The sequence below is a fragment of the Lasioglossum baleicum genome, chromosome 11 (assembly GCF_051020765.1).
Source record: "Lasioglossum baleicum chromosome 11, iyLasBale1, whole genome shotgun sequence".
Classification (NCBI taxonomy): Eukaryota; Metazoa; Arthropoda; class Insecta; order Hymenoptera; family Halictidae; genus Lasioglossum; species Lasioglossum baleicum.
Genome location: NC_134939.1, coordinates 13,483,607 through 13,542,903, shown reverse-complemented (window position 1 = coordinate 13,542,903; position 59,297 = coordinate 13,483,607). Strand labels below are relative to the sequence as shown.

Sequence of the window (59,297 nt, the reverse complement as noted above, 5' to 3'; positions counted from 1 at the left end):
TAAAAACTGTCTGCATCGATTGCAAGAAATAGAATCCAAATGGAATGTTATTTCTTCCCTTCATAATTTTAATAAAGGAGAAATCATACATTGAAGTCTTCAATTGTAAAAATTTTTCAACAACTTTTAATTTCATCCACTCAATTTTGCTATAAATGCATAAAGATCTGCAGTCTATTTATTAAATACACACAAAATTAATAATGTACGTCGACGCGCAAAAAGAAAAGTAGAATTCGTCGATCGTACACGTTTGCAAGACTTAATTAAAAATCTTCTTTTACCCTCGGTTAATCCCATAGACTCGTTTTAAGAAAGGAGCTCTCGTCTCTCTGTATTATAATAAACTAGAATGCTTCTTTCCCCCGGTATCAGCGAATTCATTCTAGCCGTAATACCCTAAACGCGAACGTTCCACGACAGAATCTCGCATAGCTGACGCACGCACGATTACAATGAGCGAAGGACTTTAATAAAGCATCAGCAGACGACGGTACATCGTGTACCCCGGGGTGTCGAACATAATGGGGTGTTCGTGTTCGGTATCGTTATAATGGTGTTTCTCTCTCCTCCCTGACAATAGGTCGGCCAGGTCAAGTGTGCGTATACTAATCATGTTCCTGGTCAGGACCGAGGTCCGAGAATGTACCGAGGAAATGCGAACTATGCGCGATACACAATGCCCCTCTCACACTTTCGACCAGATGCCACGGATATTCTGTCCGCTTCGCCCCTAGCTGGACGCTCCACGCAGGATGCTGGATGCTGGATGCTAAACGCTATAGCACCGTGCGTTACGCATCCCCACACCTTCGCCGCGTTGTCAATGTTAAAACCTAATCATTTTTTTAATAGTCAGCTCGAGTTTCGACCGCGATACCATTCAAGGCGGTAGACTCGTTTCCAGGACTGCAAGGTGCGGGTTTCGCGTTCTCATTTCTCTCGATAATACAAAAAACTTTTTAAAAATCACGCTTATATTAAAATGCACTAAAAAGGAGGAAATCATTTTTTCCTGGTTCTCCATAAAATACCCGAATCCAGTTGAATGATTAATCATATTTTTCCACAAAAGCCATTAGCTCAAAATTTCTTCTGTTATAAAATTAGTGTCGGTATGGATAGAAAAATTTAATATTTTAGATAAAATAATGACATTAGTGATTATAAAAATAAAACCGTGGAGCGCCCACGAAGATTACGTCAATGTAGTTTAGCGCTACACGTTTTTCTTTTTATAGTCACTAATATCATGATTTTATTTAAATTTCTATTAAATTTATCTAACTATTCCAACACTAATTTTATACCAGAAGAAATTTTGAACTACTTGCATAAAATTTTGGGGAAAAATATTAATCGTTTAACTGGATTCGGTATTTTATGGAGAACCAGGGAAATGATTATTTTCTCCTTTTTAGTGCATTTTAATATAAGCGTGGTTTTCAAAAAGTTTTTTTTATATATTTTATTTTCTACTTCTATTGTCGTCGGAAGCAAGTGCATTTACAAAATTTCAGCAAGATTGGACTATGGGAAGAGGTTTAGAATTCAATTACAAGATTTGACGCATACATACAACAACACGGCAAAAATTACGCCTCGTAAACGAAAGAATAGGACTTTTGAGGGCGATAGCGCTCTAGATCGATCTTTTATCTAGCAGTTTTGACTACTGAAGAACCCCATTTTTGTATCATCGAGAAATGAGAACGCGAATCCCGCACCCTTGCAATCCCGGAAAAAGGAGTCTACCCCCTTAATTGCTTTAACTCCGGTGGTGCTAGTCATCGATAGACAGCGGATCTACATGCAAAATAAAAATGTTCTACCTGGATTGCAACAATTTGCATTCAAATGGAAATGTATTTTCCTTCTTAATGTGTTTAACCCTTTATGTCAATAACCCGGTTGATATCCACTTTCAATTTCTCTCTAAAACTTCTCTAATATTTTTGTTAACAAATATCAAAATTATTGTAGATTTTATGTTCTCGAATCATCATAGATTTATCTACATTTGAAACTGTAAAATAGAATATCGTTAAATATCTTAAAAAATTCTGGTTATTCACATAAGGATTAATAGATTGAAAATAATAATTCTAATGTTTTTACTTTCCCAAATTACACCGCCACAGTTTCGTCATCAACGCATAAAATCTGCTGTCCAGTCATCAAAGTAAGATTGGATCAGAGTGGAAGCGATTCGCACAAAAGTGAATACAGAAGGAAATATTGTAAGAGGCAAGAAGCCAAAGTGTCGTCTACCTGCGTTCTGTGTAAGCAAGCAGCTCTCTTTCCCTCTGTTTCGCGCGCGCAACATCCCCGGCATTCTTCGAACGAAATCCGAGAGACGTTGGCCAAGCTTTCCCACATAAACCAATGGGGGAGGCGACGAGAGGGTGGAGATCCGTACGAGAAACGATACAATGAAGAGTTTCGACCGCTGTTGTGGGATCTACGTCGAGAGCAAAGCAAGAAGCGTCTGTCAACACGGGAACGAAGACAGAATGGGGAGCGACGAGGACGAGGAGGCGAATCGTCGCGTGGGATTGCGTAGGATTAAACGTCGAGTAGCTAAGGGGTAGCAATCCACTGTCAACCACGAACACGCTCGCGCGTTCGTTTCTTTTCGGCCACACCTGTGCGCGATGAGCTCTAAGCCTGCGATGAATGAACACACTCGTGCTCGTTCGTTCATGGTCGAGTGGGATATTCGGTGAATCGTCTCGCATAGGCGTATCTCCTATTCCTAAACCTCCCATAGTCTCCCAAACCTATCTCACAGTTCTTCCCAGTCGACTGTCGTTCAAATTTTCGACCGCATATGTGCGTGCAATTTGGAAAATAATTTTATCTTGAATTCTTCGAGATGTGCAACTAAACTAGACTTGAAGCAGAATATGCAATTTGGAATATTATTTTACCTCGGATTTTTCCAAATGTGCAACTAAATCAGACTCTCGAAGCAGAACATGCAATTCAGAAAATAATTTTACCTTGGGTTTTCTAAAATGTGTAATTAGACTAGTCTCGAAGCTGAACGTTCAATTTGGAAAATAATTTTAAACTAAACTCTAAGCATAATTCTTAGCAAATTAATATCGGTAATAGAGATCTCGGCGATTATTTTTCTTCCTGAAAATACAAGATAGACTTAGAAAAAAGATAAGGGTCCAAGCAGGGGTTGTAAAATATTGATAGGGTACGTAACCTTCAATTAATTCCTAATAAATTAATGTAGGTAATAGCTGAGCAATTAATTCTTTTTTCTGAAAATACATGATAGACCCAGGAGCAATTCAACATTTCCATACATGAAAATAGATAAGGGTCCGAGCAGGGGTTGTAAAATAATTGATAGGAGACGCAACCTTCCACGAGCGAAATCAGTAATCGGTGAACAAATAGATCTTACAAGAACAGAAATAATTCTTATTAAATTAATGTCATGAATAATTCTTTTTGAGTTAATGTAATAAAATACATGATTGACCTAGAACAGTCCAACTTGCTCCTATTTGAACAATGTCCAAGCAAGGGTTATAAAATAATGATAGGAGACGCGCAACCTTCAACGAGCGAAATCAGTGATCGGTGAACAAATTGATCTTACAAGAACAGAAATAATTCTTATTAAATTAATGTCATAAATAATTCTTTCTAAATTAATGTAATAAAATACATGATTGACCTAGAACAGTCCAACTTGTCTTGAACAATGTCCAAGCAAGGGTTATAAAATAATGATAGGAGACGCAACCTTCAACGAGCGAAATCAGCGATCGGTGAACGAATTGATCTTACGGGAACAGAAGGTGTCCCGTGACACGCTCGGAGGTGCACAAAGACACACAAAGAAGATTTCGAGAGGGGGTGCGCTGAATGGTCGAGAGTCCCGGATTTAAAATCCGTCCCTCCCCACTTAAAATCGCGTTACCGAATGTATCTCTATGGGCTGCTCAGCGTGCGAACGGATTAAATACCTACGCGAAGTTCCGCGCCCGTTTCCACGATATTCACCGCAGGGTGTTCTTGGGTAACCGCAGATGCGACGCGACGCTTCAAAGTGATGTCGCGACTCGGGGCTGTTACGCGTGTAAACACGACGACGACATCCGCACCGGGAAAGGATAAACAGTGGCGGGCGTGCGTGTTACACGCGTGCACGCGCCGTAGCCGCCTCGCGTTTCTAAGCGGAATGTAATTCGAAATAAAGGGAGTCAAACGATACACGAGGAAAACATTATTTTTTCGCGGTGGCTTTTGAACGTCCGGAATAAAATGTTTAGCTGGACCGAGGACGCCCTCGCCAGTTCAAAGGTTTACGAGGGAAATTTTCAAAAGCTCGTCTCAAACGTGCCCTCTATCAGCGGTTTAATTATTAGACGGCGGATTTTATGCATTTATGACAAAAATTAGTACGTCCAATTTAAAACAGTGAAAAGATTAGACGATTTTTAAAATGTACTATTATTAGGTCGTCCGCGGAAAGTCGTTTTTCTCAAGGAAAAATGAACATTCAGAATAAAATGATCTTTTGCAATTCATCAGGCAAACGTGGCACTCGAAGTGCTAAACGCACAATACATAAGATGAAGGCACAGAAGACAACAATCGCTGCACGAAACAGTAGAATTCCTTGTCAGCAGGATACCATAATCAAAGAAATCAATGATGCCGCCGAGAGGAACTCTCCGGAGCCTTTTTATTCGCGTGTGGAAGCTCGTGCGTGAACTCTTTACCTCGAGTCAACAATTAATTTCTTTTTTCGCAGAAAACAATCGGTTTAAATGGCAAAGGAACGTATTACAAAGCACTTCGAACGGATTTGTTCGAGCGTGAATGGAAAAGTCAAAAGCAGAGGATGTAAAAGAATTTATTTTATAAATTACCAGAAATCGCTTTGAAAGTGTAGCGGCTCCCGATGCTGCGTTTTCAGCTTTTAATAATTTTCCATTGAATTTTCCATCGTTTCACCGTGTCGGGAGTTACGGTAAGATTCGAATAAAATAAAATCTACTCGGAACGATTACAAAAGCGCCGGGCTCTGTCTGCGTTTGCGAGTATTGTTATCATTATGCAAAATATTGTTTACATTACTAAATATGTTGGTGTCTAATCAATTACTACACATTTCAGTATTGAATGAGGTATTATATCAATTTCATATCAACAAAATGAAGAGAATCGTTTAATTTTCAAGTTAAACTAGCTCCGACTGCAAAGGGTTAACTCATAAATATAATCGCTCATCTTGAATGTCGTCCTTCCAGTATAAAATTTAGTTAAAAGATCAAATAACATCGAATAAAAATTAGACGAGTTAAATTATTCTTAAAGGTGTTTTCTAAATTTTCCATATAAGCCCTCATAAAAAAGTTGCAAAGTACAGCTTGTAGTATTTTCTCTGCAACTCCGACAACTCGCAATTTTCCTCAAAAATTTTGATCACCTTTTGTAACAAACCAATTGTCTAACTTCTCGAAAAATTTCAAATCGTATGGTCCAAGATTACAAAGAGTTATCGTTTTTTGGGTAGCTGTATAATGTACACAGCTAAAATGTATCGCGGACATTTGATAAGTCATTTCATAAGATAAATCGTAACATCTAGACATTAGGCTAGACTCGGTAGGGCAAGGTATTCTCGGATCATCGATACCCATACCTTTCCTCTCGCAGGCTTTCCGATTATTTGTTTACGCCGAGTATCGTGGAAAACGGTCGATCAGATATCAGCCTGTGCACACCGGCGATTCGTCTCGGCTCGGACGAATTCCAGCCGGGAACAATGAGCGGAATTATTGGCGTAGTTGTGTAGCACGCGCCGCAAATCAACGTTGACGAGTGTGCATCACCTCGTTGAAGCATGTTCCACGGGTTCGAGCGTGAATGAAATGCTCGAGCCGCGCCACTTCTCGATTCTCGTGGCTCGACAGCGGTCCGCGACGAATCGCACAAAAGTTGACGTCTCCATCTCTCACGATCGCAACGACTATGAACGACGAGTCACGCCCATCGAGATCCTTTTGTCGGACGGTAATGTTGTCGGCTCGAGATTTATTATTCGGACAAGGGTGCCCTCTCATTAGCTACGCTCTGCTCCCGTCGTTTATGGAGATGTCGTTCTGTCGCGTCTCTTGTCCTAACTGATTCCGTAAATATCCACGTGGTTCGATATATCGGAACAATTAAATAATCCAAGAATAATCAAGAATTGAACTGCAATTTCGTTGCTCGACTCGCTTGCGGAAGAATTCGACCAGGATTTCGAGCGAAGACCGATTCCGTAAGTATAATCGCGTGTCGATATATCGGAACAATCGAATAATCCAAGAATAATCAAGAATTGAATTGCAATTTCGTTGCTCGATTGCCTTGCGAAAGAATTCGACGAGGATTTCGAGCGAAGGCCGATTCCGTAAGTATCCGCACGTGTCGATATATCGGAACAATTAAATAATCCAAGAATAATCAAGAATTGAACTGCAATTTCGTTGCTCGACTGCTTTGCGAAAGGATTCGACGAGGATTTCGAGCAAAGGCCGATTCCGTAAGTATAATCGCGTGTCGATATATCGGAACAATCGAATAATCCAAGAATAATCAAGAATTGAACTGCAATTTCGTTGCTCGACTCGCTTGCGGAAGAATTCGACCAGGATTTCGAGCGAAGACCGATTCCGTAAGTATCCACACGGTTCGATATATCGGAACAATCGAATAATCCAAGAATAATCAAGAATTGAACTGGAATTTCGTTGCTCAACTGCCTTGCGAAAGAATTCGACGAGGATTTCGAGCGAAGACGGTTAACGGATCGCAGGAAAATGTCTGGTGTTAATCTATGACCGATCTCTCGCGGTGATCGCAGATGTCCGGTAACGCAATCTACGAGTTCCGAGTTGAGTAATACATGTCGTGATACGTTAGGATACATGCTGGTATCCGTATACATATATCGTCCCCTTGTGTCTGTCGCGTGCATATTTGCGCGGAAAAATATCCGTGGTGTTCGGTTTCGCGAATGTCTGCTGAGTCAGGAACTCGATCATCGATCACTTATTGTTAGCGACCGAACAGGCGTCGTATCGCGACTGCACTTATTTGCTTCGACACCCTTTTCGTCGACACAATTCTGTCATTTCCATAAAAAGTTCTGATGTTGATAGATCGACGCTTTCAATTACACCCGAACAATTGCCCCCGGATTGACGTCGATCGCGACACGAACAATTTACCTGCCTCTCTCGGCTTCTAATACGTGCCAGCTATGAATACAGAGAAAAAAGAAACTTGACGCGAGTCATAAATCTGTCGTCGTTTTACGATGTGCATTTTACACAGTATCAGGGGATAAATTGGGTCTGTTAAGGATCAGTTGTACGATCGTTTTCAGATTTCGCAAGACCGGATGTCCAGTTGGCGTTGAAGGGATGAGAGCGCAGCTGTCAACGATCCAACGATGAGAAAAGGGTCGAGAAGAGGAATTCCAAGGTTCCCGTAAACGATGCCAGTGATTTCGAGAAGCAAAGAGCCGGAGCCGGTGACACCGAGAGCCACCCAGAAGTGTAACGTTACCCGATGAACGCGAAGAACGTCCATCGCCTTACGGCGAAGGTAAAGGCGACGTTAAAGGGTCCGGCGTGGCGGTGCGCCACGCAGGCAAATCCTAGACACGCATCATCGTGAAAAATGCGTGGTACGCGTATAAGTATAAGGTGACCCGACGCGACACGACGCGACGGACGACCGGTCACCTGCTGCAGAGGTAACGACACATTACACCAGCGGCAATGCCTTCAAAGAACGCGCGGCAGATGACCGACGTTGGGAAATGGACCACCTCCGAGATGCCGTGGGAATTTTTAGCATACTGTGCCGTTTTTTCGTGGTGTCGCCCACGCGTACAGCCATCAAAAACCATGAATTTTCTACCTAAATTACGACGAAGTGCAGTAGAGTAGAAATTAATTTTCTTCTTTAATATATGCTTCATTGGTTGCGAATTAAATATTAGGTCGTTCGGAATGTAAATTCATTTTTCGTGTACAGATGGCATTGCTTCCATTTGTTATTATTAGACTGCGGATTTTATGCATTTATGACAAAAATCAGTAGGTGCAATTTGACACGGTTGACTAATTAAAAGCATTTGAGAACATTAATTGATTATGCATAGCTTATTAAAATTATAGAAAAAAGGATATCACTTCTATTTGGCTCCTGATCTTTGTAATAGAAGTAAACAATTTTTATTTTGCATAAAGATCCGCAGTCTGGTGATTATAAATCCTGGTATATCTTGACAGCTGACATCTCGAACGTCATTCCCTGCCTCTTCAGGCATTTCTTTTGTCATCGCGTCAAATATGCAAAGTCAAAGTACGTATTTCCATCACATTCTGCTTTTTTATTACCGCAAGGGTAAAAATGCAGTGTACGAAAGAAAAGATGATATGCTCTTTGAGGAGCTAATCATGTGATTACAATTTTTTTCGCGTTTTTCAAGCAAAAAAAGAGGCGTAATTTGCATTATTTGAAACATGTACAAAATGGTGAACGTAAAAATCGGACTTTTTAGCGAGTCGGCGGTCTAGATTGGTCTTTTATGTAACGCTGTTGACTATTGAAAAGCCGCCTTTGCATTATCTTTGCATTATCGAGAAGCGCGAATGCGCATCCCGCACCCTTGCAATCCTGGAAACGAGACTACCCCCTTGAGAGGGAGTCCTACCGTAGTTCACAATTTCGCGAGTGGCCGAAGAATTATGCGGTGGCTGGTGTGGATCCGAGCTGGAGATACAGTCGCGTGTTATCTAAACACCCGGAGGAGAGAAGACGAAGAAACGGATAGGCCGAAGAAGACGGGAGAATTGGAACAGAGAGGAGCAGTGGCCCGGGGAGCGGAGGAGAGGAGGAGCGGAGTAACAGAGAAAAGGAGAAGAGGAGAACTGAGTAGAGGAGAGGCGAAGCCAGCCGACTCGCGTGTGTGAAAGAGAGACGTAACAAAGGGACGACTGGTGGAACGGAGGGTGCGGGTGAGGGCCATGTGGGGGTGGCGGTGGTGGAGATGGCGGTGGTGGCGGTGGTGAGGTAGTCATGACGACCGCAGCGACCAATCATCCGGAAGTAACGCAGCGCGAGATAACTCTGCATCCAATCAGGTTTAAAGCGGGGACGGGGCTGGCCATCCCCCGCAGAAAATCACCCCCGTAACGAAATTTCCACCGTACGAGGGTAGATATACAAAACGACAGACGACTATCTCTCTCTCTCTCCCCCCCCCCTCTTTCTTTCTCTTTCTTTCCCCCGCATTATTTCTATCTCCCTCTCGCTCTCTTTATCGTACTTATCCTCACCGATGCCTCACATAGTACTCTCGAACCGGGGGATAAGCGGAGGTGATGGTTTCTTATCCACCACCCTCCTCCTCCACCTCTACCTCGCCACCTACCCCTTCTCCTTCTTCTTTTCTTTTAATTCATAATCTTGGACCGTCATTGATAACCTGCTGGTCGAAGATAAGAAGACTCCGGTGTGTCATCGGAGAATCCAGAATGGTACTGTTCACTTCGCGGGAAGACTACACCGAAGATTCATGCTGTACAAGGTAAGGACTTTGAACATTTACGAAAAGATTTTTGCACAATGTCAAACATTTAGTCGCCTACGCGACCGTGACCTTCGGTCCTGAATGTTTACACGGAAAACGGTATAATTCCGTGTAACGAAAATGGAGAGGGATGGATCTTCCGGTCAGCGCCTCTTACAAGTGCACTTTCAGCATAAATATTGAGCCCCGAGGGCGTCCAAAGGGCACGGTGTCCTAATACTCGCATAAAGGTGACACATCCCGAGCGTATTTATAATGGGAGAAGGTTTATATCCGTCGTTCTTTTTTTCCCAGTGGAACATTTCTCCGCGCGACGACACCGATAAACTAACAGATATTATGCGTTCGCGAAATACTCGATAAATACAGGCCGGTGACATCCGCCGCGTAAATGCGTCAGGACGCTTCTTATATGGGAAAGATGCGTTTATGGGCTGGCAGCGGGCCGATAAGAAGGCTCATAAAACGAATGGCACCCCATAAGTGTTCGAAGCAACTTCGACGTTACCTTCGACACGATCGGTTGTCGAACGTATACCTCGCATTTGTCACGTTTATCGACTTCACCACCGTGTACACCACGCCACGCCACACCACGCGCTTCCATTGTGACACACTTTGACGCGCAAACGACTCCGCCCGCGTACTTTATGGATTGCGAACGCGAGACCTGGCGAAAAGAAGTAGTCATTAGCCTATTGGCATCTCATTTGCATTCATATCGATATGATTTTCGTTCACCTCGAACGCATTCGATAAACGTCTACTTTGATAAAAGAATTTTAACGCAGAGATTCTTTGTGGGACGGCGTGGTTTTATTGCTCGCTGTTATGGCAACCGATAACTTTGTTCGCGAATGTTACTTCGGAGATCCGGCACGTTCGTAAGCAAAAAAATATCAATTTATCAGGGTCGCGTGATACGGCGAACATTGCAATATGTTGACTACCACGCTACATTTGCTAGAAATCTTATTAGATTAGAGGTCTCGAGCCGCCGCGCCGCGCAATATGGTCGGAGGGTGATCCAAGAAGGGCGAAGAAGAATGGCGCAGGAAAGTTGACAAAATATCGCCGGTTAACATAAGTTAAGCCCGGGCTCCTTTTATCCAGACGTAGATAATACTTTTCGCGGGAACAACAACTTTCAATCAGTGTATTTAGATCTAAATTCAAATTCAACTTGCAGCAATACAGTTTAATGTTTAAATCTACAGTAAGGAGCATAACTGATTCCACACACTTTAAGTCAGAACAACTTTTTCATGAATGAACCAAACGATTCAAATTTCTCTGTAAGGCTAGAAGAATTAGTTTAGTGAATGATGTGTAAAAAATACGTTGAGAAAATGCATTTGGACGGAATTGTGAAAAACAATAGTAATGATTGATTTTTACAGCTTTTTTAGCTGGGCCAATAACGAAAATTCAAAAGATGTCTGGTCAACTGGTAAAATACGCTCTGAAAATTTCATTGAAATCAGTTAATTGATTTGCGAATTATTAACGATCAAAACTGATAAAAATCGCAATTTTTCAAGATTTTCGGCCTTTTTACCACTTTTGATTGTTTATAATTCGTAAACCAATTTCAATGAAATTTTCAGAGCGTATATCATTTATACCAGTTGACAAAACACATTTTTTAAATCTTCGTTATTGGACCAGCTAAAAAAGCTGTAAAAATCAATTTTTAGGATTGTTTTTCACAATTCTGACCAAATGCATTTTTTCAACATATTTTTTACACATCATTTACTAAACTAATTCTTCGAAGTCGTTTGGTCCATTCATATAAAAGTTATTCTGATTTAAAGTGTGTGGAATCAGTTATGCTCCTTACTGTAAATTCAAATTCAACTTTCAATCATGATAAACTAAACTAAATAACAGTTTACGTGGTTATTTAATCGATCTTTTACCACTGTGTCGATTCATGAAATGAGGGACGGATGGGGGTGAATATCCTTTCCCTAGAAATATCTCTCGAAACAAGAAATAAACGACACAGACCACTTTCATAATTACGGGCACGTATAATCGTGAAAATTTGCGGGCGGTTTAAATTAACAGAGACGGTTCCGTTGGAATAATGAATTGAATAAATCCGTTTGTGCTCGGAGATCTATTTTTCAAATCAACCGAGAAGATATTGGGGGTCGGCCTCGCGGAAAATTTTCTTCGGGCAGCTTACCCCTAAAAAAGCCTTCCACGATATCGAATCGCTAATCTACCTCGCGCCTCCTTGATTACGATACACGTCCAGGCGGGTGGAAGGAATAAAGGAAAAAAATTTTTCTCATCATCCAGTCGCGCGCAACTTGCCCTCGCTTTTCCCCCTCGTCCCCCGTTCCCCGTTTTCCCCGGTTTTCACCCCGTTCCACGTTCCAGGTTCCCCGGCCGTCGCCATCCCCGTCCGCCGGTGCTTTCGCCGAGAGTGTGGGTGGATGAATTCCATCGTTATCGAGTCGCACCCCCATTTTACAAACGGGAAAGCTTCTCTCCCGTCCGCAAAATCCCTCGACCGAACGTGCATATTTCCATTTGACACGCCTCAACGATCGCCTAATTTTATTAAAAACCCTCGTAACCTGGTTCTGTTTTTCGTTCTCCGGTCTCCGGGGACAGGAATCTTTTCTTTCGGACGCTCGCGTCGCCGCTGCTGCGGTGCGCGAGACACGTATGCATGCCGATGGAAAAAGGGAGAAGCTGCAGGATCTTCGGGGAAAGCTTGCGCAGCCTGACCGACATCTGAAACAAGAAGAGCAACCCGTTTCAGATAAAACATTGTATAACAGCTCGAGATTGGCTTTGTATCGCGACGAGGAACAAATCGATCGGGGAAAAAGAACAGAGGTATTATCGGTAACTCGTTCCGAATCGATTCGGAAGTCGGTTCGCGTAAAAATGCATCGGTATCGTTGCTGCCGTTTCACGGTAACAGGTTCACCGGTATTTTCCGATGAAACGAGAAAATGCAGGCAGGCAGGCACAGGCAGGTAACCAGCGAGAAGCGACACTCGAGCCGAACGGAAAGCGATCCGGATCGGGAAAAAAAGCGGTGAGCGTTCGCGGGATACCGACTGCCGTGAATCGCGTGCGATCGCTCGCTCGTTAAGAAAGCAGAAATCGTGGAGAACATTAATTCGGATTGGCTGAGCAAGACAGCGTGCACGAAACGGAAATTCAGAGTTAATCGTGTTACATTCAAGGCCTCTCGTGCCGCTCGTGAAAACACAACCCCTTCGATAACAGAAACGACAACAGCTCGTTATGCCTACGCCATATTTGACCCTCTTTCTCCCTCCCTCCCTCCCTCTCTCTTGCCCTCCGTTGGTCCTAATTTTGAAACTCGTCTGCCGCCTTGCCGCGGCAGCTACCTACGTAGGACTTCTGGAGAGGAATCCAGAAGAGAGAAGGCAAGAGAAATGGATAGAGAGGAGCCGTAAACGAGGTCGAGTGTCGACAGCGTATAATTTCGATGACAAGCAAAGGGGTGGTTATATCTCGCCCGTTTCTCTTCTCTCCCCACGCGGACTGCGAGTGGTGAGCCACCCCTGTGATTGTATTAATTCAACCCACCCCCTCTCCCATTTACTTCTCTCCGTTTCCGTCCTTCTCCTGGGTACTATCTCCTCCCTTTTCCTCTGTCTCCGACTTTCTCACTCACTCTCTCTCTCTCTCTTTCTCGGTATGTGTATGTACGTGTTCGTTGTCGTTCCGCGATGGCCCTCGCGTCCTCCCCTCGCTCCTTGTCCCTTGTCCCATGTCCCGTAGTCCCTCGTCCCGCGCCGCAAGCGCGACCCTCCTAAAGCACGACTTCCGGGGGCAAACGAAGCGTGCGAGCGTCGTGTATAATGAAGCGAGCTCGTTCGTTTCCTCGCCGTTGTTCCAGGCGTCGTCACCTTCCTCCCTGCTCTCTCGGACTCCTCTCAAGATTTCTGAATATGCCGAAATTTAAAGGTGCCCGCCCGCTTTCCGACCGTACCGCCGCGTCCTCGCGCCATCGCGCCGCTCTCGTTGTAATTAGGATGATACGTAAAAGTAAATACGTAAAGCCTATTCTATAAAGCTCAATTAATGCTTGGACTCAAATTTTTTGAAATTCCGACATTCGTTTTTCCTTGCAAAAACCGAATTATCCGTGGCCATGGACAATCGTCCCGAGAAACTTAAGAAACTTGGAAAGATGGAACAGATGTTTGGTACATTAGATTATTTGATAAGGGACTGTAGGAAAGTCGAAAGAAGATATGAGGAGATAGAATAAGAGGGTGGAGCTTTGGAAAGAAGAAAGAAAAAGGAGGGAAGTATGTACGAAAGAAATTGTTTATAAACCATCGTTGACGCGACTTTGAAAAAAAAAGCGAGAGTTTGGTTGATTGTTCAGTGAGCCACGGTGGATATCGCTCGGAACGATGTTCAATAGGAACTATGTGACCGGAGTTAAGACCTCCGGAGGAAGGCGGTAACGAGTTCCGAGAAAAAGACGGACACACAGGAGGTTCGCGGTAAGAGAGAAGGAGAGACAGAGGCGAAGGAGGAGGAAGGGGTCAAAGTAGGAGAAAGGAGAAAGGGGTACAAGCCGTTTAGCGATATTTCACGGGGCTCTCGTTCGTAAGGGTTTCCAGCCGCGCACGGTATTACTGGAGGCAGTCTTGCAAACTCGAGATAAGAGAAGACTGGTTCTCCGTTGCCAGCAGTGTGAACGGAAGCTAAGACGCTTCACCTTAGCTTCAACTTCTCGCACGTAAGGCCAGAGAATATACCGAGAAGAAAGCCGCGCAATCTCGAATCCCATGGTCTTGTTCCGTGCGATATAATTAAGTGTCGTTTCCACTGGGAATTACGTAAAAATCCCGTAAAATGGAAATCGAACGACACACCGGCGAGATAACAATCGGCAGAATCGTATTCTGTCAATTTCGTATCCATGAAAAGCTAAAAATTACATAAAATGGAAGAAACGTTCAATTTTCGTGTTAGAATAGCCGCGAGTGCGAAGGGTTAAGCCGGAATCGTCGTGCCTCGTGGCCAAAAACAAAACGCAAATGATTTTGTAACTCGTTAGTTGCTTTGACGAGCGCGGAGCGTCTTTTGAAACCGTTTAAAAGCAACCCATTACAGACGCTCGTAGAACGGATACAGGGAGGCTCGCGCCTCTCGGACAATTAGCGAGCATTTAAGTGCACGTGCACTCGAACCCACGGCTAATCCCTGCGATTTTACGCGAGGGACGGCTCGGCGTTTGTGCCAATTAAAAAGAAAAAGCCTCGGGAGCGTCTCCTGTCGTCGACTCGTTATTTACACCGCAAAAGAGGCGCACGTGCCCGGCCAATCCCGCGCGGTTAATCCTCTCTTAATCACTCGGTTTTGCGCAAACAGGTGCGAGGAGATTGTCGTGTTCGGCCGCGGATCAAATTAGCCCGAACATTATTTTCTGTTCTCGAGCGAAACGAAGAGCGGCAGGGAGGCAACGGAGGCGCGGGCGAAGGAGCTTCGCGCGAATTCAAATGCATTCAAATTTCTCCGATGCTCGCATAGTCTCCGTTGATCACCACCTGTTGGTCAATCCATCGAGACACGACGGACGATCAAACACAACAACTTCGCCCCGAACGAACGAAAAGCGAAAGAGGCTCGATCGCGTTCGACGTTCCCCACCCACCCGGTATATCCTCTGGTAATGAACGCAACCACCTTGAACTGGCAAACGGATGAACGGGCAGCCAGAGCCAGTCTGTACGAACAAGTCCGAGGGAGTGAGAGCGACTAGGGGGGCGACTAAGGGTGGCTAGGGTAGAAAGAAAGAGAGGGGAGAAGGTGGTCGCAGCCGCTGGAAGGGATTGTGTCCTCTCTCCGCGATGGAAGCACCCTTCTGTCCCGCTACCCCGAGCTCTCTTTTTCTCTTCTGCTCTTCTCTGTTCTCTCTTTTCTTGCTCCTCTGGCTTTGGTTCCTTCTCGTCGTGTTCGAGGGACGCTAACTTCGGTGTTTGTATTTGTACGCGCGCGTACACGCGTCCACGCGTTTCAACGTCTGCGTTCGCATATTTTTACGCGTGTTTGTTCCCCGTACACGCACGATAAGTCCGGCCATCGACGGATGAACGCTCTGACGCGATTATGCCTCGATATACCGGCTCATCTTCTTTCTTTCTTCTTTCTAATTTCCAAAAAAAAACAGAGAGACGGAATTTGGTTTTGAAGGGGCTAACAAGTAGAACGCGAAAGGGATCGTTCGTTCGAGTTCCCGGCCGAGAAAGAGAGTCGCTGATAATCTCGGGATCCGATCTACTCAACCGTCCCTTATTAGAACGATGAATACTTGCGCCAAGAGTTCCGTTGCGCCAAGTTACGATGAAACTAGGCTATCTATACTAAATTTCGCGAAAGTAGACTCCGGGAACTTTCGTAATATCTGAGTTCGTGATGGACTGCAATCGGATCGATTGATCGATTCCGCAAAGTTGTTCGGCTTAAAATAGAAGGGGTTCAATCTGTTGCAACCGATCAAACTTCCCGATTGGTTTACCTTGAAAATATGAAAGGGGAACGGGCAGGGAAAACGGAGTTTCGCCGATCTACAAAAGTGGCTAGATGTCGGAAACCAGAAAGTTCTGCCACCTAAAATCGTAGAAACGCGAGCAGGTTGCCGAGGGAGCGGGAAGCGAACGGTAATCGATTATTCGCGAGCAAACAGTCGTCGAAGATCGCGTTTGGGCGGTCGACGGGATTTCCCGATCCAGAAAACCTTGTTGCACCTTGGCAGAGACAGATTTCTTGCGAGGAGGTGCTAATGCGACCGTGCGCGATTTTTCCAGACAATTCAGTGGGTCGGTCTCCTTTTCACGGGCGAGTACAGCCGATTACCGGTACATTACAGCACGAATTTTTCGCGCAACTAATTTCCCGTGAGAAAAAGAGAGAGGGATGAAGAGGAAAGGGGAGAGCGCAGAGAAAGAGAAGAGGAATAACGTCGTCGGATACGCGAACCGATTCCTCGGTTGGTCGGTAGCAGTATTGTGATCCTCTCGCTCGGCTGGACCGAGCTGACCGACTTAGCTGGAACGCGAGTTCAGTTACGGAGATTTTCCCGAGGGATTTAACGCCCCGCGGCTCCTCGTGGATTGGATAAAAGGGATCATCGGCGTGAGCTTTAACCGTGGATCGTGGTTAAGGCCGACGACAAACCGCTTTCTTTTCACTGGCTCCTGACAGGATCAGGCGAGAGACTCTTTGCGTCAGCAGATTGCGAGATCCTCTTTCGAAATGCCATATACCCCGTGCCCCACGCTCTCTCTCTGGCTTCGGGTCAACTCAATATTGACTTTTCATCAAATTTACCGATCGGTCCGCCACCGGAATGTTTTCCCGTATCGTTCGGATTCCTCCGCTGAACGGAAAAAAGCTGAACAGACGTTTCCTCGCGGAATTCGAATGTTGCTTGGCTTCTTCAGCGCCGGAAATCAGTCCGGCGGGAAGTCTGTACCGAGAATAGTTGAAACAGGAGTACCAATCGACATCGGATGCGATGTACTTGATAAATAATTACTTAATAAAATTAATGTACTTAATAAGAAAAAAGAAATGTTCTCTCGAGAGTAACTCGCGATGGTTTTACTCTCAGATGGACTTCTTTTCTTGTTTCTTTCTCACAATATATTCTGTAATACTCTATAATACTCTGCAATGTACATTATGTTGTAATAAGTAGTGGTGGGATCAAGTACCTCGCAAACAGGTTCGAACTTTGATTGATTGAATTCGAACTCTCTATAACTACTTTCGAAACTTTTACAAGTACTTTGGTAAACGGAAATAATACTTGCAAGTATATTCGAATCTTGGTCGAACGGATTCGAAACTTTTATGAATATCGTATCGGAAATTCTCTGATATTTCTAATCATTATCTTTTTTACCTTTAAAATCCATTATGTTGTCCTCTAATGCATAATTCAATTCAACGTGTATAACTATATAATTTCATAATCTATCAGAAATATTATTCTTAAATAGTTACGAATTAATCAAGAAAGTGCATAAAACCTGCTATGCAGTTCTAATTTTCGAGATTCGAGTACTACTTGTGAAAGATTCGATTCCTTTCAACATCGAAGTACTTATAAGTATCTTTTCGAAACTTGTAACTACTCGTTCCGAGGTTCGATATCAGCTTGTACAAAATGAACACTTTTCAAATATAATCATTGAAACATTATTGCTTTTAAGTAGTAATCGAAACCCATGAAATGAAACTTGGTTATTGAAATTGACTCGGATTCGTCAGTACATATTGAACTTGATCCCATCCCTAGTAATAAGTCCCATAAGAGATTTCCTCACAAAAAGAACCGACATCGGAAGATCGATTTTGTCAGTCGGATAAAAATCATTGCCAAGAGGTTGAACAACGTGTGTAGGAAAATAAAAAAGTTGATGGCCTCGTCGGTGCGCGGCACGCGGCTGGTAGCGTTCGCAGAGGGACGATGACGTCCGGATGTCGGATGACATCCCGCGGTGCTAGACTGTGACTAAATCCGCGGTGCCCATGCAGTGTTTACACTCGAGATGATGCCTCCTAATGCTAATACGCGGGCCCGGGCCGGGCCTGGCGGTGCAACGTAGCCCTCGGGTTTCTGGTTTCTTAATGCTCAATCGCAATCCAATGAAAAGTGTATGAATGGCAAGCGATTATCAAGTCGAGCGGGCGCTCTCAATGTGTCCGTCGAGGCGTCCGCGGTAACCCCGCTGCGTTAACCGACGTCGAATCCGGACCAAATGGTACGAATTCTCCTTCCTCTCTTTCTTTCTCTTTCGTGTTCCCTGTCCTCTCTCTCTCCTCTTCATCTCCCTTCCTCCCTCCTGCTCGGCCCCACCTTTCACTCGCTTTTCACCTCATCCGCCGCGCTATTTCTTTCGCTTTTTGCTCTCCTCCATTTTGCAGACGCGACGGATAGGCGAGCACCACCGCTGCGAAACAAATTCGCGAGCGAGCACGTGGTCGAATTTCCAGCTCGCTCGCCGATCATAATCGGGTCAGGGAGCAATCGGTGATCGAGTAATTACCGTTCTCAATAAACGTAAACTGTGATGGAGAACCCCCGTCCGAGTCCCCGTTGTAGTTATCCTATTCTAAAATCCACGAATATTTACCATAACGTAAATATTTTACTTAGAACTAGACAGCCGATCTTTAGGCGAAATAAAAATGTTCTGCACTGATTTTGGGAAGCAGGAATAACAGAAAAATTCATTTCATCCCTTAACGACTTTGTTACGGTCAAAGCAACGTTACAACGTTCGTGAAATTTTCAAATCTTTTACTGTTTTATACTTGACCCGACCAATTTCTTCGTAATTGCATAAAAACATTTTCGATGGGACTGCGAATAACAGAATAATCTCCATCGCCTGTGATTTCTTTAATTTTACGGATATGAAATTGGTATAATTCCTCATGCAATACCTAAATGTTTAGTAAATGATTGAATAACGACGTATTTAATAATCTAAACAATATTTTACATAATGGTACAGCAATTTTTAGTAGCGCCACTCTCTCACAAAGGAAGGATCCCAAGTGTCCGACTTCGATTTTGATAATTTTTTGTGAGATGACGGTATATGGATCCGTAATTATGTATGCAAAATATTAGGTGTAGTTACTCAATAGTTTTAAAGATATAAACAATTAAAGTTTCACACCTTTCGAAGTTCCATTAGCCGTGTAAGCAGATTGCGTGAAAGTTCAATCGTTTATATCTTTGAAACTATTGAGTAACTACACCTAATATTTTGCATACATAATTTGGGATGTACAATGTACCATTATCTCACAAAAAATTATCAAAATCAAAGTCGGTCACACAGTCACCATTCGGTAAACCTTGAAATAACGCTGAAATAACTGTGCAGTTTTGTCCAGTTAGGCTGCAGCCTCTCGGAGCACGGTGCATCGAGCTCCTTCGCGAACAGGAATTTATCGAAGTTGAAAAATCTTCTAAGGTTGTGCGTGCGTTAACAGGAGCAGGGATAATTGAATGATTCTGCGGGGGCGGCGCGTAGCTTGCCCTGGAGCGTAGAGATACGGAATACGGTGCGTTTGACGCCATATACCGTGGAGCTGGCCGCGGTGCAAAACTTGGTTGTGTGCAAAAATATATTTTGGCACGAAACGTTTATCGGGAATCGAGGTTTGCTGAGATGGAAATGAAACCGGAAGTGGAGTGCGAAAGGGAGGGCGCAAAGCCGACGGTTCACGGGCCCAGGTTCGAAAAAAATCGTTCCAATTTCTTGCTAGTGACGTTTTTGCGCGCAACGAGCCTCCAGGGGCGACGTGTTCATCGGTCACGAAGAGCGGGAACCCCGGGGCTGCTCGTTGCTCGCTGTTCGTTGCCGTTCCACCGAGCGGTTCTGTTTACCGACACGCTCGCGCGTACGTTCGTTCGCCACTGAAGGATCGTTTTTCGGAGTCACTGGCTCGAATCGCGTTCTTCTGGTCAATTCCAATGTCCTGGAGGGCACTTGAACATTTTGCACGTGCCACTGTAAAAACCGAGCCCCGATCCGCTCGAATCGCCCGGTCCCCCGAGCTTCGACCAAACCCGATCGAACTGAAAATAACCGAATATAGACATCGAGACGATCCGTAAACGATTCGCCGTAGAAAATCCGACGAACCTCTGTCGATCAATTTCCGCGAGACGATTCTATTTTTTCACTGTACTCTTAAACAACTGTATAATCCCGAACAACGCGCAGTGAAATATTTGGCCGCAGAAGCTCGCGAAGGTCGATTAGAAAATTCTGTCTAGAATATCAAATTTTTGTTTCTCGAGAAAGTTGAATATACATATACAGAAAATTAACGAATACAGTAATCCAGTTCGACTGAGAATAAATGCAATTTATATGTACTAGGTTTTTTGTTATAATAGCAAGAAATAATTTGTATCGAAATAATGTTGATCGTGAATTTTTAAGAAAATGTTTACTCGCCGCGTTTCGGAGAAATATTTTCCGATTACTCGGATTAAGGTCAGGATCCTGCGAACGAATGGTACGCCGGCGTGTAATTTGGGGCCTAAACCACCGATGCATGCCGGTGTTGGAATAATAAACGAACTTCTGATTCGACTGCAGCGGGCTGGATTAAAAATCGTGAGCTATGTCAGATGTCCCGGGTTATTCTTCTGTCGAATTACGCACAGAAACCGATCGAGGACACCCGTTGGGCTCACGTTCCGGAATAATTTAATGACACAACCCTCGAATGCACTCCGTCTCCGCCCCTTGTCACCGCGAGCCGAATTTGGTTAAACGCTTAACAATTAAACAGGAAGCCGGCCGGCGTACCGTTGCTCGACTCGATCGTTTTCCGATTTTTAACGAAACCGAGCAACGTTTTCCGCGTTTCAATTCTTCCCCGAGAGACGTGAGAAATTTTCTATTTTTCCCTTCGCCCGTGAAACTGTGTCGAAATTGTCCGAGATCGCGTCGGACCGTTTCGAACAAATTCTACGAACGGCGGCGGTGTATGCTTCGGAAAAAATCACGGAAAAAGGTGGTCATTAAACGCGACTTTTCTACGCCGGCTCTCCCGTCGTTCCCGATTTCGGCTACATAACGCGCGTTTTGTCTTTCGGAGGCTTTGACAACGACCGTCAAACCCACGGGAATTACGCGTATACGAGTGGAAATGAAAAAAAAAGAGAAAAAAAAAGAAAAAAAGAGGCACAAAATGGTTGGACAGTAAAGAGGCAGAGAAACACAGGGAGAGAGAGTGCGGTGGCGTTGGAACCACAAGAGTGTGAAAATGTTTTGCAATTTCGAAATCAGGCGTGGCCGGCTGTTTGCACCAAAGCGCGTCACCGGAAACTGCCAACCAGTGGGCTGCGGCCGGCAACAACTCTCGCCGCAAAAGCGGATTGTGGTTCCGCCGGGTAACACGCATTAAAAACGCCTCACGCACATGCAAGCTCGCGTCTGCCAAACGGTTTCTCTCTCTCTCTCTCTCTCTCTCTCTCTCTATCTCTCTCTTTGTCTCCCTCTCTCCCACACACTGGTTGCCTGCTTTCCCGTTTTTTAAAGGAAAAAAGGCACCGGGCTTCTCCCTTTCTCTGTTTCCCGCCGCCCCCGACCGGATAAAGTAATTTCTACGCGCCGCAAATGCAGCTCATTCGCGCACGATCTGCTGAAAAAAGAAAAAAACAATACAAATAGGATTAACGCGTTGTAATCCTGTTTTAGCAGCCGCTCTGTTCCCTGGTCAAATTTACTCGCGCGGCTTCCGGGCGCGAGCGTGTACTCGCGCAGATGCCCGCGTCGAACGCCAAATGCCTTTTTAGCTCATCGATTTCGAGGAAGTATGTACAACTTGACGACGCACACTCGGCTGATTCGAAAATTTTAGCGACATTTTCTCATAATCAATTGGAATTATTTTCGAATGTCCACTGACCTCAGAAATGAAAGAATTCATCGAATCAAATGCAAATTGTAGTTGCACACGAAAAATGTTCTTTCTTTTGAGACAATAAAATTTAAACAATTCATTAAAAAAATTATTAGATTGTAAAGAAAGAAATGCAGGATTTTTATTCCTTTGTTTTAATTGCAATTTTATACCAATAAGTATTTATCTTAATTTAATTAATTATATGTCGTTTTGAAGCTTATTTACGCTCTATTTAATTATGCTTTTGATATTTAATGGTATTCAAATTTTTATTAAATTATTTGGCTTTTATTTCGGGATGTCAAAACGCGATTTTCCTATTTTAATATTTTTAAATGGTATTAAATTCTCTGTGAAATATTAATTTGAATACTATACCCCTCAATAATATTAAAATCAATTCTCATAATAATTTAATCTTACTATTAAACAATCTTAAATTTCCTATAAAATTAATTTTCATATTATTGTTCTTATTAAAATAATTATAATAAAATTTTAATGGTTCAAGAGTTACAGTAACATGTCACCTTTTTCTGCTGCGTTCGTATACGTTCTGTAGGCTGATCTTTTTCAGGGCGAACACGATTTTAAGAATCCAATGGAAAAAATTCCGAGACGACGGAAAAGTTCGGAGGAAGTTTCGAGAAGTGGCAACCGGAAGGGTGGTGAAAGAGGGCATCGTCGAATCCCATCGCGGACTCGTTAAAGAGGGCGTTTAAAGAGTAGGAAGATTCTTTGTGCGGGAAACGTAGAGATAACCGAGTGGTAGCACCGCGGACAGACGAAGACACAGTATTATTAACCAGGGAGGAGCGGTGAGCGAAGTACCGAGTACTGACGGAACGGAGGAACGGCCATAGCACGCGACACATCGGCTCGGGCACCAAGGCGAGACGACGGCGACGAGCAGTCGAGTGAAAATCACAGCGGGGAACCAGACACGCGTGTCCCTTTGACGGCCATCTCGTACAGAGGGATGATCCTTTCATCTCGCCGCGCCGCGCCGACAGCATCTTCGCGTCTCTATCCTTATGGTTCGTTTCGCGAATATTTCCATGCGTACCTGTCGAACGAAACTCCCAATCGACCCTCGCGTCATTCTCCCATCAGTTTGTCCTAAATCTTGACAATCACTTTTCCCGGTTGAAATAAAGTAACATTAACCCATACGTGAATAACCAGGTATGTACCTGGGTTCCCACTTTCAATTAATTTTAAACTCTTCCGGGGTTATTTCGCTTTACAAGAATAACTGCAATTGAGTACAATAACAATGTCTGTTAACACTAAATATGCAGATTAGAATCTTTGGAAAATATAATGAATACAAAGACAAGCTTCAACATTTGGTTTCGACCACATTCAACTTCTTTTTAAAACTATTTTACCATTTTCATTGACAGATAGCACGATCATTGTAGACTTTGATGTTTTTCCATGACCAGAGAATTGATTTACATTTGCGGCATGAAAACCGATGCATTGAAACTGTAAATTGCAGCGTCATTGAATATTGCAGAAAATTTTGGTTATTCGCATAAGGGTTAATAACAGAGTTGGGCAAAAATTTAATCAACGATTGACGACTAAATTTCTACTTCAATCGTTAATCGCAATTAACAATTAATCTCCTAGTTTAGTCGTTAATTGCGGTTAACGATGAAGTACTTATTAATCGTTAATTGCGGTTAACGATCGCCGATTTTTCGATGATTTCTTTCTTTAATCAACGATTGACGATTAACTTCATCAAACGATTGAATCAATCGTCGATTTTTCGATGATCTCTTTTTTTAATCGTACACATTAATCAATCAATCATGATTAAAATTTTAATTGATTAATGCCCAACTCTGGTTAATAATCATGATTTAGGTTCTGCGAGAGCCTAGATAAGAGAAAGAGTCTATTTATCCGATGAACGTTATATTATTCGATTTCGAAAAACGTTCCTCGTTTTTCCAAGTTTTTCAAAGGCGTAATCGTTGGCGAAAACGCTCGCGATCGACGGCGTTCGTTCTTAGAAACGGTACGCGCGGCACGTACCCACGATCGGGTGGCCGTGTCGATAATATCGGCAAGCGAAGCGGAAGATATGGCAAGAGAAAAGCGTCGAACAAAAAATGAGTCCGCCACGGCGCGGCGCGGCAGTGACGTCGAGGCAGGGTGTCTCGTGCAAGTTTTCGTGATGCCCCCTGCGGGGGGGCGAGCCTCGACGGGGGCGCCGTTTCTGGACCCTGTAATTTGAAATCTTCTCAGGAAGAACCGGATCGAGGCCCTTCCGCGTCGAAGGGGTCCAAGGCGCAAGGAAAAATAACTGGCACCCCTCACGGCCGCAGCGCCTCCCCCCTTATTCTTCGGCGACAATGCAGCAAACTCCCGAGATATTCACCCTGCAATCAGCCGCGAAGTCAAACGTTCTCAGGAACGTGCAATGGAAATGGGCGTTTACGAGTCGGCCCAGCAATCGAGAATCATTATTAACCCTAGGATGACTTCGGCCCTCGCCTAAGCACAATCCGACGGTAGCCTAATCTGTGTACACTTGTTCGCACCGGCTCGACGGTATTTCGCGTGTACAATTCCTCTCTGTCGAATGCAATGATTATTACCAGACTGCGGATCTTTATGCAAAATAAAAATATTTTCCATTCATTGTGGGAAGCAGGAATTACATAAAATTGCTTAGATGAAAAAAACTTTTAATATACCACGTTTTTAAGACGGACTAAAAAGTATAATTCAAGATAATTCAGATAGTCCTGAAAATTTGTAATTGTGAATTTTCAATTCTATTACTATTACAGTGGGGTAAACCGATGAATTTTGTATCAGAATCAAAGAACTTTCTTTAGAAATGAGATAGAGCGATGATCTTTTCTTTAAATTAATGGAACGAACGAAGATACCAACGTTTTTTAACTTTGAAAATCTGTGTTGGTCTTGTAGAATTACAAGAAAATTGTGGTTCATCGGATAAACGACCACTGCACATTTAACACAGATGTTCAAAGTTAAAAATAATTCGTACAAAATTCATCGGTTTACCCGAGAATGCGGCGCGGCGGCAGCCGAATTGAAATTTGAGGAAATGTCGGCGGGTATTCGGGTATTTGTGAAATTCGTAACGCGTCCGGTAATATTCTCACTTTCAATTGGAATATAACGGGGCGTCGGTTATAATGGGTTAGCGCGAGAGCTCGCGGTTGATCGGATAGAGAGTTTTTGCCGGTCCGACGATTTATTTCCAGCAGGCAACGCGGCGGCATCAATCGATCGCCAGCAAATATACGCACGGTGGCGGTAGTCGTGTAGTAAACCTCGTTATCGCATTATCTCGGACACCGGAGACCTGCACGAGGGAAATCTATTCTATGGGGAACTTGCATTTCACATAGGGACCTCGGCCGATCAGCTCTATTATACCAGCGGAGCATATCGCTTCATGTATCTACGTGCTCCGCTCTGCACGCCTGATACCGATAACATTCATGTACCAATAATTTTGTAATATCGTCTGTTGCGCGCGTGTAGGTACGCGTGTTTGTCGCGACCATGCGGGTTTTATACGAGCACGGCCAGGCTCGCCCGAAATTTCAGCCCGGTTCTGTCCCCGAAGCTTAGCGAATTCTATCGAAACGAAAAAATTCTACTTCTACATTGTGATTATCGTCGTCGAGTTTATCTAAAGAAAAACACGGTGGCGTGTGACAAGTGAAAATAAATCGAAGAAAGAAGGGGACTGGCCTGATCGCGATCGGAGCGACGAAATGGCGGAAGAAGAGCACTCGATTACTACGACGATTGCCCCCGTCCAGCAGAAAGGAAAAGTGGCCGAATTCGAGTAATACCGTCGTCGGCGTCGTGTGACGATTCATCGTCGAGTGTCGAGCATTCGATAAGGCAGCTTTTAAAGTCCTTTAAAAAGCAATACATCGCCGAGGCGACGGAGGGCGAAACAGAGGGAGCTCTCAATAAATATCCCATGGTTCCTGCCCGGCACGTGTCTCCCTTATCCCGCGATCTTAAATACTTGGCTGCGCGTGTCGGTCATCCCGATCATCGCATTAACTCGCACAAATGATCCTGTGTTACAGTCGTTCCTGCGACCTACAGATTTCGGGTCGCGCTGCCTGTTATCACCACCTTGCAAACTAGCCGATATCGCTTTCCATTTTTCGATTCTGACCTTCAGAGGCAACGTTGCTTGGAAATGAACCCCTTGTCATATGTGACGTTCGCTCGAGATAATTCTGTGGTTGTAAGGGAAAACGTTGTAAGAATTTGAGTTTATGCATTGATTGTGTTTTAGAGTACAGGATTCACTTATTTATCAGAGAAGAGTCATGAAAACGCATTCGAAGGGCCCAAAAACAATATGCAACTTTACAATGATTGGACACCGGTAAAATTGCATTATTTTTTTGAGCCTTCCGAATTTATTACCACGCTTATATTATTATTAGCTAGCCGTGTTGTTGTATGCGTCAAATCTTGTAATCGAATTTTAAACCTCTTTCCATAGTCCATCTTGCTGAAATTTTGTATACACACTTGCTTAGTAGAAAATGAAATATATACAAAAAACTTTGTAAAAATCACGCTTATATTAAAATGCACTAAAAAGGAGGAAATAATTTTTCCCTGGTCCTCTATAAAATACCGAATCCAGTTAAATGATTAATCATATTTCTCCCCAAAATTTGAAGCAATTAGTTCAAAAAATTTTCTGTTATAAAATTAGTGAATAGATAGAAGAATTTTTACTAGAAATTTAAATAAAATCATGACATTAGTGACTATAAAAATAAAAGTGTGGAGCACCCACGAAGATTACGTCAATATAGTTTAGCACTCCGCGCTTATACATATTTTTATAGTCACTAATGTCACGATTTTATTTAAATTTATGTTGAATTTTTAACAGAACTAATTTTATGACAGAGGACATTTTGAACTAATTCCTTAAAGTTCTGGAGAAAAATATTATTAAACATTTAATTGGATTCGGTATTTTATGGAGAACCAGAAAAAACATTATTTTCTCCTTTTTAGTGCATTTTAATATAAGCGTGGTTTGTAAAGTTTTCTTTATATATTTTTTTCATAACTTTCTTGCTGGTAAATGCGTAAATCCCATTTTCAATGAATGCGTAAACTCAAATGTTTTGAAATGGCGACATGCGGCGTTCTTTCTTGCAACCACAGTATTAATCGAGGGTTCTTTCTGATATCGAACATATTTCCGGGCGTCGAAGAATAATTACGTAGAATCTCGTTGCTGCTCGGCTGTAACGGGAGAAGTAGCCAAAGGACACAGCGTGTAGAACGACGTGGAAACGCGCTCGGCGCGCAACGACAGTTTTGGAAGGATCTCTAGGGAGCGCACGGTGCCACGTTTCAGACGAGCTACGCGAGCCTGCGTGTTATGGGGTTGTCAAAGCAGAGACAGAATGACATCTCCATTATCACGGGCCGACCATAAAGGAGGACAGACGGTCCGCGCACGCCATGGAACGAGACAGAGAGAAACACGAAGGGAAGAGACTAGACTAGAGGCTGGCTTCGTGTAGGAACAGAAACGCGTGCCACCGAGATAACGGATCTCCCCGATGATAATCCTCCTTGGTGGCACCGTGGGGCACATATGGTCGAACCCCATGACTGTTAAACAGATCCACAGTGGCAGCCGCTGTTCCGAGACTTTATCTCGGAAGATGCTGCCGATAATTTCGATTCCTTCCAACGTTGTGTTCTCGCGATCGAATTCTACACCCACAACGCCTCCGACACCCTTCGCAATTTTTCATTGTCCCTTGCGTTCGTGGAATCGTTATTGGATTCGTTCAACCCTTAAAATGCATAGAATTATTCTAGATCCCGGCGACATTTTCTTGATTTCTTCTTTCTCTTTTCATAGGGCCTTTATTAACCTTCCGGCGGCCGCGCCTGAAAGTGCACGCAGCTTGGTTTTATGGAGTTAAAGCAAGTAAAACCCCATCTAAATCAGTGGCCTCTGGGTTTGTTCTTTAGTTTCGGATAATCCTGGGCGTCCTGACGGAGGAGTATTGCAGGACAACGGATAACTCGGCCATTTTTAAATATTTTTTGTAAAATTTACACAATATGTCCTTTAATATATGCCCTGACCATATATAATAGTAAAATAATTATCACATTCATAGTTTCGTAGAAAATAATTCGTAAACTTTGATGTCGTTTCGGCCGCCTCAGGGTGGCGTAGCCCATTAACACTAAACCTACCCAGCCTTTAAAGTAACTGGTACATGTTCCCTTGTAAAAATGACAAGATTGATTTTATTTAAAGATTGTGCGGCTCCTATTGTAATACGTGCTGTGCTAAAAATATCTGCACGATCATTTCTTATGAAATCGTTTTTATTATTTCAGTAAGTGTAAAATAAAAGATCTAGATGTGTATCTGTTCGGAAACAGAGAAACCTCAAACTAAAATGTACGCCATACGATTGCAATTTGTATGCTTTATCGTAACAAGTCAGTATAACACATAGTAACATAATCTACCCTTAACTTAAGACCCCTAACATGTGTACTGTGATACAGGAGAAACGCGATGGACAGATTTCGATGAGCGAAGCAAGTAGGGCAGCAGCGGTGACCGTTGCCCTCCGATACGTCAGAAGCGAACGAGAACCACTCGAAATGGGACAAGGAGAAAGCTCTGCCGGGAAGCTGGCCGCAGCTTCCGGTCCGCTGCCACATAATTTCGTTACTTTGCACGGAATTGGATTAAGAGGGTTCGTTAAGGGCGCATTAACGCCCGTTTCCACGTTACACGATGACCCGGACCGAATTACATTGTGGCGTTCGGTCAGTTCTCAATGGGCCAAAGTCGCCCCGCTGCGTTCCGGAAATGCCGTAGACTTCCCTGTTTCGCTGGATCCAACAGACTTTCTCTGGACAACACGCGTCCGATTTACAAAGGCGTAGACCAGTACCGGCCACCGAGTTGTCGTTCCCTCTACTACCCCACTCAGTCAGTGTAAAAACGCGGCTGCTCTTTACTTTATCGGAATCAAAATTTGTGCCTTTCTCCTATAAAAAGTACTTGGCATGTAATCCAGTAGATTTGTACCCGGGCCGGCTGCAGATCGAAGTTTCGATTCTATAGGATCAATGGTTCAGGAGTTATGCTTGCTTAAAGTTGAGCAATCTGCAGTGTTTTTGTCAGGTAAAAGCGCCGCCATATTGGTTTGTAGTGACGACCGCGAGCCGCTTACCTCGCCGTCCCTCCTCGACCTAATCCTAATCAATTGAGTAAGCTGCGTGTGACCGTCACTACAAACCAATATCGTCACTACGGCTTTACCTGTAAAAAAACACTGCAGATTGCTCAACTTTAAGCAAGCATAACTTCTGAACCATTGGTCCTACAGGAGCTTCGATCTGCAGCCGCCCCGGGTACAAATCTACTGGATTTCATACCAAATACATCATAATTTATAGGAGAAAGGCACAAATTTTGAGTCCGGTAAAGCAAAGTTGACCCCAAAACGCGAATATTATGAAAATAGTCTGCGATATCGAGCAGATGACTTTCCAAATATTCCAACAATCTTATTAGCTCCCTGGGCAGATTGGAAATGAAACGCGAAATTGCCGGAATTCCCACAGATTCGGAGCGACTGACCAAATAGAGGAAACTTGCCCCGAAAAAACTGCACCGCCGTCGGGGGGAGAGAGGCGAAAGGCAGGGAGGGCAACGTCTTCGTTAAGGGATGCCCGCGGGGCAGAGTTAAAACGGCGCGGAATCAAAGGATCGATTAGAATCGGGCCTCGCCGCGGGATCTCGTCCGTAATTCGAAGGGAGTTTCGTGGTTCTCGCTGCTCACCCTCGTGCCTCGCTACCAAAAAACCGAGGAAAGAAGGGTCGCGCGCGCAAGGATCGACCTGGATGGAGAGGGGGCTGGAAAGGTGAAAAGAGTCAGACTCTCTTTGTTACGTCGACTTCTTGCATCCCCGATTTCGGGGGAATCGCGTCCATCCTACGTTTTCTACGGAAATTCAATATTTTGGCTATCGAGTTTCCATGAAAGGAGGAGAGAGGAATTTCTACCCCCTGCCTTGCTCGCTTTCTTCTCTCCCCCCCTCCTCTTCCCTCGATTTTCTCCGACGCGCGACGCGACGATTTCCAAAATTATCCACGATCGATCGAGCCGAATGATCCGTGAAAGCGGCTCGCGTGCCCTTTTCGATATTCTCGAGTTTCCATGTTTTCGGCCCTCCGATGACTTTCCTTTCACCGAGGTGCCACGAATTAACGTGCATTGTGGGTCTGTAAGGGTGATTCTGGGAACTGGGACAAGTTACGTGCACTTTAGAAGAAGTCATGTCATAATTATACAGCGGATCTTCTTGCAGTATACAAACTTTCCACCTGAACTGCAACGAACTCGAAGGAAATACAAATTTATTTTCTTAATATTATTGTGTTTAATATTAGGTTTCGTGATTCTTTTATTGTAACATCATAACTTCATCCAGTGACCATTCCTTTCAAACTGTTGGGATTTAAACATTGGGAAGCTCTGAATTCTCTTCGATATTTTTGATATAAAATACTCGTACTTAAAAAATATATATAAATGGCTTTGTTTGAGAAAATGTAGACGTTGCAAACTTAATTGTCAATCTAATAGGTTAACGTGTACATCGGTGATACCTTAGCACTTGAATGGTGACTCTGAGATAATGAAACATGATCAAATATACAATAAGATCCAAAAAATCATAGAGAATGGAAATATTCTAAGTCGGTGAAGAAATGTTTCACTTTTAAAATAATATTCTTCATTATCGACTTATATTGTCATGGACAACCATGCCTTTAAATTTTCTCCCACCTGTAGTCGAACACGCTGTAGTTAAATATATATTAAAAGTGCTTTTACATCGTCGCGATATCTTCGAAGCAGGGGCTGCAAGCAGGAGCGATAATTACCGAGAAATTGTGCCGCGCCAAACGACTCAAAGGCAAAGAGCAAATTGTCTCGAGCGGTTCTCACGCAAAAATGGTCGAAGACCGGTGGGAGGCGAGATCGATCTTGGAATCTCGATTCCGGTACGGTTAATAAAGATCTAAGGAGGCAGGATCCCACGGGAGCGCAAACACGAAGAAAAGACTCGCCCGCTGAGACGAACACCGAGATGGGCGTGGCGGGAAAACATGCAGTCACAATGTTGGTCCAACTACACGACAATTATCGCCGGTGGGCTTTATAATTAAGAGACCGAGCCCTCCACCGACCCCTTTCCCGCCGTATTCGTTGTTCACCGTTCACAGTCGTGTACGTCGGTAGTATCTAGCATCTTTTTCGACATCCCACAGAGACGATCCGGTCGATGAACGGGCTTCGATCGACGAGCAAACTCGTCCGTCGCCGTGTGTTTCTTCCCTATCACGCGCGCCGGAGAAGTCTGGTTTATACGGTGACTGTAACTAGTCCGCGTTTCCTTTCTATCGGCCTCGAGGCTACGTGCTGAGACATTGTCGCGCCGCCTCGCCATTGTTGCAATCGCTTTTTTTTTCCACCGGGCACAATACGACGGCGACTCTGTTGCCGACTCTGCGTGTGGGAATTCGTTGCATCGAGGGAAATAATACGAGGACGTAGGAAATAATTGTTTTTGCGCGGAAGTAGCTCTTCGAGTAAACACATACAATGATTCCCATTAATAAGCGGACGTTCTGCCTCTGGACGTTTCCATATTTTTGGCTGGACTCAAAATTAAAGTCTGCCTTTATATGTATATTCACTCGTTCCTAAATAGTGGTAACTTGTGTGTTTAAGGGAAATCAAAATGGTCGTAAAATTGAATTTAATTATGAAAGTGACCGCTTCCACAATCACAAGCACACACATACGAGCATAGAAAAGTAGAAACGAGCAAGGTAACGAGACGGAGAACGCGCGAACGCAAAAGAAAGCACTCGCCGCGTTGCGCTGTTTCACGTGACGAGTGGATGTAACGAAACGGATCGGTTCCGAGCGAGTCGAAAGTAATATTCGATTGCAAGGGCAGAAGGGGTATATCAACGTTCTCGATAGTCCTCGAGACTGCAAGTAATTTCGAGTGATTTCAATTTCAATTTAACCCCTCGAAGCCGATTTCGTGAGTTCTCCATTACCCTATTTCGAGGATCGACAGCAGCGACGCAATTATCCGATATCGTTGACGGAATAGAAAGTCTCATTATGAACTTGCTTGTTCGTTCGACGGGACCATTACCGGTGAAACGCGATTCGACGCCGAAGCATCTTAAGCGTCTCCCCTTCGGTCGCGTCGTTTCTCGCTGGTTTTTCCGTCGATCGTACCGCGTCGCTTCTTTTTTCTTCGTTACAAATATAAAATATAACGAGAAAGAGAACACGCGGGGCGGATTCCTGGAAAATTCCAAGAGGATTCGCGCGACACGGGAAGAGGGGAAGAATTTTGAGGAGACCGGTGGCAAACAGCGAGCAAAGGAGAAGACGATGGCTAGGAGAGAATAGGGAAACTCCGAGAGGCAGAAGATCCTCGGCTGAATTTTCGGCGACGAAAACTGAGCGTAGGATGAGAAACGACAATAACTTCTCGGCTCGGCGTACCATTTGATTTTATGCAACGCTTGGCACGCCTCTTAGCGCGAGATATCCTTATAACGTTTAACTAGATTGTTATGATTGTTGTCCCCGGCACCGTTTCTCTTCCTCTCTTCCCTCCCTTCAACTCTTCGCTCGTTCCCCTCGTCATATCTCCGACCCTCTCCTCTCTCTCTTTCACATTGCTGGTTACGTACATACAATGTATATGTAGTGGCGCGTATTCATATAGATATACATATGTATATAAATGCACACAACAGAAGTAAGCACATAGGCATAAAAGCACACAGAGACTGTTGGCAGCGAAATTCCGAGGGAATTTCAATCCTCCCCCGCCCCCTTTGACCGTATTATATATATACGTACATCTGTATGCACGCGCATACGTTCTTGCAGCCGTTGTACACAAAGATAGTCCTGCATAACCGCGCTTCGTTTCTCCCGCGAAATACTGCCGCATTGCAGCTGCTAATAGAATAACCTGTTAAGCAACGTTAAGTGGAAATTGGGGAAACTCGGTAACACTCGTAATCTAAACGGCCGCCTTTGTCGGCTTAATTGGCCCCTCGATCCTGCCCCACAGTCTCTCTGACAAGACGATTCACCCCTTGTCCCGGCGCGGCGCCACGGTGTATGCGTATTAGACCGGAGCGAAAAAACGTTTTCTTCGAAATCGAGAAAGTTGGCGACGGTGTCTTCGGGTTCCGCATTGTGAGCACAAAGCTTGAAAATTTACATTAATAATTGGTTAGATGGAGCTTTTTACATCGCTCCAACATACACAGATTTTCATTCAATGAAAATTGATGCAATAGGACCTCTCGATTAACTGGATCCCGATTATAAACAAATATGCGTTTAAATATGATTACTAGACAGCGGATCTTTGTGCAAAATAAAAATGTTGTACATGATTTACAACAAACTGGAGGGAAATAGAAATGTATCTTCTTTCTTAATATGTTTAATAGGTTGAAAATAATATAACAGTATTTTTAAATTCTAATATTTTTACAGTCTTGCACACGTGGCATAATCTGTATTTTAGATGTTTTATACACTAATAGGATACTTTTTTGTTATTATTATGTCTTATTTGAACTTATAACCAGTTTTAGTCATTAGTTATAGTGAAATTCTGATTGCGTGTTTAATCATTAGTTATGCCATTATAGTCAGTATTCAATATTCATCCTTAATAAAAATTTAGTCATTATACGTAGTCATTACTCATAGTCACGCTCAAGTATTTACTTAGTCATTAATTATTAGTCACTTGTGTAGAGGTTATGAAGTTATAATATTAGTCAATAATCATAATTGTGACTAGCGTTTGCCCAACTCTGGTCTAATGATCACATTGCGAAGGGAAATAAATTCACAAAAATAAAAATTTTATTTTTGAATACAACGTACATTTTAATTATGTCCCTCGGGACGGATAATCATCCGTCCGAGTTGTTTGTCTCTTGATCAGGCCGGTGAATCGAGGTCCTACTGTACTTGCTAGTGCAGTCGACACCTTTGTTTCGCTTGAAACACTAAATTTCAAGTTTTCAAATTCTAAACACCATATGCGAGTAATTAACCGACCGCATAGAATCTGTCGCAAGCGGGGCAATATTTTAAAAACGGAATATTTTCGAATCGAGAAGGCGTGGTTTTGACGTGGACGCGTGAGATCCGCAGTCTGTAACCTTTCGCCGCGTATACCACGTGTTCCGGTGAACCGTGGATAGGTTGATCGTTGTGTCTAGGTTATTCTTCGCTCGTAGACGGGAAAGGTCAAAGCGAAACGAAGATTGGTAGCCTAAATTAGTATAGTTTCGCGCGACGCGACGGTACAAGTTCGGGGAAAGGAAGCATCGGTCGGCTTGTGTCCGTGGGACAGCGTGTGATATTCATATTCTTGGAAAAGTCTGCCAAGAGAAGGTTAGGATAGCGCGAGAAGGGAGGATCGGGAGACAGAGTATGGCAGAGAGGATGACGGCAGAGGATGGCAGAGGCGGCTGGTGGTGGTTTGCAGAGCGTCGAAGCCAGTGGTGCAGACCAATGGCCCGATGGAGGCACAACCCTGGTATTCTAACCCTACAACGAAGAGGGCTTGTGCTGCTTCTGGGTCTGCTTCTGCCGTTGGTGGTGATGCCACTGCCGATGCTGCTACCTACTGTGCTCCAGGTACTGTCTGCGATGCTGGTGCACACAGCGACAAAGAATGTCGGCGACACGGACAGGCGAATGTGTCTGGGAGAAACGGAGGGGGTTGGTTGCTGTTCCCGCTACTACTACGAGGAGGAGACGACGTAGGCCCCACCGGAGCTTGGATACCACTCTAGATATTTCTTATCCCAGCGCACGTAACCCTCTAACAAGCTAGCAAAGTTTACCAATAAATTGTATGACGACGAGCCTCGCGGATACTACCAAGCCACCGGAATATCCTACCAACAACGGCCGCTTCGAAACCACCGCGTTTATACCTCTCCCACCAACCCTACCTCCTTCCCCCTTTCTCTTCTGTCTAGCCAAAAATCTTACCGAAAGAATCTACGCGGGACGGAAAGGTAGAACGCGATTATTTGCTCGAAAACTTCCACGAGGAATCCGTAGAAACGGGTCTGGCAACTTTTCGAAGATCCGAGACGAAACTTTCGACCGGTTCTATTTCACCTTGCGGAAGTAAACGTCGATGCTGCTCCCTTGAAACTTCTCGCAGAATTTTATTAGAGCTTTTAATTGTTTGAATTTTTCAAAAATTTTGAATGTTCCTTCGCCCCATTCGTACCACGGGTTCCGTATCAACGAGCGCCAAACGTTCGGCCGAATGAAAGAGAGGGAAAGGGAGCCGGCGATTATATTGAATAGTATTTCGTTGGCATAATGCGACACGCGCGAGCACACTCCATAATGGAGTCACCTCGCGTCGGTTACACAATCACAATACTAATCGGACATAATGGCTACGTACTTTCTTACCGATCGCTTCGAAAAAAAAACGCGCGGCACAATGATTCTTCGAAAAGGAGTATGAATACGCAGGGACGCGCGGTAGAGTTTCTCGTCTCTTAAATGTTCTTTCTTTTAAACAATCGTTCGATTGTCGTTTACATCCTCGAGTGTTAAAATGTATAAAAACTGAATATTTCTGCTGTGAATTTCCAGAAGCGTGAATCGTTCACAGAACGAAGGGCAATGTCCAGTATAATTAGGTTGGAAAGAAAGTTCTTGCGGTTTTTAACTATTAAATTCAAATGCAAAATCGTAAGAACTTTCTTTCCGACCTAGTATAATTAAAAAAGTTTATTTTAAATTAATTCTCCTTTCTCGCATCGTCTTGCTTAGAGATTTTTATTATTGAGTGGTTTAGATTGTGTTTGTGTTTTGATTTCGCTGTTTATGCGCGAGTCCTTTGTTCTTGAAGGTCGAAAAAGAAGGCGGCAGGTTCGGGTTCGATCGCGAGGATCGTTCTCGTGCGCCCGATCGTGAACAAAAAATAAGGAAGGTCAAATTCTCGAAGACTTCGGGCGCAGACGGAGTGGATACGAGGACAATGAAAGTTTCTCGTTCGTTGGCCGGCTATCGTGTGCTCGCTTTCAAGCGCGAAACAACGTGCTCGAACGGATATATCTTGAATTCTCAACGAAGCGAATCGGCTTAAGTGAAAATCACTGGGCGGTTTGCGACCCCGTAAATATTGTGCCGGTTTAGCCCCACGGGTGGGCAAAACGAAAACGAACGTTCGGGGGTGGCTGCGCGAAACTCTCTTGGAACGCTTTTTTTCCTCTCTCTCTCTCTCTTTCTCCTTCGTTTCTTTTTTTTTCTAACCGGTTGCTGTTCCAGCGTTCACGCGTGCCTCCTTGCCCCTTGAAGTGGTCCGTGCAATATGGCGGAAGAATCGATTGCACACGAAGAGACCAAGGAAGAGACGCTTAAAACTCTCCAACTACCCCCCGCGTTTCAAGAAGAGGATTCTGTCGATCTCTCTTCCGGAAACGAGCCAGCCCCTGGTAATTCCGCAATCCTTTTGCTGGACAAACCGGATAGCGGAGAACAAAGAAGTTCCTGTTAAAATGGTTAAACGAGTCGCGGACGACCGCGGTCTTGCTTTGGAAAAACAGACGTGGGCGGCCAATCACGCATAAATGTGTCACGCGAAGATACGTCGTCGATGTCTTCACTTAATTGTATGAAAATTAATTTACAAGGAAGGTGGAAACAAGTTTTTTGTGGAATTTCTCAAAGAATCCCAAGCTGATTTGATTGGGAGCGGGCGGAACAATAAAATCAGAAAGGATCTATAAAGTAACACACTGCAGCGACCAATCACGCACAAATGTGTCACGCGAAAATGCATCGTCGATGTCTTCGCATATTTGTCTGAAAATGAATTAACAAGGAAGATAGGAACAAGTTTTCCGTGGAATTTCTCGAAGAATTTCGAGCTGATTTGATTGGGAGCGGGCGGAGCGATAAAATTAAAAAGGATCTATAAATTTGTAAGCAGCGCCGCGCGGCGCGACGTCGGTTTTATTACGAATATATCACGGGGTGGAGGAACCACGCCCGATCCTAAAATTATCCGACCGAACGATTTCGTGCCAGCACACACGAGGATTTCGGCAAATCCGATCTTTGCCAGTGGTCAGAGAGGCAAATACATGGGAGGACAGCCGCGGCGTGGTAGCCAGCGAGCAACATTCGGGGTATGCTCGCCTCGGACATTTCAACGTGAAATATCTGCGAAAGAATGGTACGTTCTCGATCGAAGTACTTTTAATGCTCATCCCTTTACTCCTTGCTCCGTTCGCCGGAACACGAAAAATATTTTTAACCCCTCGACGGTCCGAGCATTTTTTCGCGACTCTAAGGGTGGATTTATAGTGGAGCTGCGAGCATCGATGATAGCGGCGCTGTGAAAAGAAACCAACATTCGTGACAACATTTCGACATATACTAATGAAAAAGGACATATGTATTTTCTTTGTTTTTCTTTTTTTTACCACGTTTTTATTAGCTCGCTTTCTTGTTTGTCTGTTCGTTGGCAAATTTTGCAATTGATTTTAAATTCACCGCACAGCTCACCTCGCTGCTCCACTATAAATCCACCCTAAGAGCCCACTCAGACTCTGTGGAAATCGCGCAATTTTAGTTGTTGGAAACGCGCGGTTTCGATCGCGCGGGCAAGAATGAACGAATACGAAGACGCTGATGTAAATAAGGTCGCGGTTTGAATAAAAATGATAACGCTTACACGTTCAAATAAAAACGCGCGGTTCCGCCGTTCCTGAACGGAGTCTTCGGGTACAGATATTATGGAGCGGCGAAGATCACGGCAAAATCAAACCAATGTAATTAAGGGGGAAGGGTAGTCACGTGACAAAACTAGCAAGGAAGGCTTTTTGTCCTTATACGAGCAGATTTTGGGCTGGTGAGGGCTCATTCTAAAGAGGAAGGAAAATCTAGTCAGATTCAAGTTCTTTGCATAATTTCCTACAGTCCCTTCAGTACCGGGACTTGCACTTGTTTACAGCGGATCGGTGACGAGAGAATATGCACACAGAAACAAAAATCACCGCACCGCTCCACTATATTCCCGCACTAACTTTGTCTAGCGGGAAGCTGTTGAAAATCGAAGAATTCTATATTTTGTTTGATCGATTCGCTCCGGTTTCGATGGAAATAAAAATAGCATCGGCATCGCGAGTATCACGACAGAGGGTGTCAATGGAGCGCGAAGGGTCAAAAGTGCAGTTTCTAATGTAAATTGATTCGGGCACGGGGATATTCGATATTTTCTCCATGATCGAGCCACCTGTGCCGAAACGTATTTTTCGCCGGAGCTGTATCCTTGAAATATCGTGAGCTTAATGAATGAATTCAGTGTAAGAATCGCGAGGGGTTTGGTCGGCCGAGGTAAGGCAACCGAAAAGCCCGCGAAGGCTAAATCTGGAAAGGTGTCAAAGTCGCGGACAAAGGTTTCGTTTAATTCGTTTTGCACACCCTCAGTCCTCGAGGCTCGAGCCCCGTGTATTCGCGTAGATTTTCAGACGCGAAAAAAGCCCTCGGAGCTTCAGAAGCAGCGGGAGAGCTCGTATTAGCGCCAACGAGTCAGAAAACCCTCCCGCGGCTCGCGTCGCTACAATATTTATGGGGTTGCTCGTGCGAGCGAGCGATTCTCGTTCGCGCGAGTTCGCCTCGTTGGGCGCTCAAGGTCCGAACAAGTCCTAACGCGTGTGCGGGACGAGACTGGGACGAGCGTGAAAAATTAATGAGCGAGGACGCCGACAGAGAAAACCTTAAAACGCCTGCGAAAATCCCTGGTGTCTAAACATACCAGTAGACAAACGTCGCATTTCTGCTCGTCGTGCCCCGTTCGCGAACAACATCTCGACAGGAGATATTTCTGCCCTCCGATTCGAACAGTTTTCCTAAAACAACCGAAGCGTGCTCTATGGTAATCTTTGATAATCGTACCGTGTATCACGGCTCGGCGAGTTTCAACGTTTTATTTGAAATTCAATTCGAGCACCTACGTCCCACTTCGCCGGCGCGGCGCGGCGGAATCACGGAACCGATGAATTAGAAACGAAAAGAGTCGCGCACGCTTTATCGAATTATCGTGACCTTGAACGGCTCCCATGAAAATCGCCGACGATAACTTTGGCCGACAGCGTCTTTAACCTCCTCTCTGCGTACTGCTGTTCTAACGTTACCGTTTTACAACAGGGGTGTCATCGAACCCCTTACATTTGAAATGTAAAGAAAATATGTACTTCGAAAGTTTTAGTTGTCCTCTCTCTCTCTCTAAAATCATTGTCGGTTCAATTCGTAGACGGTGAAAATCGTTATCGATAATTTCAATTTGACACGGTAGGCTTTCGTAGAGATATCTATCGTAGCGAACAAGCGTTTTAAAAGTTTGCAAAAGAAACGTGGACGGGGGGGGGGGGCGTGTACAGAAAAATACTCCGCAGTTTGCCGCGCGCGTTCTTGTTTCCCCGGTCCCGGAGGCTCGTAACTAACGGATTCGTGCGAGAGCAACCGATAGAAGTAGAAGGAGCGCCGGAAGTTTTTCATGAGCACGCCAGAAGGAAAATAAGGGAAATCGGGGGCGAGTGGAAGTCGTGGAAGTCGAGGAAGCCGGTGGGCACGGACGAAGGGAGCGAGTGGGATGGCGCTCAGCCAGCGACGCTCCCAGTGTCTGCCTTAATATCCGCCACTAACATTATTTCATAAAAGTATTACTATAAATCCAAACTCGCGTTATTTAAGCACCGTGCCTCCCGCGAGGTCCCACTTTCTCGCTGGATCTCCTCGCGTAGCTACACCACCACCATCGTCGTGTCGCGTCGTCGACCACTACCACTACCGCCACCGCCAGAAACCCGTTCCCCTCTCTCCTTTCTTCTTACATTATACCAGGCGGAGGCAACTTTTGCCACCCTCTTTTCCCTCCGTCACATTAGAGATATATTATGCAGATAGCGGAGGCGCCAACCGGAGAGAAACGCGAAAGGAACTGCGGAAATTTAAAACTTTATTTACCCTACGCCGAACGATTTCACCGTCCCCACCCCTCTCCAGTCGACCGTTTTCCTCCATTTTTCTTCCACTCTTCTTCGGATTTCGAATTTTTTCCCTTCTTCGCTAACCCACCTATGTGTCTCTTCCCCCTGTTCGCCGTTTGCTTATTTATTTAGCCTGTATCGGGAAAATTCCGAGAAATTTGCAAATTCGACTTTCCATATATTATCCGTCTTCTTCGTGTTTTCTTTTCTTCCATTACTTATTCTCGCTCGTTGTAAATTCAATGTTATTTCTCCGCTTAACCCCTTGCCGTATTTTAACGAGTCGCACTCACGATGAAGATTTTTAACAATGTTACTCCTTTCCTTTTGAATGAAATAAAATTTGATTCTTTTGTGGTCAATATTTAAGCATTAAAACAAATTAAACCGACTTCGATTATTTAAATTTTCCAACAATTTTGAATTTCATCTATTCCATTTAGCTATAAATTGTATAAAGATCCGCAGTCTAGGCCCGAGTCCGTCGAAATCTCGGAACTAATCGACAGACCTAGGATTTACGCCTACTCGGCAGCGCCCCTTCCGTTTTCCTTTCTCTCCGGAGTCTTTGCGCGCTCGTGTCTTCGCGCCTCTGCCTAGCTGTCGCCCACGAGAATGACAAAAAGTGTAAAAAGGGGTTGGTCGAGTTTTTTCACCCTCCGTCGCTCGCAATCACGACGAAGCGTCGGCTCCGTTCGAGGGTGTAAGTACTGGTCCTTGTCGAATACACTCAAAGAGCCGGAACAGGAAATGGTTCCCTCGAATTCCCAGCGAATTCTCTCCTAACGCTTTTCATCCTGTTGTCCGCGAATCAACAATTCAATTTATCCCGAGTAAATTTCACTTTCGCCCTTCCTCGCGCGTCTTCTGTACTTCCCTAGCGAGAACCTTAATCTTATAGTTAATCTAATAGTTCCGTTGGTTATTGGCAAGTGAAATATATTTAGATTTCTTAAATGACTGCTAAGTTTTATTTCTTTTACGAAGAAGTTCTTCAAACAAATGTTGCACGGTTTTCAGAAGAACATTTGCTGTCGCCTGCAGTTTTCTAAACGGAACGCCCAATATTTTTTCTCGAATTCGAATGAAGTACCAAATTCTCCATAAGAAAGTATTCATCAACAAGTTCATCCCTTTGCAATCCTGCATTCGTCGACAACTCATTTCACCGACACTGTTTTCATCGACACGATTTGACCGACACTAACTTTCGTCGACACTATGTTTTCATAATACTAAATACTAAATACTAAATTTCATATAATACTAAAATGTTTAGTAATTGATTAGATCCCAACATATTTAACAATCTAAACAATATTTCAAATAATGGTACAGGTGGACAACAAACTTCTGCATCCCATTTCGTCTGATTAGGGGATGCAACACAGGTAGAAGGTTGTTGACTAACCCCTAAGAATCAGCCCCGCCAACAATTTCGGAAAGTTTGACCTCGTCGTCGCGGAAGTAAAAGCGTCTCAAAGTTCTTGAATCGAAAATGAGGAAAATCAATTGAACGGGGGTTGGTGGGTAGGGTGATGGGCGTGGGTGTATATATGAGGGAGGGTGGGGGGTGGAGACGAGCGCAACGACCGATTGCCGTAGTACGGCTACGGGCTTTCCGATACAGTTCGGCGTGGTTGAACGCGCCCGGCTCGTTCTGCTCCAAATCCTCCTAATTCGTTCTCGACGCGTGGTGCGCGAGCCGAAGCGGTTCGCCGTTAATCCAACAGAATTTTTCTCCTTATATTCATCGGATCCTTCCCCCCCGGGGGTGGTCCCGGTTCGCTGACTTTCTCGGTGGCGCTCCGCCTCGGGGAGTACGAACCGCAAGGTTTCTCGGCGATTCGGTGCGACGGAAGCGATTCGAAAAATAAAATGTGGCACAAGGTCTCCAGGGTATTCTCTCGCGGGGTTACAGGCTCGCCGAGAAGGGTGCCGGGGGTAACGGGCCGTGCATAACGAAGCGAGAGCCACGTAAAATTCGTAGGCGAATGCTCTTTAATTAGCACGCCGCAATGGGCGCGTTCGAGAACTGGCAAGAGACGGGGAAGAGGAAAACTTGGGGAGGATGCTGGGTAGGAGGAGGAGGAGGTGGAGGACGAGCCGTTGGAAAACGAACAAGACGAGGCGCGAGGGTGCTGCGGGGATGTTGCGGGGGGCTGGGTGGCGCGGCGAAGGTTGACGGGGGTGGTCGGGCGATGGAAGCGTGGAGAGACTTAAATAATTATCGTTTCGAAGCCGCCTCGCACGGTACGGCACGGAGCGGGTTCAGGCCGCATCTGTTTCTGATTATTAATTAATATCAACCAACCCGAGGCCGTGTTCGCATGAGCGAACTCGTTGCTCTCTCATACGTAGCCGCCACACCGATACACTCGGAAAACCGTCGCGGCTCTCTCTCTCTGTGTGTACCGCGCGGCGCGGCATAACGCGGCATAACGTGGCATAACGCGGCGTGGCGTGGCGTAGCGTGGCGCGGCCCACGCAGACACGCCGGTTCCACGTCCGCACGGCCACAGATTTCGCGTGTGCACAACGCTCCGCGCCCTGCTCCAGCGCGAAAGAGGAATCAGAGAAACTGCACGAGGGGTAGCTGCAAACGGACAGAGAACAGCAACGCCAGAGAAAGAGAGGGAGAACAGCGAATCCCATATTCATATGTTGCGCAGAAATGAACAGAATGCTCGGCGAGCATTAAAATTAATGAAACGAACGGAACACGCGTTTTAACGAAAATGTATGTGGGCGATCAGCCGGAAGCATGCTCTCTCGGACATGGAGCCAGAAACATGCAAACACCCCCGGGCTTCGAATATGCGCATCTATCTATGTATTCCTTGCTCTTTCTATGTATTACATTCGACACTCTCCGTCCACAGGCATCCCTTCGACATCGTCTATTTCCCGAAACTACCCCGTCCACCTACCAAATCGGCGCGTTTTTTCATTTGTCGTCGCTTTGGTGCAACTGTCGTTTGAAAAAGATTGCGACGTCCTCGAGAGAAGAACTCTGTTGTCCTAGTCTTAATGATATTAAATGTCCATTGCTTTAAATTGCACGTACTCATTTGTCCCGTAAATGCGTAAAATCTCCGCAGTCTAGTTGTGACGGAGGGATTGAATGATATTCAACCAACAGCAGGGTTCGCCGGGTACAACGAACGAATATAAATGTGTCCATTATCCAGTGATTAGTTCAAAGAGGGTTGCTTTCGTAAGCGAGCTACCCCTTTGAATTGATCCTTCGGCATGTAAAATTCATTTGATAATCGTACACTTTAGCCAACAGTTACAGTGACAAATATTAAGCAGCGTTTTCTAAATAAAAGCAACATTACTTGTAAATATATCTGCATAGAAGATATTACGATAGTTTCGTTTCACGTTACGCGAAAAGAAGTTTGAACGAAACCTGGACATAGCCGTCACTCCGTGGACAACATCAGAGTGGCGCCATCTATGGGGGCGGATTTTGTAAATAATCACATATTTTGTATTTTTATGCAAATATATGTAATATACGTAATGTATGTAATGATATTTGGGTCCCCTCAGGGTTTCAAATCCACATTTACCACACTCCCCTCTCTTCCACCACTCTCGTCACTATCTAGGGTTGCCAGATCTTCTATATTTGATATGAGTCTTCTATATTTGAACTTGATCTTCTATATCATATTTGAATAGCATATGATTTTCAAAAATCTTTGTTTAAATAAAAAAGTTTAAAATGTGCTGTGTACCTCTTTTACTTGAGCTCCTATATTTTGAGCCTATCTCATCTATACATAATTGCAGTTTTCACTACTTCTTCTATATTTGGATAAAACATTTCTGACAACCCTATCACTATCGCCTAGTTTCAGCGGCACCTACAGTTTTATAAACGTTTTATAACCTTTATAAGGTGGGTCCCGAACCACCTTGAAACCACAGTTTTGAAAAAGGCATATGGAATATTTCCAGAGGTGTCGGCGGCGGGATTCGAGAACCCGAGATCACGGAGTCGCGCGCGCTCTACCCACTGAGCCACTGCGCGCCCTAATCTGTGGGGGCGGATTTATGAACTCATTTTCCTTACCTTCATAATACGTAAGACAAAAAGGATAGAGAGACGATCGTGCCACCTACTTCTCCGTGTGACTACGAATCCCCTGGTACATAATAGGCAAGTATGAGCTCTAAGAGTCTCTCTATTAGCAAGAACTGTATATTCTGTATTCAATATAGTATATTGTCTAAGATTTGCTATTGTTCTGAATTGTAGATTACTCCGCGACGGCACAAGGGCAAGAAGAATCTATCACCAGGTCTGCCTATCCGCAGCTCCTGTAGTTCTAATGTTACTCTTTATCTCTCACCACTATACACGTTTAATATTGTATTTATTTTTGTGAAGAATAAAGAATATTAGTTACAACAATATTAATGTGTTCTTTTTTCTCAACCCTGCATATGAATATTCCATAATAGAATTAGATTAATATCTTCGAAAACTTGTGATACACAAAACAAGATTCGATTTTTGAAAAATTGTCGGCCGCCTTGTTATTGAGTCGTACTACTGTATTTCGTGCCACCTCCTTGAATATCATATTCTCCTAATACAAAATTCAATTTTCGAGATTTTCGAAAATTTTCGCCAATTTTCGACCGTCTGACTTGTTGTTGACTTATACTACTGAATTTCGTGCCACCTCCTTGGACATCATGTGCTCCTAATACAAAGTTCAATTTTCGAGATTTTCGTAAATTTTCGACCGTCTGACTTGTTGTTGACTTATACTACTGAATTTCGTGCCACCTCCTTCGATATCATGTTCTCCTAATACTTTCTCAATTTTCGAAAATTTTCGCCATTTTTCGACCGTCTGACTTGTCATTGACTTATACTACTGAATTTCGTGCCACCTCCTTCGACATCATGTGCTCCTAATACAAAGTTCAATTTTCGAGATTTTCGAAAATTTTCGACCGTCTGACTTGTTGTTGACTTATACTACTGAATTTCGTGCCACCTCCTTGGACATCATGTGCTCCTAATACAAAGTTCAATTTTCGAGATTTTCGTAAATTTTCGACCGTCTGACTTGTTGTTGACTTATACTACTGAATTTCGTGCCACCTCCTTCGATATCATGTTCTCCTAATACTTTCTCAATTTTCGAAAATTTTCGCCATTTTTCGACCGTCTGACTTGTCATTGACTTATACTACTGAATTTCGTGCCACCTCCTTCGACATCATGTGCTCCTAATACAAAGTTCAATTTTCGAGATTTTCGAAAATTTTCGACCGTCTGACTTGTTGTTGACTTATACTACTGAATTTCGTGCCACCTCCTTGGACATCATGTTCTCCTAATACAAAATTCAATTTTCGAGATTTTCGAAAATTTTCGCCAATTTTCGACCGTCTGAATTATCGTTGAGTTGTACTACTGAATTTCGTGCCACCTCCTCCGATATCATGTTCTCCTAATACAAAGTTCAATTTTCAAGGTTTTTGAACACTTTTCGCAAAATCGAACTTTGTATTAGGAGAACATGATGTCCAAGGAGGTGGCACGAAATTCAGTAGTATAAGTCAACAACAAGTCAGACGGTCGAAAATTTTCGAAAATCTCGAAAATTGAACTTTGTATTAGGAGCACATGATGTCCAAGGAGGTGGCACGAAATTCAGTAGTATAAGTCAACGACAAGTCAGACGGTCGAAAATTGGCGAAAATTTTCGAAAATCTCGAAAATTGAATTTTGTATTAGGAGAACATGATGTCCAAGGAGGTGGCACGAAATTCAGTAGTATAAGTCAACAACAAGTCAGACGGTCGAAAATTTTCGAAAATCTCGAAAATTGAACTTTGTATTAGGAGCACATGATGTCCAAGGAGGTGGCACGAAATTCAGTAGTATAAGTCAACAACAAGTCAGACGGTCGAAAATTTTCGAAAATCTCGAAAATTGAACTTTGTATTAGGAGCACATGATGTCCAAGGAGGTGGCACGAAATTCAGTAGTATAAGTCAACAACAAGTCAGACGGTCGAAAATTGGCGAAAATTTTCAAAAATCTCGAAAATTGAATTTTGTATTAGGAGAACATGATGTCCAAGGAGGTGGCACGAAATTCAGTAGTATAAGTCAACAACAAGTCAGACGGTCGAAAATTTTCGAAAATCTCGAAAATTGAACTTTGTATTACGAGCACATGATGTCGAAGGAGGTGGCACGAAATTCAGTAGTATAAGTCAATGACAAGTCAGACGGTCGAAAAATGGCGAAAATTTTCGAAAATTGAGAAAGTATTAGGAGAACATGATGTCCAAGGAGGTGGCACGAAATTCAGTAGTATAAGTCAACAACAAGTCAGACGGTCGAAAATTGGCGAAAATTTTCGAAAATCTCGAAAATTGAATTTTGTATTAGGAGAACATGATGTCCAAGGAGGTGGCACGAAATTCAGTAGTATAAGTCAACAACAAGTCAGCCGGTCGAAAATTTTCGAAAATCTCGAAAATTGAACTTTGTATTAGGAGCACATGATGTCCAAGGAGGTGGCACGAAATTCAGTAGTATAAGTCAACAACAAGTCAGACGGTCGAAAATTGGCGAAAATTTTCAAAAATCTCGAAAATTGAATTTTGTATTAGGAGAACATGATGTCCAAGGAGGTGGCACGAAATTCAGTAGTATAAGTCAACAACAAGTCAGACGGTCGAAAATTTTCGAAAATCTCGAAAATTGAACTTTGTATTAGGAGCACATGATGTCCAAGGAGGTGGCACGAAATTCAGTAGTATAAGTCAACAACAAGTCAGACGGTCGAAAATTGGCGAAAATTTTCGAAAATCTCGAAAATTGAATTTTGTATTAGGAGAACATGATGTCCAAGGAGGTGGCACGAAATTCAGTAGTATAAGTCAACAACAAGTCAGACGGTCGAAAATTTTCGAAAATCTCGAAAATTGAACTTTGTATTAGGAGCACATGATGTCCAAGGAGGTGGCACGAAATTCAGTAGTATAAGTCAACAACAAGTCAGACGGTCGAAAATTGGCGAAAATTTTCAAAAATCTCGAAAATTGAATTTTGTATTAGGAGAACATGATGTCCAAGGAGGTGGCACGAAATTCAGTAGTATAAGTCAACAACAAGTCAGACGGTCGAAAATTTTCGAAAATCTCGAAAATTGAACTTTGTATTAGGAGCACATGATGTCGAAGGAGGTGGCACGAAATTCAGTAGTATAAGTCAACAACAAGTCAGACGGTCGAAAATTTTCGAAAATCTCGAAAATTGAACTTTGTATTAGGAGCACATGATGTCGAAGGAGGTGGCACGAAATTCAGTAGTGCAACTCAACGACAAGTCAGACGGTCGAAAATTGGCGAAAATTTTCGAAAATCTCGAAAATTGAACTTTGTATTAGGAGCACATGATATCGAAGGAGGTGGAACGAAATTCAGTAGTATAAGTCAACGACGAGTCGGAAGGGCGAAAAAATGGTGATGCAATAAATATAACGTAGATATCAATTTTTATTACATTGTCTTTATTTATGCATTGTAGATACATACATAAAATGGTTGAATTGTACGTGTACATAACTTTTATTCTAACTATTTATAACAAGAATGTTGATTGGCTGGTTCTGTTCCATGCTAAAGATGAGGTAGGTTCTGTTCCATGCTGAAGATAATGTAGAAAATGGTGGAACTGCCGAATGCGAAGTAGGTTTTGTTTTCTGCTAGAGATGATGTTGGTTCTCTTCCATGCTGAAGATAATGTAGGCACCGACGAGAGCGTCGGTGATGTAGGTTCTGTTCCATACTGAAGATAATGTAGGAAATGGTGGGAACATCGAAACCGAAGTGGGTTCTGTTTCCTGCTAAAGATGACGTCGGTTCTGTTCCACGTTATATATATATATATATGTATATATATACATATATATATATATTCCACGTATTTCGTAAGTATCCACTGCATCTCGCCTAATTTCATCCCCCGGACCTTCTCCTGGAACAGAGTTATCATAAAGGATGAAACGATACATATATACAACATTTTATGCAAATATAACATTGCTTTATTTTATAAACGTAGGACAAATGTCGTAGGTCATTACAAAAATAAGATTACAAAATATAATAATATTTTACTTAAACAGATTATGTAATTATTGCGCGTACAAACAATAATAATGTATTACTGTTTAATCGATACAAAATGCGTACTGAATCAGCCAGTATTCCAAACGTTCTTGAACATTTTCGTTCTACTTCTCTATTGATTTTCAACATCACGAATAAATATGCTTTTAAAGCATACAAAAACATCCCTTCTCGAATCTCTCTTACAGTTAACAAGATTAACATTTTTCTTATGGCTGATTTGTTCATTCACAGCACAGATCTTCCACACCTCTTCTCAACCTTATCGAGAAACACACAATAAAATCTTATAGGTGAGATTAACACTATTTCGAATAATACAACAAATTAATCAAATCGATAGGAAAGTGATATGTACAAATGTTGCATTGCTAATTCTTTAGAATGTGAAATCTTTTATTTTACCTGATCTGGCATTTCATGAGAAATGTTTCTCAATAAGGTGTAATAATAACATTCGCAGAAATTAAATCTTGTTCAAGGTTAAGAACTTCTCTGAATCTCGTCGTAGTACAAGGAAATAGAGAGCTACATTTAGATCTTAACCATCTTATACAAACGCAAAGGGTTTTTATTTCTTGACAGTATAAAACGTTACTTAAAATCATTTTACATTTCAACGATTCTCGCGCACAATATCATTGTATTTTATTATGCTAGAGAATTGTATATATAGAACATCCACATCTGCTTCGCACCGACAAGCTTATCTATTCGTAAATGTGAAGCAGATATGTAGTTCTAATCTAGAATTCGGTCGTACAAGGTTTCCTAAGGCAAACATCGTTTAATGTAGCGCCTGAACTATTAACTTTCCAACAAAACGATTAAAAATAGTTGCGCGGATTAACATAAAATCTATAAAATGAAAATAATATTTTTATTCGATTCTCTCCCTACATTTTTCGTGTCTATATTTAACACAATTCAAGAATCTCCATGCTGATCATTTAAACATTTCTCTACACAACATTTTGTGTTTTAAACAGCTCGGACATATATAACAAAAATTACCAATACACAAGAAGTAAAAGCAGAGGGAAAAAAATAAAGAGAACAACGGCATACCTAAATCAGACCTTTGAATAGTTCAAACTCTTCATCGGTTTACGATTTCAGTTCTGCACGGAGCTGCACGCAACCGTATGTTACGGTGAATTTAAACACTTCCCTGCTAACGCGGCAGCCTTGGAAAGCACTATCTGAATGTCCATCGAAGGAAAATTCTAGAAGGAAAATTCATTCATTGTATATACAGAAAGTTCATTGTATATAAAGGGTTACTCACAGCGAAAATATCTCCGTTATTTTTAGTAATACAATAAAATGTTTCAGGCAGAAAATGTTTGATTCAGTAGGGCAATTATTGTGAGGGAGATATTTTTTTTCTTCAGGTCATATTTTCCGAGATTTCGAGATCATCGTCGTTTTTTTAAATGGAACTACGTACTTTGACTAGTGTAAGGTTACAGCTAATGAAAAGACAAATTCAACCATGTATAATGTGTTGACCTTCAAATAACCTTCGAAGGAGTTATTCTTGAAAAACATAATAAATGAAAAACTTATACGTGGTTAAATTTGTCTTTTCATTAGCTATTACATTACGCCAGTCAAAATACGACGGTGACCTTGAAATATCGGACCCACTGAACCAAACATTTTCTTGTATTACTAAAAGAACGGAGATATTCATTGTGAATATCATCCTGTATATTCATTATGTTCCTTGGCTTACTTGTAAAAGTTTAACGTTCGTAGCAAAATCGCCAGCAAGCAGTTGGTCCCTCAGTAACCTGAAAAGTTCCGTGTGTATTTATACGAACGACTAATGATCCACTTTACACAGACAATCGGTTAATTACAAGATCATGGCACAGCAAATATGAATTAGAAAACTGAATCTGTTCTCGTCGGCGAACAGAGAGTCCCAAATTCTCATGACATCGGGTAACGGGAACTCTTGAGACAGGAGAAGCGTCAGCCACCTGGGAAAAATGTTTAAATTCGATTCAATGAACAGAGCAACGCGCATGTAATCGACCTACCTGAAACTGTAATATTGTGGGCACAATTCTTGTTGGCGTAAACGCATCCAAACTTCGGGATCGTTAGCTTTCACTTGTGTGGTAAGTTTGCTCATCATCGAGTTGATGCCAAACTCTGCTTCGTCCAGAGACTTTATGAAAAAGTCTCGAATTTCAGCCATTAAATTGGTGAAACAAAAAAAGGTATCTGCCTCGGCGTGTTCTACAAAACATTAAATTTCATTAATAAATCGATCAATGTATCATCCGGATCGTCTAGAAATCATTATACCGTACCCCTCCATTTCTGATCAGGATCGCAAGCAAAGGCATGGTAAATGGGTCCAACGATTTCATTCATTCCTTGCACATAACCCTGGCCTGGATTCAATTTTGCATACAGGAAAAGTATTCTCTCTAAAACCTCCCAATGTGCTTCACCACCTTCTGCAAGCGGTGCATAATCTTCTGCAGCTTTCCTAATGGAAACTGCGATCTACGACAAACGCGTAAAACTATTGTTAATATATCGCGTTTAGACGTATCCTATTCGATAAAACAATTTACCGTTACCTGCTGCTTTCCACGTCAGCGTAAGAACATGGTAAGTTGAAGTTAGTATTACTTTTTACCTTATTTTATCTATAGACTCGATTACCTTAGTAACACCAAGGCCTTTCCTCTCCACGTTTGCGCTTCTCAAAACTGTATGCTGTACTCTGTGATGTAAACGTTTCTGGCCACTGGCGTTTACGATCTCTTTACAAGGATAATCTGTGCCTTGTTGGAAAAAGGAGATATCTGGACAGAGCCTCCTACGGAACGATCGTATTCATTATCTTTAGTTATGCTAGATGGTTGTAGAAGCCTGATTTTATTCGAAAATTTACCTAACATCCTTATCTATCTGTAAAAGAACCTCGTTATCCTTAAAATAAGTTTGCCACTTGCTATCGGGATTTAAGTTTAATGGATGATCGTGAAGAGTAACGTCTACCCTTTCTCCATCAGTGTTCCCCTCGCCCGGAGTGACAATCAGATCCTCTGAAACAAACAAGCCTTTGTATTGTCCTGAACAGAATGTTCAAGAATGTATCCTGAACAGAAGAACAATAAACAGCATACCGATAAAAGTTTTATAAAGTATTCTCTTGCGACTAAGTGTTTCTGACCAACTGACTCTAGTCGGTGGTAAATAGTTCAACAAAAGTTTCCAGCATAGCGGTCTCAAGCCCCCTTCGTCCGGTATTCCTGGAAACAATGTGTAATTCGTTAGGCTTCGATTAAGGTGTTCTGTATCATGTGTACCATCGATGGTACACGTTAAACTATCAAATTCAGACGTACCACAGGTGGTACATGCTAAATACATATATTTTATAACAAGTTTAACACTGTAGAATGTATATCCACCAAGAGAAGGTGGCATTATGAAAAATGCAGTATCGAACAAAGCACAGAAGTTTGCTAACGCTAATAAGGGGGTGTTATCCTTTCCAGAATTGCAAGAGTATAGGATACGCTTCTTATTCAAAAGTGCTAGTTAAAAGATCAATCTATACCACTGCTTCTCCCAAAAGTCCTGCGTTTACATTTAGGAGGTATAATTTGCATTATTCTACAGCAAAGCTGCACATGTAGCTATTCTCATCAAGTTGTGACAGCTGTATCCTGTTGAATAATGCAAATTACACTTCGTAAACGTAAAAATAAGACTTTTGAGGTAGACAGCAGTCTAGATTGATCTTTTATCTAGCGCTTTTGACTCCTGAAAAACCTCGTCTTTGAGTTATCAAGAAATGAGAACAATCCTGGAATCGGCTTCTCAGATGTTGATAAAGGGCGGATACCCAACATTATAAAAATCTTACCGTGAAAGCATAATCGTTTGATGCTAACGAGATCTATTTCTTCGGCGTTCAGTACGTCTTCGAATTCGTTTAATCTGTAGAAGCGAAGTTCTTAATGAAAAATCAACGAGACGGTTAAGACGTGCGGGAAGGTTACCTCTTTTTCAAAATACTCATCGTTGTTCCGTACAGCACGTGCAGTCTTCAACGAGAAATTCGCTAAGCTGTTATCGGCATTCGATAGACGTGTGGGCGTACAGCGATACCCGTTTCTCATATTATTGTCAGTGACCTGCCACATTGACAAGCGGCATAACCGCCATGTTCTCCCCTGTGACAATTGACCGTCTTTTATATTTTATATTAAACAATCATTCGAACTCTTTATCTCACGGTACGGAGAAATCTTTCTTATCATTGCAATATGGCACTTTACTCCCGTGACTACAACTACAGCGAATGCTATAGTTTCTGCGCGAAATAATCGGTCTCTCTAACCTAACCTATTTGACGTGAATGTTTATTCCGGATCGAGGAACGTTCAACATGTATATTATTAAATAGAAAACAGCGACGAAAATATTTCTTACGATCGTTGATGTCTAAAAATTACATTGAACTAGTATACTTGGCTGTAGAATGTTAATTTCATTGTACATAAGTATTACGATGTAAATTATGTGCTATATAAAGATAATGTTATGTTTCAATCTTACCCCTTGGACAGGCAACCAGGTACACGGTGCTGCATGACCGCGTCTCTCTTATTATTGTTATCAATTAATCTTAATTTTCAGGCTTGATCAAATCAAATAGTTAGGTGAATTAATTCTTTGAACACCACTGCATCAATTTCTAGTTTAAAATCGAGATTATATATAAAGATAATCTGTACTGTACACGGATTCAATCTTACCCCTTTGACAGGCAACCAGGTACACGGATCTGCATGACCGCGTCTTCCTTATTGTTCTTATTAATTAATCTTAATTTTCAGGATTGCGTGTGATCAAATCAAATCGTTACGCGAATTTATTCTTTGAACACCACTGCATCGATTTCTGGTTTAAAATTGAGATTTTGTAAAAGAAGCTTTCAATGCTGAAGCTTTAAAATTGTTTACGCAGTTTGGTTGCCTGAACTAATATGTATCGAAATATTTAACCTTCAACATACATGAATTTTTATTCAATAAAATAACTACTTTCATGCAAAATAAATATTCGTTATAGTGGTCGACACCTTTGTTTATGCTTAAAACAATAAAATTTCATGTTTTAAGATCGTAAATACTTAAAGGATGACCTATATTATGAAATAAAAATGGTACTTGCCAATTTTTTCTAACGTAGATGACACGTAAATCAAATTTGACCGAAAAATCCTATATTTTCTTACAAAAAAAAAATATATAAAATATTTTCTTATTTTAGTATATATTTCCTTGATTTATATTTTCTTTTTTTGTTTGCTTCCTCCCGCGCCGTGAAATAAAGAATTGTTTTATTACAAAAGTGCATACCAGTGTGCATTCATTAACACCCATATCCAATAACGTTGGACAATACTTAATGAATTAGGTATCGTTTTCGCACGAGAAGGGTAACCTTTGTAAACGTTCAGTTTTCTAGTTGAGGAGAAAAGCGTGCCGTATTTCGAAAGAAGGGGGAGCAAGTGCTTGTATGGGCGCGTATGGAAAGCGTATGGTACACTCCCTCGGGAGGATTTCGCTTCCGAAACTCGAAGACGCTTCCTGTTTACGCCGCGAGCCTGAAGGTTTTTATTCCGGGGTCTGCTCGAGTCGATAACATCCGGAGAGAGGTGACTATCGCGTGTCTCGTTTCTTGAGTCTCGTGTCGCGCGTACGTACTACGACGTAGTAAAACGGGAACCGGTGGAGAGGAACCAGTGAAAACAAAAGGGCCAATTGATACCGAGTCGAAGGTAATGGGCTCCGGCCGTACGTTTCGCACCTGCCGACAGGTGGCCGACCAACAGATGCCTTTACCAACGATCAAGCTTCAGCTTCCCTCGGTGTCTTCGCCGCTTCTTCAGATTCTGATGGAAAATAACCAAACTCGTCGCCCTCTCGATGGTCGGAATGCACCGCAGATATTTTGCAACCATCACGTAGCGATAAGAATCCGGAATAAAAAGTACCTTTAAACCTTGCGTCAACAATCAAGATTTTCTAAGATATTCAATGATGTTCTCTTTAGATTCTCCACGCATATTTTTACGCTCTAAATGTAAGTTCATCTGTGATCATCCAAGAGCATAAAAATCTACAATAATCTCATTATTTATTTACATCATGCAGTTATAACAAAATTAGACTAGAATAGTAAACATATTATCATAGAAGAACTTAATAACACTGTCATATTATTTCCAACCGATCAAACATGTTAAGAAAGCAGTGTTGGGCAAATTTTATTTTAAATAAAATAAATAAACGTGTGATTTTAATTGCAAAAAATAACTAAACCTTTTATTTAAATAAAAGTAATTTAAATGATTCCAAAAGTGATCTGTTTATCAATTCTTATTTGCAAATAAAAGATTATTTATCATTTGCATTGAGGTGGAAATCAAATAAATAGTTTTTGGTCTTCTCTTATTTCTTGTATTTTTTTTATACAATGAACACGTGCGCGTTTTTTGTCTGCTATAGCAACCTTTACTGGTATACCGCCAGTGGTAGCTGCCTATAAAAAAATACAATTTAGTTTATTACTTGTTGATACAAATAATAATTGAAATTGTATTTGTAAATAACAATTAACTTTATTATTTTAAATAATTCTATATAGACTTGCACAAATAACAATGATTATTTTTGCTTTTTATTTGAATATTCAAATAACAAATGACTTGTTATTTAAATTTTTATTTAAATTAATTTTCTTTATTGCCCAACACTGCAAGAAAATTTCCATTTTGCATAAAGATGCGCTGTTTACTAATCAATTACTGAACATATAAGTATTTTACGAGGTGCTATAGAAGAAATTTGGAGTCTCGTTTCTGTAATTTTGCTCATTAAAACATCTGCGTCAGATCAACAACGACCGTGGTTGAAAACCGGAAAGCGCATCAATACGAAGAAAAGAAAATTAATTACAGGTCAGAGTGTCGACGAATAATACAATGCCTCATAAATACAGAAAGGTTTCGCGGATATATAAAATCTGCGCGAGCTCGAAGGACCGTGAAAGTTCGCTGCTCGTCGCGGGTTTTGTGCGTTCTTTATGCACCGCCATTGACCACCGACCGACGACGAATCGTTTCGCAAAGATGGATACCGAGACGAATCAACACAAGAAGGACAACACGTACGAAGTCGAGGAAGTTCTCCAAAAGCAACGATATGGCACTGACATGAACTATAAGCACCAACTTTGGTATACGCGCATCTTGGGGCACAGTTTGTTGCAAATAGGCTGGGTGATCGGCATGTACACCGCGGTCTACCACGCTCAGATCGCTACTATTTTATGGGGTGAGTGCCGCTTAACCCTCGTCCGTCCCTCCTGCCAATTTAACACAGGTTTCTTCCACTGTTCTTTTATTTGTAGGCAAATTTTCCCGAAACTTCGTTTACTTCTGCCGCGCGTGGTTTTCCACGCGTATGTTTTTATTTTTATTTTTACTGAAAAACCCAAGATGTAAATGTTAGCTCATTATTATTATTATTACCTTGTTGTTTCATCGATCTTTTTGCAACCGTGTCAATTTGACACCGAGGGACAGATTCAGTTCGTGAAACGAGGGACGGATGAGCGATAGGTCCTTCCATAACAAAAAATTGTGTGGATCCAAGTTTGAATCGCGAGTGTACCTGCTCGGTCATTTCTAAATTGATTTTCGCAGGGGTCCTCGTTGGATTCCTCGCGTTCTTGATGGGAATATGTCTCGGCGCGCACAGGTATCTCACCCACAGGTCTTTCAAGCCGACACCTATTCTGAAACTGTTCCTTGTCTTTTTCCAGACAATGGCCGGTCAGGTAAACGCGCTAGATGTTCTCGCAACGGTTCCCGACGATCAAAAAATTCCTGTTAATTTCAGAACAGCATGTTCACGTGGGCGAGGGATCATGTCCTGCACCACAAGTACAGCGACACGGACGCCGACCCCCATAACTCGACCAGAGGGCTCTTCTTCGCTCACATGGGCTGGCTGATGTTGAAGAAACACCCCCTGCTGCTACAGAAGCAACTTGAGAATGACTGGTCCGAGCTGACCAACGACAAACTGATAATGTTTCAGCACAAGTGAATGTCAATTTATTCTATCGGCCTTTCCACGTTTCCGCGGAGACGTTTGATCGGTGATTTCTCGACGGGTCTCGTTTCAGCTACTTCTTGTTTGTCTACATCCCAATCGCGGTCATACTACCTGTGTCGGTACCGGTGTATTTTTGGAACGAATCATTGTGGAACTCTTTCTTCGTGGCATATCTTCTGCAGTACGTTACCAACTTGCACATTACGTGGTCTATCAATTCAGCGGCGCATAGGTGGGGACCGAAACCATACGACACGTGAGTCTACGACGCTGCTGCTCCTCGAATTCGAACGGAATGGACCGCGGACATTCTATGAAAGATATCGTTTTCAAATTGCCACTGTACATTGTTTGTGTCGTTATTTCAGGAGGATCAAAGCGGTGCAGTCGATACTCGTCACGGTGCTGACGATAGGCGACGGCTACCACAACTTCCATCACTCTTTCCCGTGGGACTATCGAATGACGAACCAACCGTTCTGCATACCCGCTAAGGTGCTCGACATCCTCGCGTACCTGGGGCTGGCATACGATCTTAAAATGGTAACGCCTAACATCGTTCAGGGCCACGCCAAGAGACACGGAGACACAGACGCTCGAGACATCTTCGTGAACGCGGTTGGCAACCTCGGAGAAAAACAAAAGGACATGTGAAATCTCCAACGATTTTCTCCATTTCTATGGATACGAAACTGATTTAACACCTCGTACAATAGTTCAATGTTTTGTGCCTCGTTTATTAAAATCAATTTATAAAAACAGATATTTTGGATAATGGTGTAGCAACTATTAGTGGCGCCTCAGAATCGCCGAAATTTTGTTCGTCATGTTGTAACCCCAGCGGAAAATAAAAGTGTACGATATATGTATAGTGTTTTTACGCGTGAATAACAAGCCGATACTCGTTTCGAACACACAGTTGTGTTTATTACTTCATTTATTACCACGCTTATATTAGCTTGCCGAGTTGTCGTCGTCGTTATATGCGTCAAATCTTGTAACCGAATTTTAAATCACTTCCCGATAAGCTAGAGACTTGAAACTTTAAACATAGCTCAGAACTGAATGACAATGCAATATTAAAAAACAAATTTAAAACAAAACTCTGCGTCTAGGAAAAAAACAAATTTTAACGACGCTCGGTAGTACGTCATCGCGTTCAGCGATCTCCACTCCGCGCGCCAGCAAACCCTACTCCACTACGCGTTCCCACTCCGACTCATCCCCACTCCACTGACCCACTTCGCACCGAAGGAGCTCAGCGGATCAAGAGTCAGCGGGAGGAGACTCTGCGGGTTTATCATCCTTATGGAGGAGGACCAGGATCGCCTCTTTCCAACATTTGGGGAAGACTCCCCGGCTCAGGCACGCATCCAAGATGCTCCTGTAAGCCGGGGCGAGGACCTTTAGCGCCGAGGCCATTATACCGCTAGGAACGCCATCGGGGCCTTTCTTGTCCCCAGCCCGGCGCTCCTGGATGCAGTGATGCCAGAATCATGGGTCGTGGGTTTTTTCCCCTCCGCTCGCTCAGCCGACTCGACCCCCACTCTAACGCACCGTCGTCGCCACGTTGCTTCTACTGCGCACGCGCTGCACACGAACGTATCTCTATCAGAGTATCTCGGCCGTGATCTCGGCAGAGTCGGCGACGACGGTGCGTCAGAGTGGGGGATCGAGTCGGCAGAGCGAGCGGAGGGGAAAAAACCCACGACCCATGATTCTGGCATCACTGCCTGGATTGGCCGAGATCACGGCCGAGATCACGGCCGAGATCACGATGCGTTAGAATGGGGGGTCGAGTCGGCGGAGCGAGCGGAGGGGAAAAAACCCACGACCCATAATTCTGGCATCACTGCTGCAGCCTCCCTCGGTGTATTCGCCGCTTCTTCCGATTTTGATGGAAAATAACCAAACTGGTCGCTCCAAATGCACCGCAGATATTTTGCAACCATCACGTAGCGATAAGAATGCGGAATAAAAAGTACCTTTAAACCTTGCGTCAACAATCAAGATTTTCTAGGATATTCAATGATGTTCTCTTTAGATTCTCCACGCATATTTTTACGCTCTAAATGTAAGTTCATCTGTGATCCTCCAAGAGCATAAAAATCTACAATAATCTCATTATTTATTTACATCATGCAGTTATGACAAAATTAGACTAGAATAGTAAACATATTATCATAGAAGAACTTAATAACACTGTCATATTATATTCAACCTATCAAACATGTTAAGAAAGCAGTGTTGGGCAAATTTCATTTTAAATAAAATAAATAAACGTGTGATTTTAATTGCAAATAATAACAAAACCTATTATTTAAATAAAAGTAATTTAAATCATTCCAAAAGTGATCTGTTTATCAATTCTTATTTGCAAATAAAAGATTATTTATTATTTGGATTGAGGTGGAAATCAAATAAATAGTTTTTGGTCTTCTGTGATTTCTTGTATTTTTTTTATACAATGAACACGTGCGCGTTTTTTGTCTGCTATAGCAACCTTTACTGGTATACCGCTAGTGGTAGCTGCCTATAAAAAAATACAATTTAATTTATTATTTGTCGATACAAATAATAATTGAAATTGTATTTGTAAATAACAATTAACTTTATTATTTTAAATAATTCTATATAGACTTGCACAAATAATAAATGATTATTTTTGCTTTTTA

The 59,297-nt window shown here is 42.9% G+C and overlaps 3 protein-coding genes across 9 annotated transcripts; 2 read left to right on the top strand and 1 right to left on the bottom strand.

Moving 5' to 3' along the window:
* Positions 1 to 1,400: 1,400 nt before the first annotated feature.
* Positions 1,401 to 41,777, top strand: LOC143213448 (uncharacterized). 4 transcript variants are annotated; one of them, XM_076433315.1, is made up of 3 exons: positions 1,401 to 9,619; positions 22,659 to 23,118; positions 28,005 to 41,777. In XM_076433315.1, the coding sequence occupies exon 3, from the start codon at positions 28,652 to 28,654 to the stop codon at positions 29,054 to 29,056; it is 405 nt and encodes a 134-aa protein (XP_076289430.1). In that variant the 5' UTR covers positions 1,401 to 9,619; positions 22,659 to 23,118; positions 28,005 to 28,651; the 3' UTR covers positions 29,057 to 41,777. The 4 variants fall into 2 exon arrangements, 3 of the variants coding, with proteins under 3 accessions (XP_076289430.1, XP_076289432.1, XP_076289431.1); XM_076433316.1 differs by lacking the exon at positions 28,005 to 41,777 and having other exon boundaries at positions 22,659 to 23,400.
* Positions 41,778 to 47,894: 6,117 nt separating this feature from the next.
* LOC143213285 (TBC1 domain family member 13) lies at positions 47,895 to 53,040 on the bottom strand. 3 transcript variants are annotated; one of them, XR_013009938.1, is made up of 11 exons: positions 52,492 to 53,040; positions 52,356 to 52,429; positions 51,610 to 51,735; positions 51,375 to 51,528; positions 51,143 to 51,299; positions 50,782 to 50,980; positions 50,506 to 50,707; positions 50,323 to 50,445; positions 50,196 to 50,253; positions 49,526 to 49,683; positions 47,895 to 48,302 (listed from the first exon to the last, which is right to left on the bottom strand). XR_013009938.1 is itself a non-coding variant. In XM_076432989.1 (10 exons), the coding sequence occupies exons 1-10, from the start codon at positions 52,509 to 52,511 to the stop codon at positions 49,606 to 49,608; spliced, it is 1,191 nt and encodes a 396-aa protein (XP_076289104.1). In that variant the 5' UTR covers positions 52,512 to 53,040; the 3' UTR covers positions 49,319 to 49,605. The 3 variants fall into 3 exon arrangements, 1 of the variants encoding a protein (XP_076289104.1); XR_013009937.1 differs by lacking the exon at positions 47,895 to 48,302 and adding an exon at positions 48,368 to 48,718; XM_076432989.1 differs by lacking the exon at positions 47,895 to 48,302 and having other exon boundaries at positions 49,319 to 49,683.
* Positions 53,041 to 55,520: 2,480 nt separating this feature from the next.
* Positions 55,521 to 57,676, top strand: LOC143213286 (acyl-CoA Delta-9 desaturase-like). Of its 2 annotated transcripts, XM_076432992.1 has the most exons (6): positions 55,521 to 55,836; positions 56,208 to 56,262; positions 56,327 to 56,341; positions 56,404 to 56,609; positions 56,693 to 56,878; positions 56,991 to 57,676. In XM_076432992.1, exons 1-6 carry the CDS (start codon positions 55,832 to 55,834, stop codon positions 57,274 to 57,276), a joined length of 753 nt encoding a protein of 250 aa, XP_076289107.1. In that variant the 5' UTR covers positions 55,521 to 55,831; the 3' UTR covers positions 57,277 to 57,676. The 2 variants fall into 2 exon arrangements, with proteins under 2 accessions (XP_076289107.1, XP_076289106.1); XM_076432991.1 differs by having other exon boundaries at positions 56,208 to 56,341; positions 56,991 to 57,665.
* The last annotated feature ends 1,621 nt before the right edge of the window (positions 57,677 to 59,297 follow it).

Excerpts from the sequence above, each read along its gene's own strand:
- LOC143213448 (XM_076433315.1), top strand. The coding sequence starts at position 28,652 with ATGTGTACTGTGATACAGGAGAAACGCGATGGACAGATTTCGATGAGC.
- LOC143213285 (XM_076432989.1), bottom strand. The coding sequence starts at position 52,511 with ATGAGTATTTTGAAAAAGAG. Across the intron at positions 50,981-51,142 it reads AAGGCCTTGGTGTTACTAAG|ATCGCAGTTTCCATTAGGAA; the intron begins GTAATCGAGTCT and ends CGTTTGTCGTAG. Across the intron at positions 50,254-50,322 it reads ATTTGCTGTGCCATGATCTT|GTTACTGAGGGACCAACTGC; the intron begins GTAATTAACCGA and ends GGAACTTTTCAG.
- LOC143213286 (XM_076432991.1), top strand. The coding sequence starts at position 55,632 with ATGGATACCGAGACGAATCAACACAAGAAGGACAACACGTACGAAGTC. Across the intron at positions 56,342-56,403 it reads TCCAGACAATGGCCGGTCAG|AACAGCATGTTCACGTGGGC; the intron begins GTAAACGCGCTA and ends TGTTAATTTCAG. Across the intron at positions 56,610-56,692 it reads CTGATAATGTTTCAGCACAA|CTACTTCTTGTTTGTCTACA; the intron begins GTGAATGTCAAT and ends GTCTCGTTTCAG.